Genomic DNA, 70,169 nt, shown 5'->3' with positions numbered 1-70,169 from the left:
TTCTCACTCCCCCCTCAAAGGCCAAATGCTTCGACTTTTTTTAGTCTTTGAGATTAACATTTCAAGTAGAGCTCGGATGGCTTTCTTTCTTGCTTTGTCAATTTACTTGGTATAGTAGTCATCCATTCTGGTGCTTTGATGTCATGTCATATACTGGCAACATGGAATCTCTACAGCAAGAGTTTTTTTAACATCAAGTTAAGATTTTAGGGGATCCTGAAATTGAATGAACTGACCTCGAACTAAAATAGAGCATTTCCTTAAATTATGATTTGGTTTTTTTTGTTTTTTGTTTTTTTTTTTTTTTTTTTTTTAATATCACTTTGGGCAGCTAGGTGGCGTAGTGGATTAGAGCACCAGTCTGATTCAGGAGGACCCGAGTTCAAATCTGATCTCCAGCACTTAACACTTGTGTGACCCTGGGCAAGTCATTTAACCCCAGCCTCAAAAAAAAAAAAAAAAGAAAAAGAAAAAAAAAAGAAAAAATACATTTAAGAGTCTTTTTGTAACTTTCGCCAAAGGTCCAAGGGGGCCAGGACGTGCATAAAAACAACGACAAATGCCCAGTCTACAGCAAGGAACTTATACACCTGCAAAAACAGATCCCTTAAGTAATGCCTAAGGAAACACTAGATAATTTGGATCATTGTCATTGATTCATTGACTGTTGTTTAATAGAGAATTACATTTAAAGGGATACTCCAGCCTGGATCAGGAATTTAGATTTACAGTTCCAATTGATCAGTGATGAACAGAATCAGCTACACCCAGAGAAAGAACACTGGGAAATGAGTGTAGACCACAACATACCATTTGCACTCTTTCTATTATTGTCTGCTTGCATTTTTGTTTTTCTTCCCAGATTATTTTTACTGTCATTCTAGATCTGATTTTTCTTGTGCAACAAGAGAACTGTATAAACATCTATTCATATATTGTATTTAAGATATACTTTAACATGTTTAACATGTATGGGACTACCTGGCATTTGGGGGAGGGGGTGGAGGGAAGGGGGGGAAAAGTTGGAACAGAAGTGTTTGCAAGAATTAGTGTTGAAAAATTACCCATGGGGGGCAGCTAGGTGGCGCAGTGGATAGAGCACCAGCCCTGAATTCAGGAGGACCAGAGTTCAAATCTGGTCTCAGACACTTAAAACTTCCTAGCTGTGTGACCCTGGGCAAGTCACTTAACCCCAGCCTTAAAAAAAAAAAAAAGAAAGAAAAGAAAAAGAAAAAGAAAAAGAAAAATTACCCATGCATTTGTTTTGTCAATAAAAAGCCATAATAATAATAAAAAAAAAGAATTTAGAAATACCCATTAGAAGACTGTTTCCTGAATTCTACAAAAAGCATCCCAATGTCAATTTTCCAAGTGAGAAAGGTCACTGTCCTTTTTGCCCCAGACTCCTGGGACCTCATTCTGCCCATGGACTTTGTATCAGCATCTCTTCCCTAACTTGTGCTCTCTGTTACCATGGAAATGTTGCTGCTGGGACCTTGTTGCTGCTGCCCAATTTACTGGTGTGATCAAGGAGAGCTTTAAAGAAAGTCCCACCCATGTTAAAAAATCTCCCCCACAGGCCTGGCGGCGCACAGGACTCAAAATTCCGACATTGTGGTTTGATGGTAAGGCGGGAATGATGTTTCTTGCATCACTTCTCACAGAAAACTGGGGAGAGGGGGCAGATGCACACAGGAAGGCTTTCACTAATCAGAGAGCACAGCTGAGGAGAAGGCTAATGGCACTACACACCAGCCATCAGTGAGAGATCTCTATTTTTTCAAGAACTGGCTCATTTGTGATATGAAAGAACCAGAGAAATGTAAACCTGTTGTGATTAATTTTTTTTTCAAAAATTACTGCTTTTATATAATATGTATAGTATATATTACAATATTAATACCTCTTAGTTATATATAATTAATAGACATTACAGTATTAATATATATTATTGCTCCTTTCAGAAAGGAGAGGAAATCTTCTGAACCCTCTCTTGTGATGGAAGAGTAAAGGAGAAAACCATCAGATATGGCCACGGCAGCTGACAAAGTAAATAATCTTTTGTGCCAATACCCCCCCTTCCCTAAAGGATGTGTTTCATGGTCTGTTTGGTGACCGTCATTGGCTTCTCAATCAGTTTGACTTCCTTCTAGTGATCCTTTCATTTACACTTATGGAGTCTTTATGTATAATTTATTCCTGTGTTTTTCCTTATTTTGTTCTCCATCAGTTCATATAAATCTTTGTATGTTTTCCTGACTTCCTTATATATATCATTTTATATTGCACTCTAGCTTCCTCTTATATGCCTCAGTTCTTTGTTTTAAGTTGTTTTACTATCCCAAAGAATACTGCTGTGAATATTCTGGCATATATTATACCTTTGTCTCTGTCTTTAAACTTTCTTCCTTAGTGTAAATGCTCCATTCCCTCACAGTAGTGAGCCTGCTGGCTCAAGGGATATGGACAAGTCGGTCACTTTAGACTTTGTAGATAAAGGGATATGGACAAGTCGGTCACTTTAGACTTTGTAGATATTCATCACAAAAATGGTTTTAATTTGTATTTCTTTTACTATTAGCATCTTGCTTTGTGTCATCATGGGTCATAGTTTCGGACTCTTTTGAAAACTCTTGAACCTCTTATTATTAATGTTAAATGCTTATGTCAATTCCTTGCGTAATATGGATATCATACATTAATAATATTTTCATTATGGACTTGACAATCATCAACAAACATTTCTGTGTACGTAGGACTGGAAAATCATTGTATATGCACCTGTGACTACCGCATTTAGTGGTTTTTAAAGCAGTTCCTCATTTCTAGTCTGTGTCCCTATTAAGCTTTTTTATGCTATGGAATAATTTCATTGATTTTTTTTTTAATTCTCTTTTTTGCATCCACTGCCCCCCTTCCACTTGTTTCTCCCCAAATAGAAGCTCTAGCTTATAACCAATAAATATAATCAAGCACAACACATTTGTGTTGTAATGTTCATGTCTGAAAACTTCTCATTCTATATCCACAGCCTCCCCATCCAGAGGTGGAAAGTACTGGTCATTGCCTTGCTAAGAGTTCTTAAGACTTTTCAGAGTTCTTAAGACAGCTCGTCTATAAACTAGAAATCTACAAACATAAATTGTTCCGGTTCTGCTCCCTTCACTGGGAGCAGAATTGGGCTAAGCCCAATTCCTACCAATTTTCCCTGCAGTTTTTATTTTTTGTTTTTGTTTTTTTTTTTGAGGCTGGGGTTAAGTGACTTGCCCAGGGTCACACAGCTAGGAAGTGTTAAGTGTCTGAGATCAAATTTGAACTTGGATCCTCCTGAATTCAAGGCCGGTGCTCTATCCACTGCGCCACCTAGCTGCCCCTTTTCCCTGCAGTTTTTGTAAAATATCCTTATCCCTGATATTTTTATGTTTATCAAATGTACTATGCTATTATTGTGTTCAGTTATTGCTGGATTCTGTGTGCCTAATTTGTTCTACTGATCAACTTTTTTTTTTTTTTTCTAAAAAGTCTCAAATTGTTTTGATGATTATTTCTCTGATAAGTTGAGATTTGGTATTGTGTTAAGCCTACTCCTTTCCTTTTCACTTTCCCCCCATTATTTCCTTTGAGTTTCTTGACATTTTATTCATGTGGATGAAATTTTTAAATGTTTTTGTCTTGTTCTGTGAAGAAATCCTTTGGCAGTTTAATCGATATGGCACAGAATTTGTAAATTAATTTAGATAGCATTGCCATTTTTATTTATTAGCATGGCCCAGCCTTGAACAATTAATTCCTCTCCAATTATTTAAGTCTTAAGACTTTTATGGATATTACCTAATGTAAATATTTTCTCTGTACTACTATTTCTCTTGTATTTGTTTTTGTGTTCTAATTTTATTCCTCTAAAAAAAAAGTTTAGATTTTGTGTAGCCAAAATAGCTTATTTGGGAATTTTCTGGTCTCTTCAACCTCATGTTTCATTAAGAATCCTGTAGCTAGCCAAAGTTGCAAACGAGATTTGATTCTCTTATTTATCTATTTATTTATTTATTCATTTATTTATTTATCTATTCATTTGTTTATTAATTTATCTATTTGTTTGTTTGTTTATTTGTTTGTTTGTTTGTTTGTTTGTTTCTTTGTTTAATGATCAGGCTTTTTAGATTCAGGTCCTATGATTATTTTGAAATATGATTACTCTTGTGAAACAGCCAGGAAATGGCCACCAGGTGTCAGGGTAGCCAAGCTCATTGGGTGCTCTGAGCTGCAGGAAAAGCTCTTTCATTTGAAAGAGGTGAAAAAGAACAAGTCCTCTAACTGTAGTTTTTTTCTTTTCCCTCCCCCTCAACTTCTCCTGTGAGGAGAGAGGATAAATAAAGAAACCTATTAGTAAAGACCCAACTCTTCCTCCTTTGTCCATGAAATGAAGATGATGGGAGTTTAGGAGCTCAGATGGGGGTTTTAGGGCAACAGTTTGAAATGTCAAGGTAACCAAGGATCAATAAATCAACACTTATTAAGCACCTCCTATGCTCAACTTGCTAAGTACTAGGGATTTAAATGTGAAAGGGTAAAAAAACATGTTTTGGGGTTCTGGACAAAGGAAAGAGAAAGGGACAGTGGATCAGAAGCAATCACTTCGTTTATCAATCACTAGTGGTGAGTATACACTTCTTTTACTACTCTTTTTGAACAGAGATGGAATGAAGGGAGAGGAAAAAGTAGAAGAGGATGGAATAGAGAGATACAAATTAACAACATTTCACCCACAAAACAGAAGAGAACAGACAAATGGATTAGAAAGTAGAATCCGACAATATATTGTTTACAAGAAACACATCTGGAAAAGAGTTTTAAAACAAAGAAAAGAAGCAGAATGTATCAGGCTTCATGTGAATTCAAAAAAGCAGAGGAAACAATCATCATTTCAGACAAGACAGTAGTAAAAAAAGACATGATGAAAAGATATAAATAGGGAAGCCACATTATGCTTAAAGACACCTTAGACAACAATGTGTGTGTGTGTATGTGTGTAAAGTACACACAATACATATGTTTATATACACAGTCATACATATTTTTATATATATATATATATAATATACACATAGGTATAGCTTCTAAATATAAAAATTTGCTTCTTTTCAGGGATAAAGAGACAGCAAACCTGTAATACTAGAGATTCCTATTGAACTTTTTTAGACCTAAGCCAAGAGATCTTGAATTTTAAAAATATTTTGAGAAGAGGTCAAAACTGCCCAAGGAGTCCAACATGCGCGCACACAAACTCTTAAGGATCCCTGTTTTTCAATTGTTTCAATTGTGTCCTACTCTTTATGATGCCATTTGGGATTTCTTTGCAAAGATACTGGAAAGGGATTATCAATTTTTTCTCCAGTTCATTTGGTATTTGAAACTGAGGCAAACAGGGTTAAATGGCTTGCTCAAGGTCACACACCTAGTGTCAGAGGTCAGATTTGAAAGTAAAAAGATAAACAAGTTAATGACCTGAATGAATGTTAATAGACTTCTTTTTTTTAAAGAGTGAAAATGCTTTGTTGTGAACCACACAGTTCCCACAGTCCTCTCTCTGGATGCAGATGGCTCTTTTCATCACAAGACTATTGGAACTGGCCTGAATCATCTCACTGTTGAGAAGAGCCACGTCCATCATAATCGATCATCATATAATCTTGCTGTTGCGGCAAAATGATTTCCTGGCTCTGCTCGTTTCCCTCAGCATCAGTTCACGTAAGTCTCTCCAGGCCTCTCTGAAATCATCCTGCTGATCATTTCTTATAGAATAATAATATTCTATAACATTCATATACCATCACTTATTCAGCCATTCTCCCACTGATGGGCAGCCACTCAATTTCTTGCCACTACAAAAAGGGCCACCACAAACATAATAGACTACTGCTGATTGAGGAATAGGAATAAAAAGGAGTGCACACATTCTCAGCTATGCATGTACCTTTGCAAAAACTTATCTATTATATTAAGGCATAAAACCTCACCAAAGGCAGAAAAAGTAAGCACCTCTCCCCCCCCCCCGCCTCTCTCTCCCTCTCTCTCTCTCTCTTTCTCTCTGTCTCTCTGTCTCTGTCTCTCTGTCTCTCTCTCTTTCTCTCTCTCTCTCTCTCTCTCTCTCTCTCTCTCTCTCTCTCTCTCTCTCTCTCTCTTTCTCGCTGTCTCTCTCTCCCTCTTCCTCTCTCTCTCTCTCTCTCCCTCTCTCTTCTTCTCTCTCTCTGTCTCTCTCCTCTCTCTCTCTCCCTCTCTCTCTCTGTCTCTGTCTGTCTCTGTCTCTCTGTCTCTGTCTCTCTCCTCTCCCTCTCTCCCTCTCTCTCTCTGTCTCTCTCTGTCTCTCTCTGTCTCTCTCTTTCTCTCTCTCTCTCTCTGTCTCTCTCTCTCGCTGTCTCTCTCTCCCTCTCTCTCTCTCTCTTTCTCTCTGTCTCTCTGTCTCTCTCTGTCTCTCTCTCTCTCTCTCTCTCTCTCTCTCTCTCTCTCTCTCTCTCTCTCTCTCTCTCGCTGTCTCTCTCTCTCCCTCTCTCCCTCTCTATCTCTCTCTCCCTCTCTCTTCTTCTCTCTCTCTGTCTCCCTCTCTGTCTCTCTCCCTCTCTGTCTCTCTGCCTCTCTCTGTCTCTGTCTCTCTCTGTCTGTGTCTCTCTCTGTCTGTCTCTCTCTATCTCTCTCTCTGTCTCTCTCTCTCTCTGTCTCTCTCCTCTCTTTCTCTCTCTCTCTCTCTCTCTCTCTCTCTCTCTCTCTCTCTCTCTCTCTCTCTCGCTCTCTCGCTCTCGCTCTCTCCCTCTCTCTCTGTGTCTCTCTGTCTCTCTCTCTCTCTGCCAAAACAGAAATTCTGAAAAATCAAAGAAAAGATTAACCAAATTCAAAGAATAAAAACATTGAATTTATAATTGAATATATAATTAATATATAATAATTTATAAATAAAACTAGGAGCTACTTAATAGAAAAAAATCATAAAATAAACAGCTAATCTGTTTTTTAAAAAACAACAAAAAAGAGAGAAACACAAATTGCCGGAACAAAATGAAACAGGAGACTTCACAACAAATGAAAAATTATCAGACTTTTTTTCCCAATTATATACCAACAAAATGGGTAACTTAGAAAAAATAGATGCATACTTACAAAAATATAAAATACCAGGGGTAACAGAAAAAGCCATAAGGAATTGAAATTACACAGTTTCAGAAAAAGAAAATGAATAAACCATAACTGAACTCCCAAAGAAAAAAGGCTCAGGACGAGATTTACAAATGAATTCTATCAAATATTCAAAGAACAATTAAACTAAAAAACAAAAGGGAGAATAAAGGATTTTGCAAACTTCTTCTATAATACAAACATGGTCTTGATGCTACATCTGGAAGTTACAAAGCAGAAAAAGGAAATATATTAATAAATATATTAAATAAAATATTAGCACAGAGCCTGCAACAACATATTTAACAGATTATACATTATGACCACATTGGATTTATGCCAGGAGAATTCATTCAGTTGATTCATTATAAGGAAAATTGTAATACAATAGACTATATTAATACTAAAAAGTAATAAATTATATCCATAGATTTTGAAAATGGTTTTGTTAAAATATACCATTTCTGTTAAAAATGTTAAAAGCATAAGAATAAATAGAATATTCCAAAAGATGTAAATAGTATCTAGCTAAAACATTTTATGTAAATTATGTGGAAAGATTTTCTAATAAGAGCAACTACAAAGTCAAGATATTCATTATCCTCATTACTAGTTAATAGAGTTCTCCGAATACTAGTTATAGAAATAAAACAAGAAAATGAAACTGAGAGAATAAGCAGAGGTAGGGAGTAGCTAAAACTATTCTTTAAAGATATGATGTTTTATTTGAAGGGATTGTGGAAATACACCATTGCATATTTGGTGGAACTGTCAAGGAGTATAACCATTTTGTAAGCAATTAGCGATTATGTAAATAGAATGGCAAAAATGTCCATAATCCTATTTCTTTTTTTAAATCAATTAATTAATTAGTTCATTCATTCATTTACTTTACTCATTTATTTGTTTATTTATTTATAATTTACAAAGCATATGCATGGGTAATTTTTCCAACACTGACTCTTGCAAAACCTTGTGTTCCAAATTTTCCCCTCCATCCCCCCCATCCTCTCCCCTAGCTGGCAGGTAGTCCAATACATGCTAAATATGTTGAAATACATGCATACTCCTATTTCAATTCCAGACATTTTGTTAGGGGAGGTCTTTGGGATTAGCAGGAGCCCTGGATATCCAATTTTACTCACTGGAGAACTTCAGGACCAGCCTGAGCCCTGATATCGGTGAAGAGTGATGAGGCAAGACTCAGGAAGTTGTTAAAGCAGGGGTCTGTCTAGCCAAGGCAGTTTCCACTTTATATACCCTATAACCAACTTACTGCACATGCACCAACTTGTTTTTATGGATAAGTGTTTCCCACTTCAGAATAATTCTGCTTTAACTAAGCACAGGTGGTCACATCCCCTTGCCTTCTCAAGAAGGCAGAGATGCCCTTAGTGGGGATGAAGAGGCAGCAGGGTTCCTTACTGGGCTGAGGGTCTTATACCCCATCCAGGGTTCCCCATTATCTGTGGCCCTCAGCAACATATGTAGGTTGTTGCTAAAAAGAAAGTCCTCAAATATCCCCAAATATTAGCAGCACTCTTTTGTAGTAGCAAAAGGAGTGGAAAGAAAGTAGATATCCATCAAATAAGGGGACTAAGCAAATTGTGATACAGGAATATGATGTAATATTACAGTACTATAAGACATGACATGATGAATACAAAGAAAAATGTACAGATTTGCAATAAATGGTCAGAATGAAGTCAACAGAGCCCTCCCCTCTTAGAATTAGTTTCTTCCTCTGTAAAACGGAAGGATTGGATTGATGAAACTGACAGAATTCAAGTTCCTTTCAATTCTAAATGCTATCATCTTTAAAATGCTACAGTTCTAAGATTCTAATTAATTTAATTAAAGTCATATAACTAAAAGCCATGACAGCCAAGAGAAGGAAAATGTTGATTTCAGTGTGCCCCACAAAGTTCTGAAAACCTCCAAGTCAGTTCCAGATCCAAATGCTTTTTTGAAGGCTATTTTCAGTTGGGGTTTTGATGGGAAATGGTAACAGGGCTACCTCCAACCTGGCCCTCTATGTAAAATAGATGCAATTTCCTGGGGTTTAAGTGATACAATTGAAGAAACGTCTGGGAATTAGTCTGATATCCATATTTAGAAACTTCCCTGTTCTGAAACAGCAGCTTTCCCATATCACAATTCAAAGTGATGTTAAAGACAAACATATGGCTGTCAGCAATAACTTGTCTGCACACAGAAAGTCTGAGAAGGAGCCTAAAGGTGTTAACATTGAACATCCTATACATATATATATATATACACATATATATGAATATATAATATATATACACACATATATATGAATATATAATATATATGTATTATATTTAATACATATTATATATAATATATTAATTATATTATAATATATTATAATTTATAAATTATAATATATAATACATATTATATATAATATATTAATTATATTATTATATATTATAACTTATAAATTATAATATATTGTAATATTAATTCTAATATATAATACGTATTATATTTATATAATACATATTATATATATATATTGACTGTTTTATATATAGTCAACCTTGAATGACTAGGACCAATTCAAATTCAACTTTCCTAAAACTAAATTTATCTCCCTCCCAAATTTCCTAGCTTCCCCATAACTCTCTCAGTGATAACATCATTCCCCTAGTCATGTAGTCTGCAAAAGCAGCTGCCTTTGGTATTTCTTCCAAAGAACTCACATTCAAAAACTTAGCGCCTCCTACCATCACTCGTTCCTCAGACATTTCTCCAATATCCATCCAAGTCCTCCTTTTCACTTCTAATAGAAGCACCCTGCTTCAAGACACTACAACAATGGATCCATCATGAATAGGTTGCCATGTAAATTTCCCCCAAACAAACCTTGAATCAGCACCCTTGTAAATAATTTTAGTAGCTTTTTGTTGTTTCTGAATATAATCCAGATTTCTCCACCTGGAATTTAAGGTGTTTTCTTTTCTTTTTTTCTTTTTTTTTTTTGAGGGGGGGTGGGGATAGGGAAAGTGACCAACCTTTCCAGTCTTGTCTCATTCATGCTTTCACAGCTTTCTGCCAAAGTGGTTTCCCCACAAGAGGTCAAGAATTTCTTTTTTTTTTTTTTTTCCTGAAGCTGGGGTTAAGTGACTTGCCCAGGGTCACACATCTAGGAAGGGTTAAGTGTCTGAGATCAGATTTGAACTCCGGTCCTCCTGAATTCAGGGCTGGTGCTTTATCCACTGCGCCACCTAGCTGCCCCTTGAGGTCAAGAATTTCAAGGGAAATAATGAAAAATGAGTAGATGGGAAGGAAGGAGGCCTACAGATCTCAAATTATACTATACAAAGCTTCTTTAATTGTGGCTCATGACCCCTATATGGGGTTGCATAACTGATGTGAAGGTCATGAAATTATGGTTTATTATCAATAATTATTGACTTGTATCCTACTTTATATTCCGGAAGTTGCATAAAAATTTCTTTTTTAAAAATTTTTATGTATTTATTTATTTATTTTATTTTATTTTATTTTTTTTGCATAAAAATTTCTTGAGCAAAAAGGGGTTGTGAGTGGAAAAGAAGCCCTGTCTTATAAAGCCACAACCTTCAAGTTATTTGGTATTAGTCAGAGTCAAGAAGTCAGCCAGATTAGGTACACAATGGGTGTACAGTTGTCAGACACAGCATTTAATGCTAGAAGCAAAAGTTTTTCCCCACCACTGGGGAGAAGGGCTCTTAGAGTGGGAGTTGCTCCGGGGCAAGGACTGTTCTTGGCCTTTCTTTGGGCTTGAGCTTCAGAGTCTCAAACAGTTCCTGGCAAAAAGAGGACACTTAATGCTTATTAAGTGACTGATAGACTATTGGAAAAAAATAACAATGGGCCAGAAAATAGCATTAGATCAAGAACTGTCTGTTGGCAAGGAAATACATTAGTCATCACAATAAGCTCCCAATGAGTCCATGACCTTAAAGATCACAACACAAAATAAAGTAGATAAGAAAGGAAGGAAATGTCTTACACAACTCAATAAGGGAAAAGGTTCATAACTAAACAAGGGATAGAAAGGACCACAGATGGGGACAATTTTGATGACAAAACGGAAGGAAGGCACAAATACTTGAATGACACAATAATGGATGGACCCACCAAAAAGAAATGCCTGAGGACAGAGAAGGGGAAAACACACACAGAGTGAGGTATACAAGAAATTTGAATACACAAAGAGAATGTACAAGGAAACACTGAAAAACAAGATTTTACACCTTCAAAAGCAAGGATTGTAGTGTAAAAAACAAAGAAAAACCCCAACACAAAAGGGAGACACACAGGGGAATGGAAACAGTGCACAAAGTGATAACAGACACTCACTGGGAGTGGACAAAAAGAATATAAACACAAGGCAGAACAGGACAACTCGACAGGATAGAGGGGACATATACGGACAGGAGGGGACATGTGAACAGAAGGGGGACATCAGACAGGGAAGGGACACATGAACAGAGCAGGAACACACAGAAGACACACAGACAGAGGAGGGGCACATGGACAGAGAGGTGACATGGACAGAGGGGAACACACTGGGGCAGCCAGTGCGTAGAGTGCCAGCTTGAAGTCAGATTGTCCTCAGACACTTAACACTTTCTAGCTGGACCCAAGCATATCACTTAACCCCAATTACCTCAGCAAAGAAAGAAGAGGAATAAGAAGAGGAAGAGGAAGAGGAAGAAGAAAGAAGAAGAAGAAGAAGAGGAAGAAGAAAGAAGAAGAAGAAGAAGAGGAAGAAGAAAGAAGAAGAAGAAGAAGAAGAAGAAGAAGAAGAAGAAGAAGAAGAAGAAGAAGAAGAAGAAGAAGAAGAAGAAGAAGAAGAAGAAGAAGAAGAAGAAGAAGAAGAAGAAGAAGAAGAAGAAGAAGAAGAAGAAGAAGAAGAGAAGGAGGAGGAGGAGGAAGACATGGACAGAGGGAAGACACATGGATCAGGGGAGGCACACAGAGAGAAGAGGGACAAACGGACAGAAGGGGACACACGAAAAAAGAAGGGAAACATAGTAGATGACATGGAGAGAGGAAAGCTACATGGACAGAAATGTGACAGACAGAGAAGGGACACACAGACAAGAGGGGACACAGAGGGGGGAAACATGGATAGTGACACATGGACCTCAGAGGGAAGACACACAGACAGAAGGGGACACACAGACATAAAGGGGACACACGGACAGAAGAAGAACACACAACAGAAAAAGGACACATGGGCAGAAGGAGAGACAAGGACAGAGAGGAGACACAGGGACAGAAGGAGACACATAGAAGAGGGACACACATAGAGAGGGGGGACACAGACAGGGGATGCAGACAGAGGCAAGACACATGGACAGAAGAGGGACACATGGACAGAGGGGGGCTCACAGACAGAATGCAACATGGACCAGAAGACACAGACAGAGGAGGGACACACAGAAAGGGGGACACATGGACAGAGAGGAGACACATGGACAGAAGGAGACACACTGACAAAAGAGGGACACACAGAGAGGGAACACAGACAGAGGGAAGATACACGGACAGAGAGGGACACATGGACAGAGGGGGACACGGACAGAAAAGAGACACAGAAAGAAGAGGACACACGGGCAGAGGGGGGACACATGGACAGAGTGGAAACACTCGGACAGTGAAGGGGGACACACAGAAAGAAGGAGGACACATGGATAGAAGGGGATACATGGACAGAAGGGGACACATGAACAAAAGAGGGACACGCAAACAGACCAAAGACACATGAACAGAAGAGGGACACAAGGACAGAAAGGAGTGACATGGACAGAGCGAGGACACAGGGAAAGAAGAGGGACACACTAATAGAAGGGGACACAGGGACAGAGGAGGAACACATGGACAAAAGGGTGATACATGGACAAAAGGGTGACTTGGACACTGAAGGACACAGAGCAGGGACCAACTGACAGAGAGATGACACATGGACAGAGCGGACCACATGGGGGCAGCTAGTGCATAGAGTACCAGCTTGAAGTCACTTCTAACTCAGACACTTAACACTTCCTAGCCCAATGCCTCAACAAAGAAAGAAGGAGGAGGAGGAGGAAAGAAAGAAAGAAAAAGAAAAAAGTAAAATGAAAAAGAAGAAAAAGAAAAAAAAGTAAAATGAAAAAGAAGAAGATGAAAAAGAGGATGCGGAGTAAGGAAGAAAAAAAAGAGGAAGAAGACAAAAGAAAAAGAAGACAACAAGAAGAAGATAAAGGAGAAAAAAGAAGAAAACAGGAGAAGGAGAAGATGGAGGAGGAGGAGGAAGAAGAAAAAGAAGACAAAGAAGAAGGAAGAAAAAGAAGACAAAAAAGAAGAAAAAAGAAAAAGAAGAAGGCAGAAAAAAGAAGACAGAAGAAGAAGGGGAAGAGGGAAGAAAAAGATGATGAAGATGAAAAAGAAAAAGCAGAAGAAAAGGAAGATGAAAAAGAACAAGAAGGAAGAAAATGAAGATAAAAAGAAGATGAAGAAGTAAGAAGAAGAAAGAAGGAAAAAGGAAGAAAATGAAAAAGAAGAAAGGAAGAAAAAGAACTCAAAGAAGATGGAAGGAGAAGAAAAAGAAGAATAGAAAAAAGACTAAAAGGAAGACAAAAAAGGAGACAAAGAAGGAATAAAAAAGATGAAGAAGGAGGAGGAAGGAGGAAGAAAAAGGAAAAGATGATGAAGAAGACAAAGAAGAAGAAGAAAAAGGAAGAAAAAGAAAAAGATGATGAAGAAGACAAAGAAGAAGAAGAAAAAGAAAACAAAGAAGAAGGGGAAGAAGAATGAAAAAGAAGGAAGAAAAAAGATGAAAAAGAAGGAAGAAGACAGAAAAGAAGAATAAGAACAAGGAAGAAGAAAAGAAGAAAAAGACAATGAAGAAGGAAGAAAAAGAATACAAAAAAGAAAGAAGAAAAAGAAGACGAAAAAGAAGAGGAAAAAGGAAGGAAAAGAAGATGAAAAGATGAAGAAGAAGAAGGAAAAAGAAGGAGCAGGAGGAGGAGGATGAAAAGAAGATGAAAAACAAGATGAAGGAGGAAAAAGGAAAATGAAGAAGAAAAAAGAAAAAGAAGAAAGTGGAGGAGGAATAAAAAAATGAAGAAGAAAAAGAAGACAAGATGAAGAAGAGAATCTAGAAGAAGGAAGGATGAAGAAAAAGAAGAAGAAAGGAAGAAGAAGGAAGAACAAGAAAGAAGATGAAGAAGAAGTGAATCTAGAAGAAGGAAGAAGAAAGAAGGAAGAAAAAGAAAAAGATGAAGAAGGAAGAACAAGAAAGAAGAAAAAGAAGACGTAAAAGAAGGAAGAAAAGGAAGAAGATGACAAGGACAGCGGGGGGACACATGAACAGGGGAGGCACACAGAGAGAAGAGGCGCACATGGACAAAAGGGGACACGCGGACAGAGAAGGGAAATACAGAGTGGGGACACAAGGACAGAGGGGGGAAACACAGATGGGTGACACATGGACCTCAGAGAGAAGACACACCGACAGAAGGGGACTCATGGACAGAAAGGGGACACACGGACAGAGGGGGACACAGACAGAGGGAAGACACACAGGCAGAAGGGGGACACACAGACAGAAGGGAACATGGACAGAAGACAGGAGGGACACAGAAAGAAGGGTGAGACATGGACAGAGTGGGGATACAGACATAGGAGGGAGACAGATAAAGCAAGGACACATAGAAGGGGATGCATGGACAAAATGGAATTCATAAGCAGAGGGGGGACACGGACAGAAGGGCACACATGGCTAGAGGTAGACACAGAGAGAAATAGAAGGGGACACATGAACAGGCAGGGGACACATGGACAGAAGGGAATGCACAGACAGACAAAAGAGGGTCACACGGACAGAAGAGGGACACATGGACAGAGGGAGGACACACAGACAGAATGTGACACAAAGGGGTCACACTGACATGGGGGGACACACAGAGCAGGGACATACTGACAGAAGGCAATGCACAGACAGAGGGGGGACACACGGACAAAGGGGGGACACACGGACAAAGGAGGGACACATGGACAGAGAGATGACACACGGACAGAAGGGGGTCACACAGAGAGGAACACATGGATGGAAGGGGGAAACACGGATACAGCAAGGACACACAGACAGAAGAGTACACATGGACAGAGGGGAGGACACATGGACAGAATGGAGACATAGAGACAAAAGAGTCACATGGACAGAAGATGGGCACAGACAGAAAGGGGACACAGGACACAGAGAGGGAATAAACAGACCCAGGGACGGGACGTGTAACGGTGTGGCACAGGGTCAGAGACTGGACTATACACAGGAAATGCCCCAAGGAAATTGGGGTCAACATTTACCAAGAAATGATTGGAGTATTACCCAAAGGGGAGATGGCAGATGCTTCGGCCAGCCTGGCTCTTTAATTGGTAACATCCAGTGTGTCACTTGTGTCCCCACTCTTTCTCTGTGTCCTCCTTTTCTTTGCTTAGGCTTGCTCCCCTTCAGCCTGGTCTATGTGGAGGTCCTCCCGCGGCCCTTTGTTCCTTCCCCTATGTGCCATTTCTCTGTGTCCCCTTCATAAGGTTGTTCATATGTGTCCCCCTGAACCTTGCATCGCCATAACGTTGTTCATCTCTGTTGTTGGTCAAAGGGAGACCTACAGAGGTGAGGGGCCTTATGGGAGCACACAGAGTGTAGGGAGGACCCAGACACTGAGCTGCAGAGACCCTGACAGACAGGAATTACCTTCCAGCAGCCTCCCAGCTCTTCCCAGCAACCCCCACTGTGGCCAGGAAGTGGGTTTTAGGGAAACTTCCTGCTATGCAATCCAGGTTCCCTCCTCTGGGCAGCCCTGTGCAAAAACTGCCTGCCATGCTGCTCCGGGTACCCCATTTTGGCCAAGGGCTCTATTCTTCAGGGGGATCATTACTGCGATTTTGAAAAATCACCCATTAAGTCCAGGGACTATATTTTTGAGCTGGCTGACTGTGTCCTACTGCTCACCCATGACCAAAATCTACTTATTCAAGGGAAAGTCCCTTCCCCGCCACTCGGGAAATCTTGTTTTGGCCACGGGCAGTATTCTTAGGTAGGATTCCCTGAGGTGCTACCCAGGAACCCAGATATTGCCAGCAGACGTCGGCTGAATGGTAGACACCCAGCTGGGCTGCTCAGATACCTCCAAAGGGCAGGCCATGGCAAGCAGGACCCACCTGTTCAGGAGGGACTCCCCACTGTGCTGCTCCTTGGCCCCCATTCTACCCAAAGACTCCCCACTGTGCTGTTCCGTGGCTTCCCACGTGTCCTGCTCCTGGGTCTATATTCTACCCAAGGATCCCCCGGTTTGATGCTCCGAGGCCCCGTTCTCCCCAAGAACTCCCCAGTGTCCTGCTCCTGGGTCCCCATTCTACCCTAGGATCCCCCACTGTGCTGCGCTGTGGCCCCCGTTTTCCCCAAGAACTCCCAGTGTCCTGCTCCTGGGTCTCCATTCTACCCAAGGACTCCCTAATCCATTCTACCCAAGGACCCCTGCTGTGCTCTTTGTGGCCTCTATGCTACAAAAGGGCTCCCTGCTGTGCTACTCTGTAGCCTCTATTCTACCAAAGGGCTCCCTGATGTGTTACTCTGTTGCCCCATCCTACCCAAGGACCCCTGCTCTGCTGCTGCCTCGCCTCCATTTCACGTGAGGACCCCCATTGAGTTGCTCTGTAGCTTCTATTTTATTAAAGAGTTCCCCGATGTGCTGCTTCTTGGACCCCATTCTCCCCAAGAACCGCCAGTGTCCTGCTTCTGGGTCTCCATTCTGCCTAAAAAATACCTACTGTGCCCCATTCTATCCAAGGACACTGCTGTGCTACTCTGTGGCCTCCATTGTACACAAAGACCCCCACTGTGCTCCTCTGTAGCGCCCATTCTCCAAAAGAACTCCCCAGTGTCCTGCTATTGGGTCTCCATTCTACCCAAGGACTCCTTACTGTGCCCCATATTATGCAAAGAACCTTTCTGTGCTGCTGCATTACCCCCATTCAAGAAAAGGACCACTTCTGGGCTGCTCCGTGACACCTATTCCTCCCAAGGACTTCCTGCTGTGCGCCATGCCAACCTAGGACCCCCCCTGTGCTCCTCTGTGGTCTCCTTTCCACCCAAGGACCCCCCCTGTGCTCCTCTGTGGTCTCCTTTCCACCCAAGGAACCCCCTGTGCTGCTCTGAGGTCTCCATTCTAGATAACGACCCCCCTATGCTGCTCTGTGACCCCTACTCTTCTCAAGGATTCCCTGCTGTGCCCCATGCCATCCTAGGATCCCCCTGCGCTGCTCTGTGACCCCTACTCTTCCCAAGTTCTTCCTGCTGGGCCCCATGCCGTCCTAGGACCCCCTGTGCTGCTCAGTGGTCTCCTTGCCTCCCAAGGACCCCCCCTGTGCTGCTCTGAGGTCTCCATTCTAGACAACAACCCCCTCTGTGCTGCTCTGTGACCCCTACTCTTCCCAACTTCTTCCTGCTGGGCCCCATGCCATCCAAGGATGCTCCATGGCCCTTATTCTTCCCAAGGACCCCCTCTGTGCTGCTTCGTGTCCCCTATTCTTCTCAAGTTCTTCCTGCTGGGCCCCATGCCATCCTAGGACCCCCCTGTGCACCTCTGTGTTCTCCATTCGTTCCAAGGACCCCCCTGTGCTGCCCAGTGGTCTCCATTCCAGACAACGACCCCACTGTGCTGCTCTGTTGCCCCTACTCTTCTCAAGGAATTCCTGCTGGGCCCCATCCCATCCTAGGATCCCCCTGTGCACCTCTGTGGTCTCCATTCGTTCCAAGGACACCCCTGTGCTGCTCCGTGGTCTCCATTCGATCCAAGGACCCCCCCTGTGCTGCTCTGAGGTCTCCATTCTAGACAATGCCCCCCCTGTGCTGCTCTGTGACCCCTACTCTTCCCAAGTTCTTCCTGCTGGGCCCCATGCCATCCAAGGATGCTCCATGGCCCTTATTCTTCCCAAGGACCTCCCCTGTGCTGCTCAGTGGTCTCCATTCTAGAAAAGGACCGCCCTGTGCTGTTCCATGGCCCTTATTCTTCGCAAGGACCCCCCATGTGCTCCTCTGTGGTCTCCATTCTAGACAACGACCCTCCTGTGCTGCTCTGTTGCCCCTACTCTTCTCAAGGAATTCCTGCTGGGCCCCATCCCATCCTAGGATCCCCCTGTGCACCTCTGTGGTCTCCATTCGTTCCAAGGACACCCCTGTGCTGCTCCGTGGTCTCCATTCGATCCAAGGACCCCCCCTGTGCTGCTCTGAGGTCTCCATTCTAGACAATGCCCCCCCTGTGCTGCTCTGTGACCCCTACTCTTCCCAAGTTCTTCCTGCTGGGCCCCATGCCATCCAAGGATGCTCCATGGCCCTTATTCTTCCCAAGGACCTCCCCTGTGCTGCTCAGTGGTCTCCATTCTAGAAAAGGACCGCCCTGTGCTGTTCCATGGCCCTTATTCTTCGCAAGGACCCCCCATGTGCTCCTCTGTGGTCTCCATTCTAGACAACGACCCTCCTGTGCTACTCTGTGACCACTACACTTCCCAAGGACTTCCTGCTGTGCCCCATGCCGTCCTAGGACCCCCCTGTGCTGCTCCGTGGTCTCCTTTCCTCCCAAGGACCCCCCCCCTGTGCTGCTTTGTGTCCCCTATTCTTCTCAAGTTCTTCCGGCTGTGCGCCATGCCATCCTAGGACCCCCAGTGCTGCTCAGTGGTCTCCTTTCCTCCCAAGGACCCCCGCTGTGCTGCTCTGAGATCTCCATTCTAGTCAACGACCCCCTCTGTGCTGCTCTGTGACCCCTACTCTTCCCAAGGACTTCCTGCTGTGCCCCATGCCATCCTAGGACCCCCCTGTGCTGCTCCGTGGTCTCCATTCGATCCAAGGACCCCCCTGTGCTGCTCCGTGGTCACCATTTGATCCAAGGACCCCCCCCTGTGCTGCTCTGAGGTCTCCATTCTAGACAGCGACCTCCTCTGTGCTGCTCTGTGACCCCTACTCTTCCCAACTTCTTCCTGCTGGGCCCCATGCCATCCAAAGATGCTCCATGGCCCTTATTCTTCCCAAGGACCCCCCCCTGTGCTGCTCTGTGACCCCTACTCTTCCCAAGGACTTCCTGCTGTGCCCCGTGCCAACCTAGGATCCCCCTGCGCTGCTCTGTGACCCCTACTCTTCCCAAGTTCTTCCTGCTGGGCCCCATGCCGTCCTAGCACCCCCCCCGTGCTGCTCTGTGACCCCTACTCTTCCCAACTTCTTCCTGCTGGGCCCCATGCCATCCAAGGATGCTCCATGGCCCTTATTCTTCCCAAGGACCCCCCCTGTGCTGCTCTGTGACCCCTACTCTTCCCAAGTTCTTCCTGCTGGGCCCCATGCCGTCCTAGCACCCCCCCTGTGCTGCTCTGTGACCCCTACTCTTCCCAACTTCTTCCTGCTGGGCCCCATGCCATCCAAGGATGCTCCATGGCCCTTATTCTTCCCAAGGACCCCCCCTGTGCTGCTCTGTGACCCCTACTCTTCCCAAGTTCTTCCTGCTGGGCCCCATGCCGTCCTAGGACCCCCCTGTGCTGCTCCGTGGTCTCCTTTCCTCCCAAGGACCCCCTCCCTGTGCTGCTTTGTGTCCCCTATTCTTCTCAAGTTCTTCCGGCTGTGCGCCATGCCATCCTAGGACCCCCAGTGCTGCTCAGTGGTCTCCTTTCCTCCCAAGGACCCCCGCTGTGCTGCTCTGAGATCTCCATTCTAGTCAACGACCCCCTCTGTGCTGCTCTGTGACCCCTACTCTTCCCAAGTTCTTCCTGCTGTGCGCCATGCCATCCTAGGACCCCCAGTGCTGCTCCGTGGTCTCCATTCGATCCAAGGACCCCCCTGTGCTGCTCTGAGGTCTCCATTCTAGACAGCGACCTCCTCTGTGCTGCTCTGTGACCCCTACTCTTCCAAACTTCTTCCTGCTGGGCCCCATGCCATCCAAGGATGCTCCATGGCCCTTATTCTTCCCAAGGACCCCCGCTGTGCTGCTCTGAGGTCTCCATTCTAGACAACGACCCCCTCTGTGCTGCTCTGTGACCCTTACTCTTCCCAAGTTCTTCCTGCTGGGCCCCATGCCATCCAAAGATGCTCCATGGCCCTTATTCTTCCCAAGGACCCCCGCTGTGCTGCTCTGAGGTCTCCATTCTAGACAACGACCCCCTCTGTGCTGCTCTGTGACCCCTACTCTTCCGAACTTCTTCCTGCTGGGCCCCATGCCATCCAAAGATGCTCCATGGCCCTTATTCTTCGCAAGGACCTCCCCTGTGCTGCTCTGTGACCCCTACTCTTCCCAAGTTCTTCCTGCTGGGCCCCATGCCGTCCTAGGACCCCCCTGTGCTGCTCAATGGTCTCCATTTTAGAAAAGGACGCCCCTGTGCTGCTTCGTGTCCCCTATTCTTCTCAAATTCTTCCTGCTTTGCGCCATGCCATCCTAGGACCCCCCTGTGCTGCTCTGAGGTCTCCATTCTAGAAAACGACCCCCCTGTGCTGCTCTGTGACCCCTACTCTTCCCAAGGACTTCCTGCTGTGCCCCATGCCATCCTAGGACCCCCTTGTGCTCCTCAGTGGTCTCCATTCTAGAAAAGGACCGCCCTGTGCTGTTCCATGGCCCTTATTCTTCGCAAGGACCCCCCCCTGTGCTGCTTCGTGTCCCCTATTCTTCTCAAGTTCTCCCTGCTTTGCGCCATGCCATCCTAGGACCCCCTGTGCTGCTCAATGGTCTCCATTATAGAAAAGGACGCCCCTGTGCTGCTTTGTGTCCCCTATTCTTCTCAAGTTCTTCCTGCTGTGCCCCATGCCATCCTAGGACCCCCAGTGATGCTCTGAGGTCTCCATTCTACACAACGACCCCCCTGTGCTGCTCTGTGACCCCTACTCTTCCCAAGGACTTCCTGCTGTGCCCCGTGCCATCCTAGGATCCCCCTGCGCTGCTCTGTGACCCCTACTCTTCCCAAGTTCTTCCTGCTGGGCCCCATGCCGTTCTAGCACCCCCCCCCCGTGCTGCTCTGTGACCCCTACTCTTCCCAACTTCTTCCTGCTGGGCCCCATGCCATCCAAGGATGCTCCATGGCCCTTATTCTTTGCAAGGACCCCCCCTGTGCTGCTTTGTGTCCCCTATTCTTCTCAAGTTCTTCCTGCTGTGCGCCATGCCATCCTAGGACCCCCCTGTGCTGCTCAGTGGTCTCCTTTCCTCCCAAGGACCCCCGCTGTGCTGCTCTGAGGTCTCCATTCTAGTCAACGACCACCTCTGTGCTGCTCTGTGACCCCTACTCTTCCCAAGTTCTTCCTGCTGTGCCCCATGCCATCCTAGGACCCCCTTGTGCTCCTCAGTGGTCTCCATTCTAGAAAAGGACCGCCCTGTGCTGTTCCATGGCCCTTATTCTTCGCAAGGACCCCCCCTGTGCTGCTTCGTGTCCCCTATTCTTCTCAAGTTCTCCCTGCTCTGCGCCATGCCATCCTAGGACCCCCTGTGCTGCTCCGTGGTCTCCATTATAGAAAAGGACGCCCCTGTGCTGCTTTGTGTCCCCTATTCTTCTCAAGTTCTTCCTGCTGTGCCCCATGCCATCCTAGGACCCCCCTGTGCTGCTCAATGGTCTCCATTATAGAAAAGGACGCCCCTGTGCTGCTTTGTGTCCCCTATTCTTCTCAAGTTCTTCCTGCTGTGCCCCATGCCATCCTAGGACCCCCAGTGCTGCTCTGAGGTCTCCATTCTACACAACGACCCCCCTGCGCTGCTCTGTGACCCCTACTCTTCCCAAGTTCTTCCTGCTGGGCCCCATGCCATCCAAGGATGCTCCATGGCCCTTATTCTTTGCAAGGACCCCCCCTGTGCTGCTTTGTGTCCCCTATTCTTCTCAAGTTCTTCCTGCTGTGCGCCATGCCATCCTAGGACCCCCCTGTGCTGCTCAGTGGTCTCCTTTCCTCCCAAGGACCCCCGCTGTGCTGCTCTGAGGTCTCCATTCTAGTCAACGACCACCTCTGTGCTGCTCTGTGACCCCTACTCTTCCCAAGTTCTTCCTGCTGTGCCCCATGCCATCCTAGGACCCCCTTGTGCTCCTCAGTGGTCTCCATTCTAGAAAAGGACCGCCCTGTGCTGTTCCATGGCCCTTATTCTTCGCAAGGACCCCCCCTGTGCTGCTTCGTGTCCCCTATTCTTCTCAAGTTCTCCCTGCTCTGCGCCATGCCATCCTAGGACCCCCTGTGCTGCTCCGTGGTCTCCATTATAGAAAAGGACGCCCCTGTGCTGCTTTGTGTCCCCTATTCTTCTCAAGTTCTTCCTGCTGTGCCCCATGCCATCCTAGGACCCCCAGTGCTGCTCTGAGGTCTCCATTCTACACAACGACCCCCCTGCGCTGCTCTGTGACCCCTACTCTTCCCAAGTTCTTCCTGCTGGGCCCCATGCCATCCAAGGATGCTCCATGGCCCTTATTCTTTGCAAGGACCCCCCCTGTGCTGCTTCGTGTCCCCTATTCTTCTCAAGTTCTTCCTGCTGTGCGCCATGCCATCCTAGGACCCCCCTGTGCTGCTCAGTGGTCTCCTTTCCTCCCAAGGACCCCCGCTGTGCTGCTCTGAGGTCTCCATTCTAGTCAACGACCACCTCTGTGCTGCTCTGTGACCCCTACTCTTCCCAACTTCTTCCTGCTGTGCCCCATGCCATCCTAGGACCCCCTTGTGCTCCTCAGTGGTCTCCATTCTAGAAAAGGACCGCCCTGTGCTGTTCCATGGCCCTTATTCTTCGCAAGGACCCCCCCTGTGCTGCTTCGTGTCCCCTATTCTTCTCAAGTTCTCCCTGCTTTGCGCCATGCCATCCTAGGACCCCCAGTGCTGCTCTGAGGTCTCCATTCTACACAACGACCTCCCTGTGCTGCTCTGTGACCCCTACTCTTCCCAAGGACTTCCTGCTGTGCCCCGTGCCATCCTAGGATCCCCCTGCGCTGCTCTGTGACCCCTACTCTTCCCAAGTTCTTCCTGCTGCGCCCCATGCCGTCCTAGCACCCCCCCCGTGCTGCTCTGTGACCCCTACTCTTCCCAACTTCTTCCTGCTGGGCCCCATGCCATCCAAGGATGCTCCATGGCCCTTATTCTTTGCAAGGACCCCCCCTGTGCTGCTTCGTGTCCCCTATTCTTCTCAAGTTCTTCCTGCTGTGCGCCATGCCATCCTAGGACCCCCCTGTGCTGCTCAGTGACCCCTACTCTTCCCAAGGACTTCCTGCTGTGCCCCATGCCATCCTAGGACCCCCCTGTGCTGCTCAGTGGTCTCCTTTCCTCCCAAGGACCCCCGCTGTGCTCCTCTGTGATCTCCATTCGATCCAAGGACCCCCCCCCCTGTGCTGCTCTGAGGTCTCCATTCTACACAACGACCCCCCTGCGCTGCTCTGTGACCCCTACTCTTCCCAAGTTCTTCCTGCTGGGCCCCATGCCGTCCTAGGACCCCCCTGTGCTGCTCAATGGTCTCCATTTTAGAAAAGGACGCCCCTGTGCTGCTTCGTGTCCCCTATTCTTCTCAAATTCTTCCTGCTTTGCGCCATGCCATCCTAGGACCCCCTGTGCTGCTCTGAGGTCTCCATTCTACACAACGACCTCCCTGTGCTGCTCTGTGACCCCTACTTTTCCCAAGGACTTCCTGCTGTGCCCCGTGCCATCCTAGGATCCCCCTGCGCTGCTCTGTGACCCCTACTCTTCCCAAGTTCTTCCTGCTGGGCCCCATGCCGTCCTAGCACCCCCCCTGTGCTGCTCTGTGACCCCTACTCTTCCCAACTTCTTCCTGCTGGGCCCCATGCCATCCAAGGATGCTCCATGGCCCTTATTCTTTGCAAGGACCCCCCCTGTGCTGCTTCGTGTCCCCTATTCTTCCCAAGTTCTTCCTGCTGTGCCCCATGCCATCCTAGGACCCCCTTGTGCTCCTCAGTGGTCTCCATTCTAGAAAAGGACCGCCCTGTACTGTTCCATGGCCCTTATTCTTCGCAAGGACCCCCCCCTGTGCTGCTTCGTGTCCCCTATTCTTCTCAAGTTTTTCCTGCTGTGCCCCATGCCATCCTAGGACCCCCCTGTGCTGCTCAATGGTCTCCATTATAGAAAAGGACGCCCCTGTGCTGCTTTGTGTCCCCTATTCTTCTCAAGTTTTTCCTGCTGTGCCCCATGCCATCCTAGGACCCCCCTGTGCTGCTCAATGGTCTCCATTATAGAAAAGGACGCCCCTGTGCTGCTTTGTGTCCCCTATTCTTCTCAAGTTCTTCCTGCTGTGCCCCATGCCATCCTAGGACCCCCAGTGCTGCTCTGAGGTCTCCATTCTACACAACGACCCCCCTGTGCTGCTCTGTGACCCCTACTCTTCCCAAGGACTTCCTGCTGTGCCCCGTGCCATCCTAGGATCCCCCTGCGCTGCTCTGTGACCCCTACTCTTCCCAAGTTCTTCCTGCTGGGCCCCATGCCGTCCTAGCACCCCCCCCGTGCTGCTCTGTGACCCCTACTCTTCCCAAGGACTTCCTGCTGTGCCCCGTGCCATCCTAGGATCCCCCTGCGCTGCTCTGTGACCCCTACTCTTCCCAAGTTCTTCCTGCTGGGCCCCATGCCGTCCTAGCACCCCCCCCCGTGCTGCTCTGTGACCCCTACTCTTCCCAACTTCTTCCTGCTGGGCCCCATGCCATCCAAGGATGCTCCATGGCCCTTATTCTTTGCAAGGACCCCCCCTGTGCTGCTTTGTGTCCCCTATTCTTCTCAAGTTCTTCCTGCTGTGCGCCATGCCATCCTAGGACCCCCCTGTGCTGCTCAGTGGTCTCCTTTCCTCCCAAGGACCCCCGCTGTGCTGCTCTGAGGTCTCCATTCTAGTCAACGACCACCTCTGTGCTGCTCTGTGACCCCTACTCTTCCCAAGTTCTTCCTGCTGTGCCCCATGCCATCCTAGGACCCCCTTGTGCTCCTCAGTGGTCTCCATTCTAGAAAAGGACCGCCCTGTGCTGTTCCATGGCCCTTATTCTTCGCAAGGACCCCCCCTGTGCTGCTTCGTGTCCCCTATTCTTCTCAAGTTCTCCCTGCTCTGCGCCATGCCATCCTAGGACCCCCTGTGCTGCTCCGTGGTCTCCATTATAGAAAAGGACGCCCCTGTGCTGCTTTGTGTCCCCTATTCTTCTCAAGTTCTTCCTGCTGTGCCCCATGCCATCCTAGGACCCCCAGTGCTGCTCTGAGGTCTCCATTCTACACAACGACCCCCCTGCGCTGCTCTGTGACCCCTACTCTTCCCAAGTTCTTCCTGCTGGGCCCCATGCCATCCAAGGATGCTCCATGGCCCTTATTCTTTGCAAGGACCCCCCCTGTGCTGCTTCGTGTCCCCTATTCTTCTCAAGTTCTTCCTGCTGTGCGCCATGCCATCCTAGGACCCCCCTGTGCTGCTCAGTGGTCTCCTTTCCTCCCAAGGACCCCCGCTGTGCTGCTCTGAGGTCTCCATTCTAGTCAACGACCACCTCTGTGCTGCTCTGTGACCCCTACTCTTCCCAACTTCTTCCTGCTGTGCCCCATGCCATCCTAGGACCCCCTTGTGCTCCTCAGTGGTCTCCATTCTAGAAAAGGACCGCCCTGTGCTGTTCCATGGCCCTTATTCTTCGCAAGGACCCCCCCTGTGCTGCTTCGTGTCCCCTATTCTTCTCAAGTTCTCCCTGCTTTGCGCCATGCCATCCTAGGACCCCCAGTGCTGCTCTGAGGTCTCCATTCTACACAACGACCTCCCTGTGCTGCTCTGTGACCCCTACTCTTCCCAAGGACTTCCTGCTGTGCCCCGTGCCATCCTAGGATCCCCCTGCGCTGCTCTGTGACCCCTACTCTTCCCAAGTTCTTCCTGCTGGGCCCCATGCCGTCCTAGCACCCCCCCCGTGCTGCTCTGTGACCCCTACTCTTCCCAACTTCTTCCTGCTGGGCCCCATGCCATCCAAGGATGCTCCATGGCCCTTATTCTTTGCAAGGACCCCCCCTGTGCTGCTTCGTGTCCCCTATTCTTCTCAAGTTCTTCCTGCTGTGCGCCATGCCATCCTAGGACCCCCCTGTGCTGCTCAGTGGTCTCCTTTCCTCCCAAGGACCCCCGCTGTGCTGCTCTGAGGTCTCCATTCTAGCCAACGACCACCTCTGTGCTGCTCTGTGACCCCTACTCTTCCCAACTTCTTCCTGCTGTGCCCCATGCCATCCTAGGACCCCCTTGTGCTCCTCAGTGGTCTCCATTCTAGAAAAGGACCGCCCTGTGCTGTTCCATGGCCCTTATTCTTCGCAAGGACCCCCCCTGTGCTGCTTCGTGTCCCCTATTCTTCTCAAGTTCTCCCTGCTTTGCCCCATGCCATCCTAGGACCCCCTGTGCTGCTCCGTGGTCTCCATTATAGAAAAGGACGCCCCTGTGCTGCTTTGTGTCCCCTATTCTTCTCAAGTTCTTCCTGCTGTGCCCCATGCCATCCTAGGACCCCCAGTGCTGCTCTGAGGTCTCCATTCTACACAACGACCCCCCTGTGCTGCTCTGTGACCCCTACTCTTCCCAAGGACTTCCTGCTGTGCCCCATGCCATCCTAGGACCCCCCTGTGCTGCTCAGTGGTCTCCTTTCCTCCCAAGGACCCCCGCTGTGCTCCTCTGTGATCTCCATTCGATCCAAGGACCCCCCCCCCTGTGCTGCTCTGAGGTCTCCATTCTACACAACGACCCCCCTGCGCTGCTCTGTGACCCCTACTCTTCCCAAGTTCTTCCTGCTGGGCCCCATGCCGTCCTAGCACCCCCCCCCGTGCTGCTCTGTGACCCCTACTCTTCCCAACTTCTTCCTGCTGGGCCCCATGCCATCCAAGGATGCTCCATGGCCCTTATTCTTTGCAAGGACCCCCCCTGTGCTGCTTCGTGTCCCCTATTCTTCTCAAGTTCTTCCTGCTGTGCGCCATGCCATCCTAGGACCCCCCTGTGCTGCTCAGTGGTCTCCTTTCCTCCCAAGGACCCCCGCTGTGCTGCTCTGAGGTCTCCATTCTAGCCAACGACCACCTCTGTGCTGCTCTGTGACCCCTACTCTTCCCAACTTCTTCCTGCTGTGCCCCATGCCATCCTAGGACCCCCTTGTGCTCCTCAGTGGTCTCCATTCTAGAAAAGGACCGCCCTGTGCTGTTCCATGGCCCTTATTCTTCGCAAGGACCCCCCCTGTGCTGCTTCGTGTCCCCTATTCTTCTCAAGTTCTCCCTGCTTTGCCCCATGCCATCCTAGGACCCCCTGTGCTGCTCCGTGGTCTCCATTATAGAAAAGGACGCCCCTGTGCTGCTTTGTGTCCCCTATTCTTCTCAAGTTCTTCCTGCTGTGCCCCATGCCATCCTAGGACCCCCAGTGCTGCTCTGAGGTCTCCATTCTACACAACGACCCCCCTGTGCTGCTCTGTGACCCCTACTCTTCCCAAGGACTTCCTGCTGTGCCCCATGCCATCCTAGGACCCCCCTGTGCTGCTCAGTGGTCTCCTTTCCTCCCAAGGACCCCCGCTGTGCTCCTCTGTGATCTCCATTCGATCCAAGGACCCCCCCCCTGTGCTGCTCTGAGGTCTCCATTCTACACAACGACCCCCCTGCGCTGCTCTGTGACCCCTACTCTTCCCAAGTTCTTCCTGCTGGGCCCCATGCCGTCCTAGCACCCCCCCCCGTGCTGCTCTGTGACCCCTACTCTTCCCAACTTCTTCCTGCTGGGCCCCATGCCATCCAAGGATGCTCCATGGCCCTTATTCTTTGCAAGGACCCCCCCTGTGCTGCTTCGTGTCCCCTATTCTTCTCAAGTTCTTCCTGCTGTGCGCCATGCCATCCTAGGACCCCCCTGTGCTGCTCAGTGGTCTCCTTTCCTCCCAAGGACCCCCGCTGTGCTGCTCTGAGGTCTCCATTCTAGTCAACGACCACCTCTGTGCTGCTCTGTGACCCCTACTCTTCCCAACTTCTTCCTGCTGTGCCCCATGCCATCCTAGGACCCCCTTGTGCTCCTCAGTGGTCTCCATTCTAGAAAAGGACCGCCCTGTGCTGTTCCATGGCCCTTATTCTTCGCAAGGACCCCCCCTGTGCTGCTTCGTGTCCCCTATTCTTCTCAAGTTCTTCCTGCTGTGCCCCATGCTATCCTAGGACTCCCCTGTGCTCCTCTGTGGTCTCCATTCGATCCAAGGACCCCCCTGTGCTGCTCTGTGACCCCTGTTCTCCTCAAGAACTCCCCAGTGTCCTGCTTCTGTCCCTCATTCTCCCCGCTGTGCTGCTCTGGCCATAGTCCCAAGGGCTCCATAGTTAGGAGGGATCCCTCTCTTTGCCCAAGGGCTCTGCACTTGAGGGACTCCTCTCTGTGGCCCCCCACTATTCCTAGTGGGCTCCCTCTCTGGCGCAGTCCTCTGTCCTGCTCAGCCCTCCCAGTTTCTCAGGGGGGACTCCTGGCTGTACTGCTGCCCCCGTGTTTAGGAGGGATCCCCGATACTGCTGCGCTCCCCCAGCCCATTCAGAGGGCGTCCCTGCTGTGCGGCTCTGCGGGAGGTGGGGCCTGTGGCCCAGGACTCCCTGCTCAGCCCCCCCCCCCCAGTGCTCCATAGTTAGGAGGGACTCCCCGCTGTCCTGCTCAGGGCCCCCCTCTGCCCGCGGCTCGGTGCTTGGGTGAGACTCCTGGGTTGCCCCGGGCACTGTTCCGAAGGGTTCTCTGCTCCCAGACTCCAGCTTTACTACTCAGGTCTCCCCAGCCCAGTGGCTGGGATGCAAGACGTTGCCGCCCCTCCCCCGCCACTGTTGTTCCCCCACTCTGCCAAGGGTTCTATACTTAGGTGGGACTCCCGCTGTGTGGCTCAGTCCCCTCACCCGGTTCCTCAGAACTCCTAGCTTTGCTACTGAGGCGCTCTCCCACAATGCACAGGGGGGAGTCTTGGGTGTTGGGCCACCCTGAGCCCATGAGCTGCACCGTCAGGAGAGACTCCCTGCGGTGCTGCTGGGGGGCGTACGGGGCGCGCAGAAGTTGGCAGCACCCACACACGGGTGAATACTAGACCCTGGGGCACACAGAAAGCCGAGGGAGGCACCCCCCACGGATCCCCCGCTTGCCTGAGGCCAGACCTCTCTTCAGCCGCGGGGATCCCCGGGGAAAGGAGCTTCGCCGTCGCTCCTGCAGGGGGAGAGGGACAGGGGGCTCAACTGGCCGCGTGGGGAGCTGGGGGCCAGCGGTGCGGAAGGCGGCCCGAGTCCGCCTGGGGCCGTGCTGGCAGCGGGTCGCCGGCTCTCGGGGTCGCGGCCCCTCCCGGCCTGTAGAACGCGGACTTAGAAATGGTCAGCGGAGAGGCGCTTGGGCGATGGAACGCGGAATAGAAGCGTTCGCTCATTTGAATTTCTCGGGGTGAAGCCTAATCACCCCAATGAGCAACACCGAGAACGCGCCAAGAGCCCCGAGGAGATGACGCGCCCGAGCAAACCCGGCCCCAGAGAACCCGGCGCGGAGCTCGCCCCCGCAAGCCCCCAGCAAAAGGCGGCGGGCCGCTCCGCTCTTTGCCGCGGGCCTGGGGCGACGGGCCGGGCGGGAGGGGGAGGGAAACAAAAAGCAGTCGTGGTCCCAAGAGCCTGTCCGGTCCGGGGTGGGGGGAAGGGGGCGGGGCTGAGCAGAGCCAGCGCCGGCTTCCGGGCGCTCGCTCTGCACCTGCCGCTGTCCCGGTGGGACGGATGTCCCCGCTCCGTCGGGCCTCGGCTGCGGCTGCCTCCGCCAGGCTCTCCTCCCAAAGGACGGTAGCTGAGGGCCCGGACTCCCGCTTTGTACCCCCTCCTCCCCCTCCTCCCCCGCCTCCCCACCTCCCCACCCCCACCCTTCCTGGTCTCCCCAGTTCCTCCCAGCACATCCCCCCCGCCATCTCTCCCCAGTTCCTCCCAGCTCATCCCTCCCCTCGCCATGTCTCCCCAGTTCCTCCCAGCTCATCCCCCCCCGCCATGTCTCCCCAGTTCCTCCCAGCTCATCCCGCTCCCTCCCCGGCCGCCTCCCGGTAAGCCCGGCTCCGGCACGGCGGACACAAGACACGGACACGGACTCTTGACACAGCCGCCCATCTACTCGGGTTAGGGGCCATTTTTATTTTGAAACCGGGTCGGCTTGCTCGGGGGCAAAGGGGTGGGCGGCGGGGAGAGGAGGGGGCGGGGAGTGGACGGTGGGGAGAGGGGGGCGGGGAGTGGACGGTGGGGACAGGGGGGCGGGGAGTGGGCGGCGGGGAGAGGGGGGCGGGGAGTGGGCGGTGGGGAGAGGGGGGCGGGGAGTGGACGGTGGGGAGAGGGGGGCGGGGAGTGGGCGGCGGGGAGAGGGGGGCGGGGAGTGGACGGCGGGGAGAGGGGGGCGGGGAGTGGGCGGCGGGGAAAGGGGGGCGGGGGGCGAGCGGCTAATCCTCCAGGAGCTGCTCCTGCCCGGCTCGGCAATACTCGTTGAAGAGGATGATGGTGAAGAGCACCAGCATCTCGAACACTATGCCCAGTAAGGGCCAGAGCGCGGCAAAGTGGCTGCGCACCTTGAGCAGGACGACAGCGGCGTGGTGGCCCTGGCTGTTGCTGCCCACGCAGATGTAGTGGCCCGGGTCCTCGGCCGCGTCCAGCCGCCGCAGGATCAGCTCGCTGCGATGGCCGCTCTCGGTGATGAAGAGCCGCCGCCCGGTGCCGTTGAGCAGCAGCCTGTCGCCGTTGACTTCGTGGTGCCGGTACCAGTCCCAGTAGGCGATGCGCGGGAAAGAACGGCTCTCGCACGCCAGGACCGCGTCCTGGCCCTCCATGGCGCGCTCGATCTTGGGTTTGGCGAACACCTTGGGGGGCTTCTTCAGCCGCTGGGAAGGTTTCACGCAGGCCGGCTTAGCCGGGAAAACGAACTGGAATTCTCCTTTGGGGGGCGTCTTGGGCACGTCGGAGACCTTCCCGGAACTGTCGAAACGGTCCTCCTGGAGCTGGCCCTCGTCCCGGAGCCAGCGGCTGCCGGACGTGGCCGTCCAGTCTCCCTGGGGCCGGGCCTCTTCCTCCGACTTGTTCAGGGTGCAGGTGAGGTACAGGTGGGACTCGAAGGCGACTCCGGTTCTCCATATCGCAGCGGCCCGAAACTCCCCGAGGTAGAGCACCGAGATGCCGAGCACCGCAGCGACCCCCAGCACCTTGGCCCGGAGGGCGAAGCCCATTGCCCAGCCCTCTCGGAAAGGCGCTACCGTCTCCACCCGCTCCTGCCCGCGTCCGACCTCGGCCGGCGTCTCCCACAGAGTGAGGGTTCGGTGGCCCGACGCTAGTTACTAAGACACCGTTTCTGGAACCCAACGGCCGGCGGGGTGACCTCACAACGGATCCTCGAATTATCGACGGCCGGCCCGCCCTCTGGGAGCGGAGGAGCGGTTTTTCTTCTGTTGGCTCCAAGTCCTCGAGACTCCCTGGGGAGTTTTCTGGGCGGAGATGCTCTGGTCGAGGCCGGCACCCCGACGGGTCGGCCGTTTCCTCCTCCGGCTCATTTTACGGATGGGGAAACTGAGGCAAACATCGTGGAAAGACCCCGCTCGGGGTCACACGCTTGCAAGTGGCTGAGGCCACACGAACTCGGGAACACGAGCGTTTCTGACTCCGGGCCCGACACACGAAAGCCCTCAACCCGCATGCAGACACATCCCCTTCCCCCGCTGCGCTCTAGCTGGGACGACTTTCCCTCCCAGTTGGGGTTTCCTCTAATGACCGAATGGGATAAACGGAGTGAAGGCCTCTCTGAGGATGCGGCCTCGGGCCTAGGCCCTCAATCGTGCAGCTGAAAGTTCCCTCAGATAAACATTTCCCTCCTGTCCCCCCCCCCCACAAAGTACACACCTTCTCATTAGCATTTAAGTATCCAATAAAATAAAGATTGACCACTATTCTGGGTTTCTGGACTCTGGATAAATTAGAACTCCCCAGCCAATGGGAGAAAAGGTCAGAAGGTGGGGCGGGGGCTTCTGGTCTATATAGTCCTGTGTTTTGCAGTTTGCAATTTGCATTCCTCTCCTGACACTGTCTGTTGGGAGTTGCCCCTTCTCTCCAAATGGTGACCAATCCCGCGGAGCGTTTCTGCTTTTAATGTGGGGAAGCTTCCAGGTCCCAGACATGCCTTTCATCTGCAACCCGCCTCTTGGTACATTGGCAACCCGGCCTTTAGGCCGCCATTCACGCCCTCCCTGGCTTCTCTCTCCCCATTCCCTCAGCTGATGAAGGCTGACGGATGCTCATGGAGGCTGATGGATGCTCATGGATGGGCCGTGACGGTCCCGTCATGCTCCTCTACAAACCTTCCAGCTTCCATTCTACAGGATAGACAGCTGGCTTTCCCCTCAGTTTACCCCTCCGTAACTTCACCCCTGGGGTACTAATTCTGCCCTTTGCGGACAATCATTTGATAACATTTGGAAAACAGAAAGAACTAGCTGGTCTCTTTTTCCGGGTGGAATTATGGGAGATCCTTGCAAGGATCTGCAGCCTTAAGGCAGCCCCACTCCCCATGGTTTCACCATCCAGGTGTCCTTTCCTTGGACACTCCAGCTGAGCTCCATTTTCATTTGACAGTAGAGTAATTTGAATCCCTAGTCCCTCCCTCCCTTCCCAGTGCCTCCCTTCCTAGCGCCTCCAGTCCTTCCTAGTGCCTCCAGTCCTTTCTAGTGTCTCCCTCCCTTCCCAGTGCCTCCCTTCCTAGCGCCTCCAGTCCTTCCTAGTGCCTCCAGTCCTTTCTAGTGTCTCCCTCCCTTCCCAGTGCCTCCCTTCCTAGCGCCTCCAGTCCTTCCTAGTGCCTCCAGTCCTTTCTAGTGTCTCCCTCCCTTCCCAGTGCCTCCAGTCCTTCCTAGTCCCTCCCTCTCTTCCCAGTGCTTCCCTTCCTAGGGCCTCCCTCCCTTCCTAGTCCCTCCCTTCCTTCCTAGTGCCTCCAGTCCTTTCTAGTGTCTCCCTCCCTTCCCAGTGCCTCCCTCCCTTCCCAGTGCCTCCAGTCCTTCCTAGTCCTTCCCTCCCTTCCCAGTGCCTCCAGTCCTTCCTAGTCCCTCCCTCCCTTCCTAGTCCCTCCCTCTCTTCCCAGTGCTTCCCTTCCTAGTCCCTCCCTCCCTTCCCAGTGCCTCCCTTAGGGTCTTCATAAGAATCACCTGTGATTTCGGTTATGGGCACCAGCGCCCAATACATAGAGGAATAGCTCGGCTACAGACGGCATCTGGACCCCACCCCATCCTTAACAGAAGAAAAGGAGGCTCAGAGAAGGCAAGGGACTGGCTGGAGGCCACACAGCTTCTTGGTATACCTTGCAGCTGAGGTAGGTGTTATTTTTTTTTTCCTGGGGGAAGATCCAAAGTGCTCTAGGGCCCCATTGTTTGGGGAAGACTCGATTGGTCCCAAGGCTTTTTTCTTAGCTCCTTTTCATTAAAGCAAGCCCAAATAATCTGCTTACGCAGCAGCACTTAGTAAATTCCCCTAAATACATCACACCTAATGGCTTGATTTTCTGAAATAACTTTTGGGGTCACTGAAATCACCGAAGGTCCAAAATGGGGACAGGGGCTGAGTCATCTTGGTTTTCTCTGGCCACTCTCATGTTGGGAGAGAAAAATCAGAACAAAAGGGAGAAACCATGACAGTAAAAAAGGGAAAAAAAAAAAAAAAGTGAATGTAGCACGTGGCAATTTCCATCCAGTCTCCCTAGTTCTCGCTCTGAACACAAACGGCCTTTTCTATCCAAACTTTATTGGGATTATTGCCTTGGATCACTGAACCGCTGAGAAGAACCAAGTCTTTCCCACTTGATCGTGGCCCAGTCTTGCTGTTACTGTGCACAACGTCTTCCTGGTTCTGCTTGTTTCTCTCAGCATCAGTTTATGTCAATCTTTCCAGGCCTTTCTTGAATCAGCCTGTTCATCATTTCTTATAGGACAATAATATTCCATTATTTTCATATACCAACTTATTCAGCCATTCCCCAATGGATGGGGCTTGCTTTTCGCTTGCAGATCTTGATTTCATTTCCTCAGCACTGTGCTTCCTGAAAACATCTAGACTTGTCTGTGCTTTTAAGAAAGCTGTAGATCATAAACAGTGAGCCCATGATGCACTAAAGAAATGCTCAATAATTTGGCCAAGACAGATGAAAACTATGTCAGAAGTCATCATTTTGCAGTCAACTAAAATGAAACAAAAATCTATAATAACAAACCTGTCTCAGAAGTTCCTAGCATTGCTAAGCTTTTGAAACAGTATCACAAATGACTTGCTTTAAAACTACAAACTTGAAAAATAAAAGCAAATATTCAATTAGACCCAGGCTATTCCTTTAACAATAGTAGCCATTTAAAGAGTGTGGAATATGCCCTCATATTCCCACTGATCTAAAAAAAATACGATGTCAATTTCAAGTTCAAAAGCTATTTGTATAAGTGCAATTATTAGAACTTCAAAGACAATCCTGGCCCGAAGAAGGAGGCCTCCCAGGTCAGAGAGATCACACCTCTATTTTCTTTCTAGTCTGTGAATTTCATATTCCATTCCAAGCTCATTTCCTAACTTTGCTAACTGGTAGAAAGAATGGTTCTGTTTGGGTTTTTCTTTTTCAATGCCCCCCCCCCCCCCGCCGCCCCCCGCTAAGAAGGGGTATTGGGAAGGGCTAACTGAAATAAAATTTTCACTGTATCCTTCCTTCCCCAATGGAATAGGAGCCAGTTTTAGGTTTTAAAATCAGTTTTGGATAAGTCAAGAATATTTTATCCCAGTACTACAATCTCAGAAAGAACCCATGAACTCAGTTAATATCAGTAGATAGTCATTTGTTTGTTTGTTTGTTAAAGAACCAAAATGATTCTAAGATTCAGAATATAGATAACTAAATAATTCTGAATGAAAACTTCATGTTACAAAATAAGCACGTCCAGCAGGGCTGACAGAATTTTAAAACATAGCTCATGATATATATATATATATATATATATATTTTTTTTTTTTTTTAACAATTGTACAATTTGGAAAACAAACTAACACCTCATGAGACCTCTTTGAGTAAGTTACCAGAGAACTTTGGTTTAGTACCCAGTTTTTGCTTAAAATCAAATCAAATACAGATATAAATTTCCAGTAGCAATACTTCAAGATTTGCACACAAATTTCTCAGATCTTATATTCAGAATTCAAACGTTCACAATTGTAGAACACACCAGTTAATAGCAATCACCTCGTACAATTTTAGAATCAGAATTCCAACTTAAAAACACGCAGAGCCCCAGATTTAAAATGGCAGAAAACTGCCCTTCCAAGTTCCATTAGTTTTCTTTTTTTTTTTCTTTTTTTCTGAGGCTGGGGTTAAGTGACTCGCCCAGGGTCACACAGCTAGGAAGTGTTAAGTGTCTGAGACCAGATTTGAACTCGGGTCCTCCTGAATTCATGGCTAATGCTCTATCTATTGCGCCACCTAGCTGCCCCTCCATTAGTTTTCTATATTTCTACTTGTCTGTTCAACTCTTTTGCAGTTGGGACTGAAGGGGGATGCACGATGAGTGCTTTTACACACAGGCACATCCACACAAAGACAAGGGAGAGGAACATGGGGAGTTCCCATTTGGCTGTAAAGGTTGTAAGAAGGGCTTTAAGAAATTGACAGACTTTAGGATTTGGGGGGAGAGGATCTGAGAATTGTGGACCTAGGTGTATGTGGCGGAGTGGCTAAGTGATTAGCTTATTTTCCACGCCAGAGATGTTTAAAGAGTCATGTTGAAGATGTTGGGGTACCGGCATAAACTTCCGGAGAATCCGGGCTAGCCAGGGAAGTTAGCTCAGCTACAACAGATTCCACAGGCCTCTCCAAGAGAGAGAAGCATGGAAAGTCCCCCAGAAAAGGGTTTTTCTTTCTGCAGCTTTTCTGCAAGCCTCGAGTTCAGGCCCGCAGAAGGCTTTCAATCCTATTAGACCTACTTCAAAATACAACAGGCCAAGTCAAGTTAGCTGACTGAGATTGCAAAGCAACTTAATGAAAAATGTCAAACCCAGCAGGATCTGCTAAAAAAAATTATTTTTATTTTTATTTTTGTTTTTTAGCAGTTTTCCAGTCTTTATGAAGGGGTTTCTGTAGATCCAAATTGGCCAGTTCTGGGTTTCCAAGAAAACGTCAGGGTTTTAATGTGGCAGTTAAAATTTTCCCCGTTTCTGAAGGCTAAAATACAGACATTTGAGATGAGGGAGGGATTCAAAATCTGGGGTCCCATCTCCTAGTAAAAGCCATCCACAGTCCTTCCTGTCTTTTGCCTGAAAGAGCTAGTTAAAAGCTATTTGTATAAGTCCAATAACTTCAAAGAGAGTCCTGGCCCGAATAAGGAGACTTCCCAGGGCGGAGAGATGCTCTTACCACAGTTCAGCCCACCACCTCCCAGGGCTGGAGTTGGTCCTGGGCTCTCCAGGAGGGCCGGCTATGGCAAGCACATTAGGCAGTCCAATCAGACAAGTCAATTTCTGAGGAAAAGCTGGGTCCTAATACTCCTCAAACTGGAGCCAGAGGCGTCTTACATAGCCAACCGGAAAGCTCCGAAGTAACTGGAGGTGCCGTCAGTATCATCCACGGCCAGGGAAGAGACGGATACCAGGAGCTCGTCCCCTGCTTTCAGCTCAAAGAGGCCCCCCTGGTAGATGGCATGGAGGCCATACTCGGCCTCTGGAGACCAGCACTTGGTGGCCACACCTTTCAGGAGCAGGATGGGCTGGCGGTAGGCCGTCTGCCGACTGATGCACTGTACCAGCTGCTGGCTTGTGAGCTGGTTCCCTTCGGCCTCTGCTGGGTAGCGGAAGTAGATCTGGGAATAAACGTAGTACTTGCCCCCTTGGCTGACCCGCAGCGTGCCTGCCTTGAAAGTGATATTCCGAAGGTGAGAGAGCAGGCCTTGCGACTCCCAATTGTGCAGGGGGTAGCGGCAGGACTGGGGCAGCTCCCCAAGGTGGTCAAGGTTACCTGGAGGGGGATGAGTGAGGTACAATTCAACTCCATGAGCAATTAAAAAGCACCTACTAGATGGAGAATAGATTAGAAAGGCCAGAGAAATGGGGAAGCTAGGCAGGGAGGAAGAAGCAGAAGCATAGGGTTGGAAAAGAATCGGATCTGTAGTCTCCCCTCCCGTCTCCCTCGGCCAGGGACCTCAGCAGCCATCTCATCCAGCTCTTCCACCAAAGGAATCCCTAGCAGCACACACCCAACACAAGCGGGCAGTCAACTCCGCTTTGGAGACCCCCAAAGGGGGGAGCTGCCCACGATACCAAGCTCTGCTGCAGCCAGCCTAAACCTCTCTCTGCGATTCCTCTCTTCCACCTCCCGGGCCCAAACAAAACAATCCTAACTTCGCCCCGCGTAACAACCCTTCAGACATTCATATTCTAGAAACCTTCTCCCCAAGCATCAAGCCCAGACGTCATCAGGTCCCTCGGCTGATGCTCCCAGGACATGGCAAGCGGCGAGGGGGGCCTCTGAATTGCCAACGAGATATAGGAAAAGGAGCAGTTCTGGGCTGGATTTCTTTCCAACTGGTTGGGCTCTCCCTAACTTGGTGCTGTCCTTCCCAGAGGTTCTGGCTGAGGGTGGGGTAGGGATTCTCTAACTTGGAAGTCTCCCCAAGGCTTCAAACCAAACCAGTTCGCATCTAGAGGGGCGCCTCCCACTGACTCGTTTTTCTCTCTCCCTCACCGTCCCCCCTGCCCCCCACTTAGCAATCAGCTAGCCAAACTACGCGTGAGCCTCCACAACCGCTCTCCCATCTCCTATTATGTGACTCGTACTCCTGGACCAAGTTTCGGGTCCTGGAGTGCTAGAAGGGTCCTTAGGGATCGTGTGCTCCCAGCCCTTCATCTTGTAGTACCTATGTAGGGGAGGGGCCTAGAATCCCCCAAGCAGAACAGTGGTCAAAGAGCCTGAAGCCAGCCTAGCTCCCATGGCTCCTCCTTCAAGCCAGCCTAAGCTCTCAAAGAGAATTCTTTTGATTCAAGTAAATAAATTTTTATGAAGTGCCTACTATGTGCCAGGCAGTACGGGCTTTCAGCATGCCACACCACTCCTGAGCTCAAACACCCCCACTTGGGTGAGGATGCCAACGAGGTGTCGGATCAATTCATTAGTCTGTGGTCCCAGGCTAACCTTTTCCAGGCTTATCTGTCATTATTCTACCCGGGCTTCAGTCATACTGGCCAACTCACTGCATCCCAGAAATCCTAGAGGCTTCCATAGACTTTAAGCACATTGGGCGTTGTACACTTGAGCAGGAAGGCAGTCTACATGTGAAGAGGATGCAAGGTGCCTCAGTCGGAGCTCTGCAAGGGCCCCTTGGCCAACTGTGGCCAATCTGTGTTCATCTCTCGACTTGGGCTCCTTGGATGTCGGGGTGGACGGAGACCTTAGCACATACACCCGTATAATGGCGCTGGAAGAGACCTATCTAGCCCCACAGAGGAGAAAACTGAGGCATACCCAGAGAAGGGCTCACAGTTACAGGTTTGAACCCAGCTTCTCCCATCTCTGTTAGTTTTGCTTAGTTTCTCCAACTGGCCAAGATTCGCTTCTTCCTCAGTCTCCCCCCAATAACCCAGGGCTGGGCTTAGCAAATAGTGATTAGCTGAGGCTCCCCCCTCACTTAGATGGGGGGGGGGGAGTCCGGTAGTACAGTCCTAAGTCGCTGTGCCAGCTTTCTATGGCCTTTCAGCACGGAACAAATGAAGGCCTTGAGGGGTGCTAGGGCCCATCCTTGGTCTTCTGTGGAACAGGGTGGTCCTGGGTGCAAGGATGGCTGGTGGACCTTGGCACTCACCCATGCTGGCAGTGTGGGGGATGAGGGTGACATGGGCTGAGGGTTGAGCTCCTGTGGAGAATGGGTGTGTCGTCAGGGGCTGCCCCTCCATGCTGGTAGTGGTGCCTGCAGAAAAAAGCAGATACCAAAAAGATGGAGGAGAACGGGGCGGGGGGGCTGCTTAGGATACACCCTGGCCCTCACCCAGACCTCAAGGCCAAGGTCAGAAGGATGGCGTTCCTCTTCCCCACCCGCTTCTACAGGGAAGGAGGAGATATGAGCAGCCAACACACAAAGTTTGTTGGGGGGGGGGAGAAAAAGAGACAGAGAGCCAGGAAAAGACAAGGACAGACACAGAGAGAGGGACAGACAGAAAGAGACACAGAGAGAGACAGAGAAACAGACAGAGAGGGACAGAGAGACAGAGAGAAACAGAAAGAGAATCAGAGAGACAGAGACAGAGCAGGGAGACAGAGACAGACAGACAGAGAGAGGGGGATAGGGAGAAGCAGACAGAGAGGGACAGACAGAGAGAGACAGAGAAACAAACAGAGAGGGACAGAGAGACAGAGAGAAATCCCTGAAGGTCCGATCGTGTCGTCCCCTCCCCGGCAAACCCCAATGGCTCCCATAGCAACTGCATGGAGCTGCCTTTGGAAGGCATATATTATTGCTATGATTATTCTCTCTGGAAGCAAGCCCCGAAGGGCACGGCTCACCTTTCTGTAAACGCCGGAGGAGAACGTTTTCAGTCACCTGAAGGGGAAAAAAGGCAGACGTGAGACACACGTGAGCCGGGAGGGCCGAAGTCGATCACCATGTATTCGGCATGACGGAGGGGCGGCCGGGTGGTGCGGTGGAGAAGAGCGCCCATGTGTCTATGTGTGAGTGTGGGGAGGACCAGGGCGGGGGGGCGGGGCAGGAAGAAGGCTCCCGTCCGAGGCTGCTCACCGAGGTCACGTAGGATTTGATGCTACCCATGAGCTTGAGGCACGTCTGGTTGTTGATCAGCTCCTCCAGGTTCGGGTTCTCCTGCAGGCTGTTGATCAGCTGGAGGCACTTCAGTTCTTCCGGAATCCCCTGGGCCTGGGTCTTTAACTGAAGACAGACACACACCCCCCAAATCTAGAACCTCACTCTTTTGACGGTCAAGGTTTCTGTCTAGATTCAAGTCAAGGAGTCTGCCTCTGATTTGCCCTTGACTCCCACTGTGTGACTTGGGGGTAAGTTGAGCCTCACGTCATTCATCTGAAAAATGGGTATATGATATATGAATACCCGCCGTTGTCAAGGGAAGTTATAGGAGAGTCCAAGAGGAACTCGCACAACTTGAGCTAAGAGGAAAGCCAAGTTTGGAGCAAGTCTGAAGGAGTAGCCTGCGGAAATGTCTAGTGAATCAGATCGGCCCAAACGAGGCTTCAGGCTTCTCAGCGGGTCTGGGCTGAGGCAGAACATCCCCGTCAGCGGCCCCTCCCACCCAATCTGGGGTCCACATGTGGACTGCTCGCTGGGACTCGGGCTCTTTCCCACTCAGCCAAACATCTCAGCCTAAATCCCTCATCCCCTGAGGGCCAAGCTCTCCATGGGCCCTTGGCATCCCTCCCTGTCCTTCTTCCCCCAGGCTTCTCTCACCCCACCCCCCCAAGCCCTCCCTGTACCACATGTGGTTCTTCAAGTGTGGTCCGGGGACTCCCTGAAACCATTTCAGGGGGTCCCAAGGTCAAAACTATTTCCACGATACAAAGACATTTTAATTTCCAATACAGTAAATATAACCCACATAAACCAAAGCTCTTTGGGGAGATCTTCAGTCACTTTTAAGAGTGTAAAGGGGTCCTGAGAACCACAGATGCTGAGCAGTCTCATGGGTGGGAACATTTGAATTTGCTTAACTGAGACACATTGGCCAATGCCTCCCTCCTGCTCTGCCTGCTTCAGCCCCCCTCTCCCTGATGACCCACTTTTCCCATGCTGCCCTTCCCATCTGCTTCCTTTCTTCCTCCTGATGTGTCTTCATCCCTCCCTTTCTGCTCCCCGGGACCAGGGGCTCCACCTGGGGGAAGGCCAGCGTGAACTAGGAAGAAATCGGCTGCAAAGGTGGTCACGGCTGATGCTAGCCCATTCATTTACACAGTAGGCTCAGGCCCTTGGTCCAGCAGCCATGAACCCGGAAGTAATTGAGGGGAGGCCAGGTTTGCAAGCCACTCGAGCTTCCAAACAGCTTTGAAGAGTCTGGGCAAACTACCTTGGACAGCTCAGCAGCCCTTCCCACCCACCCCCCCCCAAAAAAAAAAAAAAAAAAAAAAAAAAAAGGGATGATAGCTTTTGTGACCCAGTCAGGGCAGAAAGCCAAGCCTGCCTGCTCACCCCATGGTGAGAGGAAGTGGCCAATCCACTCTCCACCCAAAGAAAGTGACCCTTAAGCAGCCCCAGAAAGTAAGAGCCACCCTGAGAGCAATGGAAGACAACCTAAAAGGACCAGCTTGAGACCTGCAGTCTCCGAAAATGCAAGAAAATGTCATTGGGGGTTTTGTTTAGAGGCAGTGAGGCGTGATGGAAACAACAGGATTGGGGAGTCAGGATTCAATCCTCCCCCCGACTCTCAGAAGCTGCAACTAGGCCTCGTTCACTGAGGCCCAACTTCCTTTGTTGCCGTTTAGTTGTTTTGTAGTTGTGTCCGACTCTCTGTGACCCCATGTGGAGTTTTCTTGTCAAATCTACTGGAATACAGAAGAGGAAACAGGCAAAAAAGGGTGAAGCCCAGGGTCATATGGTGGGGAAGTGTCTGAGGCCACATTTCAATCCAGGCTCTAAATCGGCTTCATCGCCCGGCTGCCCCTATAAAAGAGTTCACTGGCACTTCATCAATTTGTTATAAGGCTCAAGAAAATACTCCCAAACTGCAAAGTGAGCTAGGGCCTTCGGGGGGCCCTCTTTTCGGTGGCTCTCCCTTGGACAGCTTCAAGTCTCACATCCTCTCAGGGCAGGACTTCATCTTTTTTTTTTTTTTTTTTTTTTCCTACTAGTGACTCCTTTTTTGGCCCAAGAAATTTTTATGTGACCCCGGGTCTCCAGATATAAAATAGACATAGGAATCAAACATTTACTGATAAAGAAATCATCATTTGGGGATCCCACATAGAATCCCGACGCAGTTCCAGCTTTGTTTTAGAGAGACCTCCAAGTTTAACGTGTCCCTGATACTCCAGTCCTGACCAGCTACAGGTGCCACCCCTGTAGCACTTAAGAGGGGGGGCGGATGTCCGGCTGCCAGGGCTGAGGGCAAGGGAAAGGCTGGAAGAGATCACTAAAGGAGGCAGATGGGGACTAACTAGAAACGTGATCAGAGTCCCAGAGAGCAGCCGACCAAGTGGGTAAAGGGAGGCTCCAAAGCTGGAAGAGCTCTGGGCTCACTGGGCTGAAATGCTTTTCCTGGATCCGAGAGGATTCATTCCCAAGGTGGCCGGGGTCCCACAGTGCCCGTAAAAACAGGAGGCGGCGATAAAACTTATCTTCAAAGACATAAAATGGCCTGACTGGATCATAACAACACATGAAAATGTGTCCAAGATATGCTATTATTAACCTGGCAGGAGCCCCACCCTTGCCTGGAAGCCCGGCCCAGTGTAGCTGGGGGTGGGGTGGGGAAGACGAGGACCCACATCCCAAGAACCTCAGAAGCTCTCGTCTGCCAATTGTAGTCCCTGGCTGCTCTGCTCCATCATCACTTTGGGGCCCTGGGGGAGTGGGGGTGAGAGACACTGGCTGAGACTTGCCGAGTCTTCTCAGGAACTAAAGAAACAGTGCATGGGGCTGATTTTCGAGCTGAATTGGCCCTCCAGAGATGAGGGGAGGGAGGCCAGTCCCCCAGACAGATGTTTCCTCCCCTACAAAATCCTCAGTGATGTGCGCTGAGAATTCGGAGATACCTGCGGTTATTTATTACTTCCCCCATTTGATAAATGAAATAACTGCATCCCAGAATTACTTTCTTGTCCAAGATTTCCCAGCTAGCACTTGCCAGCTCTCCTGACTCCTTCAATGATTCCCCTCGCCCTACGACGCTTCTCTGAACCTCGGGCCAATTTCACCCCCACCCCCAGAAAAAAACTAGAAGACTAGGATCATCTTGCCCCATGCAAGGTCTATTCTCTTTCTAGATGGGTAAACTGAGCCCCAGATTAAGTGACAGCCAGAGGTGGGATCAGAAGCCGGTTTCCTCTGACTCCAGAGCAGAGGCACCCTACCATGTTACCCCATCTGCCTCCCAAACACTGTCCCAACACCACCCCTTCCTCACTGCCTCCTGTAGCTGGCCATGTTCCCCAGACCAGGCTAGGTGTGCCACTCAGCCCAGAACTCTGCTAATGGCTCCTTTGCCCCCAAGATGCTCTGGGTGTATGTGGGCTCTGGAAGACAAAACCCATAGCCTGAGATGGGCCCAGGCCCACTGGACTGTCCTAGAGCAGGACGGCAGGTTCGACCTAGTCCCGTGTTCCCAAGTCTCTGAGCCCGGAGCCTTCTCGTACCAAGGAGCAGCACCGAGAAGTCCAAAGGGATAGGGAGTGAGTGCTTCAGCCCCGAAAACCAACGGAGGAAGCGGGAAATCGATCAGCCTTTCCCTCAGGATGGCTCTGAACAGCTCACTCACCCACAGTTGGGGTCTGGGGCCTGGGCTTCCCTGCCACCCTCCCAGCCCCTTCCCCATTCTGGGCCCAGCCCAGGTCCAGCAGGCAGGGACGGCTCCCCAGACACCCGTGGAATGGCTAGCTACCTCCACAGGCGATATCTGTCCTTCAGCCTGTCCTCCTCCCCGGAGGGCCCAGACCTTCCACAGACTCAGTCAGGGGTATTTGCACAAGGCCCAGTAAGGAGAAGTTATCACTGCTCTTGGAGGCCAAGGAGGTGCCTTCCACCTGGAGATCCCGGGCTAGGGAGACAGCCAAGAACTGAAAGATAGGAGGGAGAGGGGGAAAGGGAGAGGGAAAGAAATGAGGGGCGGAGAAAAGGAGGAAGGGACAGGAGAGACAGACAGAGATGGAGACATAAAAAGACGGACACCCCCTCTGGTGCAAAGACAAAAGGCATGGAATTGGAATCTGGGAAGGAGCCGGGTTCCAATCCTAGTCCCCCCCCCCCCCCATGCACACCTTTAAGAAGCATCTAGTCTTGGGAGACCCACTTCCAATTTCAAATGGGACAAGTGCTATGAAACTGCCATCTACTGCCTCTAGAAGCAGCACAGTAGGAGATGGAGCAGAACACAGATTAGAGGTCAGAGGGCATGAAGCTGGAGCCCAGTTTCCCCCTTTCTCTGTGTGATCTTGGATCAGTTGTTTCTCCCTGAGCCTTGGTTTCCTCACAGGCCCAGAGAGCCACAAGGAGCCACTTAGCTCTTGATGCTCTGGCTCTTTGAATCTGGAAGGACCATTGAGCTTCCAGGGTGTCAGGGACTGAGATGAAAGGAGAAGTGGGTTTTGACTCATGTCAGACAGACTTGTGTATCTGTAGGGCCCCTGAGCCTAGAGTGCCGAGACAGCTGGGAACCGGGCAAGCTGACTACCAAATAATAAGTTCTCTCGATGTCTTTGACTATCCCCCTGCCCTGTACACATCACACACGTACACAATCGCCCGTGTGTTGTCTCCCAGTGTGAAGGTAAACTCCTCCAGAGGAGGGACCACGGTTCTGTTTTTCTCCCACTTCCCTGGCCTTCGGACCGTGTTTGGAACACAGTAGGTGCTTGCCGACAGGGCCCGATTCAAACGTTAATGCATTTTCAAAGGAGCAAAAGCAACCCCAGACTTGAGGTGGGGGAAGATGGCCAGTCCCAACACGCCCAAGTAAAAAGTGACCCGCAAACCAAGTGTCAGGAGCCACAAGTTGAGCTTTTGGGCTGGCTCTGAGCCTGGGCCTGCTCCATTCTGGGAAAGACAAAGCTTGTAGAGGCAATTCAGCTGGAGGCGTGGGATCACAGCCAAGGCCAGGGTGAGGAGGGGCTGATGCTAACACGTCTGGGAGCTCAGATGGAGGCGATCAGATTAAGCTATAAGTATGGGACTGGGGAGAGGAAGGGAGGGAACTGTCTCCCCTCCTTTCTTCCCTTAAGCTCTCTAACTTATTTCCAAGATTTCCCAAGAATCAATGGGCATATGCCACATGGGCAAAGAGCTGGGATTTGCCATCCTTTCCCCACAATGCAAAGATTCTGGGGCTGAGAGTCAGGAACTCTGGCCGAGAGCCCAGCTTTGTGGCTGGCTGTGGACTGGCAGAATGGGAGAGCTCGAGGGGACTCTAGTCTGAGGAATAAAAAAAGAGGCGGCCTCTGGGAAGGTGAGGGAGGCAAATTCCCGTCCCAGTGGCAGAGATGGGACGGATCCCAAATCCCCAAGCTCCCCTAGGCTCGGGGCTCTCCATTTGGCTGCAGTTTCCCTCAGAGACTCATTTTCTGCTGTGGCAAGTGGGATGAGAGACAACCCCTCGTCCAAGCCCCACAGATCTGGAGAGCAGGGAGGGGCCGGTGAGATAAAGCCCAGTGTCAAGTGTGAGCCTGACAGAATGGAGGGCAGGACCCAGAGATCCCCAGGGTCGGCTTGGAGGGCTATGTGCACAGGTGGGTCCGGCCGGCCTGGAAGACAAATGGAAAGAGGGGGTGCCTTTCTGGCCCCCCAGAAGCTCAATGACAATAGTGGAATCACCAATGAGGGGTACTCGCCACGAGACCCCCCAGAGTGGCAAACAGAGCCTCCTTTCCACGCAAGTGGCCCATAGAGGCCCTTGGGGGAGAGTGTGTAAGTTGTGCCACTTGGGCGTCAGAGACAGCGGAGACAAACCAAAGCTCGGGCTCCACAGGCTACCTGACCAAGAGTGAGAAAGGAAGGGACATGTCAGTCCCTTCCCTCCTGACCTGGAGGAAGACTTCCATTCCTGCTGAAGGCGAGGCGGGGATGGAAGAGGGTCATGAGGGAACATGATCCCCAGAACCTTGGAATTTGCAAAGACAATTGCGGTGAAGACTTGTGAACCTGAGCACTTGTAAGGGGATCTGGTGGGAGCTCCTTTGGAGTAAGAGCCAGACCCCCAAGCTTCCCCGGCTTCCACCAGTGGGGCAATAAGCCTCTCAACAAGTAAGAAATCCCCAAAGTGTATCCAGGCTGGCAGCAGCAAGTGGCGCCTCAGTTGTTTATACGGAGAAACTGAGGTAAGCAGGTGTCAGGCTTGAAAAAAAGGGACTTGGAAAGGTGAAGGCTTGGTTTTCCCTTGGGGAAGGGGGCCAGCTACTCACATCTCCCCCACCCCACTCAGTCCTTCTACACACAAGGGGACTGGAGCACAAGAGGCTGCCGAAAGTGGAATCAAAGGGCTGATGTGGGCTCTGTTCGGATCTGTGCAATCCTGACAAGTCCTAGCCGAGCTGAGCCTCAGTTTCCCTGGGGGTTAAATGAGGGGGTGGGAATGGCAGGCACTGAAGGCCAGTTCTAACCTGAGATGAGTGGGTTCGGGAAAAGGCTCACAGCTGACCCTGCGGGGAGGGGGGGCGGGGGCGGGTGACTGTGGCCCCTGTGGGGGCCTGGTTCTGCCAGAGGGCACCAGCCCCTCCCCGTCGCTTTCCCGTGAGTGACCCCGCCTGGTACTCAGCCTGCGCTTTCATTTTCGTTCCTGTTTCCCGACCGTGCCCTTTGTCCGGGCGCCTCGGGCCGGGATGCCAGGGGAGGTCACGGCTGCCGGGACCGGCCCGGGCTTGCTGCCCCCAAGCTCAGCCTCTGGGGTCTGCCCCCCCCTCCTTCTCCGACAGCCAGGCCCAGGCTTTTATATACAAGTGCGGGCCGTTCTGTGGCAGGACCCCGGAGAAAACAGGCTCCCCCCTTCCCTCCCCCCCCCCCCCCGCCCCGCCCCCAGCCACAATTCCTCGTAAAGCTCTTCACTAATCTGCCCGCCCCCGCCCCGTCTCCGGGCTGAGCCCGAGGGGCAGCGGACGGCGCCCAGGGTTTCTGGAGGGGGGAGAGAAAGGGGGAGCCCGCGGACCACCCACCTTAGAGATGGACATGGTGAAGTAGACGAAGAGGCCGGTGGTGGAGGCGATCTGCAGCGCCAGGATGGCCATAGCCGCGGCGGCGAGCCACACCGGGCTGCACGAGCCCGACCTCCCCCGCCGCCTCCTCGGGACCTCGGCGTCGTCCGAGGGCCCCATCATGCACGCCGAAGAGTCGCTGCTGTCCGATCGGAAATAATGCTGGGTGGGGGGCGGCAGGCCCATGACCGGGCCGGCGGCAGCGGCTGGCGCGCGCGCGCGCGCGGGAGGGGGGGGGGGCCGGTCCGGGGAGCGCCGAGCCCTAAGTGTGCCGGAGGTCTGCGAACTCCAGCGAAAGCCCCTCGGCGTCTCCGCCTCTCCGCGGCCCGCCCCCACACACTCGGCACTCCTGCGCCGGGCCCGGGAGGGGCGGGAAGGGGCGGGGGCAGCCCGAGGGGAGGGGCCGAGATTGTTTACCAGTCCCAGGCCCGCCCCCAGAGTGCTCTATCCCGGTTCCTGAGAGTCGCCCCTTCCCGAGCAGCCCAGCTCCCGGCGCCTTTCCGAGGAGGACCCGTACCTTTTGTCCCTTTCCAAAGACCCTGGGATCTCAGTGAAGCCGAGCCCAGAGGCCTTTGCGGCAGCTCGCAATCCGCTTCGAAAAGCCTGCGGGATTCGCTCGTTCCTTAGCCCCCCGGCCCCGCTCCTGGCCTCCTCCCGCTCCTCTGGCCTGCTAGTGGTCTTTAGAAGCCCGTGACCCCCGGCTGCGGGGGGAGGGGGGGTCCGTGGACCACGGCCCACAGCCACAGCCGGCTAAGGGTCTGAGCGCCCCTTCCTGGGGCAAGAAACCGAAGTCCCGACTTGGGGTTAGCGGTCCCGACTTGGAAACCTGCTTTTGAAGCTGGAAGTCGTGACCTTGCTCCATTAGCTGTCTCCCGGCCAGACTCCCCTTTGTCCCGAGAGGCTCAGCACCAGCTCGGTGGAAGGGGGGAGTGGAGAGACTCGTTTTTCATCCCTAGTACCAAAGGCCCACCGCCAGCTTGGGATGCCAGTATCCAGGAAACGATGGCGCCTTGGATTTCCCAGACCAGAAAGGGCCATCCGTGGCCCTCTTGTGGCCCCCTCAGTGGCCCCCTCGGAATACATAGGAAATCAAAAGAAGGAAAGCACCGAAATTAAAAGCAGTTAGAAAAGACTTTTTGTAAAGGACGGTTCTAACTTGAAGTTGGAAGTTGAAGGAGGCCAGAGAAGCTAAGGATGAGGAAGGAGAGCCTTGCAGCACGGGGGAGAAATTTCCCAGAGCTGAGGGGGGGATACCTTGCTCAGGGAAGGGCCAGAAGGCCAGGCAGTGGATGGAAGGCAGTTGTCAGGGAGTAAGGTTTAAGACCTTGGAAGGTTAGGGTTATGAAGGCGAAATGGTACCTTGGATTTGTTCCTGGAGGCCAGAGAGACCTGGAGTTCATTGAGGAGGGAGGTGACGCCATGGGACCTGGGCTTTGGGAAAATCACTGGCCAGGGATTCTAGTTCAAGAACTAGAAGGAATCTTCCAAGTCCTCTGGGCAGGGCCTCTCATTGGAAGTGATGAAGAAGCCGAGGGTCGGAAGTGACTCGCCCAAAGTCCCCCAGGTTCTAAATGGAAGAGCCCGATTTTGACCAGGTCCCTCAGCCTCCTAAGTCTCCAGAATCCTCTTCTTTATGAAAATAACTTTGGTCTCCCTAACATCTCCCCGGTGGCCATGGTTCCTCTCTCGGGCTTAGTGGCCATGGTTCTGCTCTTGGGTTTGAAAGAAAAAGCAAATTTCTTTCCCACTCACCAACAATTCTGATACTTGTATTATCTCTTGAGAGCTTAGCGGCCCCTGCTGCCACAGACCCCTCACGAGCCGCTCCAGTGGCCCTGGGCTCCTGCTTTCTGCCCTGTGGAACCTTCCGTTCCTTTCACGCTCAGGTACCCTCAGAAAGGCAGCTTTGGCCTAACGCTCCTCCCTTCTTAGTCTCCCTGCGCCCTTCCTCAGACTTGGGGGCCCTGAGGGAAGGTCTACAAGCGCCCACCCCTTGTAGGCGCTTGTGGACCTTCCCTCCTGGCCCATCCTCTCTCCCTCCAAACTGATTCGTTTCTCACCAGAAGAACTCCAGAGTGGCTCTCCCCTCTCCTCAGGTTACATCACTCTCCTTTTCCCTAGCAGGCTTTGTATCTAGCCCCAATAACCCTGTTCCTTTCCGAACACTCCATCGGCCTTCCATTTCCTGAGCTTCCCTGAGCCTCCAGGCACAGAAATGTGCATCCTGAAGAAGGGGGGTTCCCACACGAGGAGCTGCGTATTCCCAGGGAGCCTCAAGAAGCTAAGCAAGGGGGCAAGAGCACTCGGCTCAGTAACTACACTAGTCTATTGAAATTCCCCCCCCCAGGCTAGGGTTAAGTGACTTGCCCAGGGTCACACAGCTAGGAAGTGTTATGTGTCTGAGGTCACATTTGAACTCGGGTCCTCCTGACTTCAGGGCTGAAATTCTATCCACTGCGCCACCTAGCTGCCCCCTAGTCAATTGAAATTCATCCCTAGTGTTTCTTCGGTGCCTATTGATACTTGCCTATAGCCCTTTCCGTGCTTGGAGGAGGGGGTGATGTCCTGAAAGCAGAAGGTACAGGGTGGGGAACCTAATTCGGGGCACAGGGGTGGGGAGGTTTGGCTGCCGTTTTAACATTTGACTTTGGGCAGCCTAAATTGAATCACCAGGCCCACTGGCTTTTAGCCTACCGAGGGGCCCAGGCGAAGCTCCTCCCTCGGAGCTTAACAGTGCTCTCGGGATCCCGGAACAAAGGTTTCTGGGCCATCCGTTTGGTTGAATGACTTTGGGGTGGGGCCTCTCTCCATAAGAAAAGTTCAGCCCTCTTAAGAACTGGAACTCCTCAGAGTGAAAGAGGCTGAGCCAGAGGAAGAAAGTCCAAGGAAATGTAATTATTCAGCTCTAAGGTCTCCTGGAGAGGCTGGGAGTTTTGCTTCTCCCGACATCCTTAGGGCGTAGTCCTAGTTGGGAGTTAACTGTCTACAGGCGCTAAAGAAATCAGGAGTCAGTTCAAACAGTTCTCCACTTCCTTGTTTTTTTGTGAGTACTGTGCACTTTTGCGGCCCCCCCCCCCCCCTAGTGAGCTTGGGTGTGGATACAGGTGTGGAGGAGGGACTTTGGCCTAGAATGCTGGGAAGGGAAGCTCTGGAGTGCTCCAGGACTGCTGCCTGAGGCTCTGGCTGAGACTGAAGCCGGAGGACTTCCCTCCCCGGCAGAGAAAGGAAATGGCCCTTTGTACAGAAGGGAAGTTTGAGACTCTTATCTCGGAGCTTTCTACTGGGGGAATCCAGCTGTGGGGCCTCTCCATTGGCCACCGAACTGGCGGCCTCTTGTGGTGGACGGCACGTTTCTCTGCTTCAAATCCGCCCAGTCTTTTTTTCCCACTGATCCTTGCTGCCCACTATGCTGCTGGCCCATAGCTCTCCTCACTGCTAAAAGTTGTTGAGAGCCAGTAATATGAAGGGATTCCACCCTGATTTGAGCCTTCAAACCACCTGGCCAACAAAACACTAGAGGGAAAAAAAAGAAAAAAAAACACTAGAGGAATTATCATTCCACTTTTACAGCTAAGGAAACTGAGGCTCTGAGGGATCAGGTGGCTGATTAGCTCATGATCCCAAGCAAGGGCTGAAACCCAGGTCCCCACAAGCGATGGCACCATGTGACCCAAATGCCTTCAAATCTTCACTCTAGATCTGCTGAAAACCTGCTGGGGGAAAAATGGCTCTTCCATGGCTTCCTCTCACTTCTCAGGCCCCTGATGGCGGCAGCTGGGCTGACAGGAGGAACCATTGCTCCCTCCTCCCGTTACCTGGGGCAGCTCCGCTCCCTATGACGGGCAATAGTTTGTCCTGACAGCTCCATAGAGGAACAGAGACTGCGGCCCAGGGAAAGGGACCCATACCAGTCAAGGCCCCAGCTACTGAGGAGCAAAGGTCAATGTTGAGTCGGAATGTGAGGGGCCAAAAGTGCCATTCATTTGCCTTTTCCTTCTGCTCATTTTTCAGTCATATCGGATTCTTTTTTTTTTGACCCCATATGGGGTTTCCTTAGCAAAGAGATTGAAGTGGCTTGCTATTTCCTTCTCCAGCTCATTTCACAGATGAGGAAACTGAGGCAAAAAACAGAGAATTGACTTGCTCAGGGTCACACAGTTAGGAAGTGGCTGAGACTGGGTTTGAACTCTGGTCTTCTTGACTCAGGCCCCAGCATTCTGTGCACTATGATGCCCTTTAGATGCCTCAGCCCTGATACCGTGAGCATCACAGTGGGGAATCCTCTCCCCAAGGTAAAGCTATCGGCTGATTTATGGGGACCTAAGCATCGAGGTGGGCATGTGCCCATAGTTTATGATGCCAGTTCAAAGTGGCACAGAGACAGGCAGAGGGCCTTCAAAGAGGTGGGGTTCCTTGAGTAGCACTGTGGGGATCACCCCGAACACAGCTTTTAGTCTGATTGAATGTAGAGGCGATGGGCAGTCCAGCAGGGAGACCCCTGAAACATACAGCGTTTATAGCTGTGGGCTGAAGTTAGGGTCTCTCAACACAGCAGGGAGTCTGGGATTGTTATCCCCATTTTGCAGATGAAGACACGGGGGGGGGGGGGGTGAGGAGTTAGGAGACAACAAGAGAGGCTGGGACTCTTCCTCCCTTCTGCCTCCTTGCCCACTCACCTGAGCCCACCAGTGCTTCCTAACCACGGAGCCCCACCTCACCCATGACTTTGGAGGCAGGCCCAGATTACCTGCTGCCCTCCCAAAATAACCAGATCCCAGCAGACGGTTACAAGAAGGGGGAGGACTCTCTGCCCATCTCCCCTTATGTGGACCATGGGCTATATGACCCACTTCAGCAAAGGGCTGTATGGGGGGGCTCCCTGGTCAGGGATTGTAAACTTTGTGTGGCATTCCCTATGGTGCTGCCTGGTCGCCCCTTCCCACAATTCCCCACTGTGTTGCTGCAAGTGGGGGGACACTCGCTTTGGCCAGAGTGGCGATAAGCTGCATTTGAGACTCTCTCTCTAATCTGGACAGGGCTTGCAAACTTGTGGGCTTCCCCTGCGGGTTGCTAGGGCCCCCCACTTTGGCTATGGGTTGTATGCTGAGGGTCATAACTTGAGCCCCTTTGGCAGGGACAGTCAGGTGTGTGTAGCACTCTGAGATCCCCTCTTTGTCAGATACTAAAAGCTGTGAGGGGGCTCCCTGCTGTGTTGGGAGACCCTAATTTCAGCCAGCACCTATAAGCTCCGTATGTATGTTCAGGGGGACTCTCTGCTGGACTGCCCCTGGCCTTTACATTCAATCAGACTAAAAGCTGTGTTTGGGGGTGATCCCCACGGTGCTAGTCAAGGAACCCCACGTCTTTGAAGGATTGTAACTCATGCGGGGGGCTCTCGGCCTGTCTCTCTGCCCCACTTTGACCTGGGATTGTAAACTATCATCCACGCTTTGTTGCTTAGATCCCCTAATTCAGCCAATAGCTTTACTGTGGAGAGGGGATTTCCCGCTGGGACGCTCATGGTCCCTGATTTTGGTGTGCCGCTCAGCCCTTCCCCTTGCACTGTGGCCTGGGATTGCAAACTAAGGGGGGGCTCCCTGAGGTGCTGAGGGTACCCGACTTATATGAAAGACTATAATCTGCTGGGGGACTTCCTGCTGTCTTGATAAAGATAGGCCGCTACTGGGAAGGACTATAAGCTATGGTTGGGGACTCCCTGCTGTGCTGAGGGAGGGGCCACCCCAACACACATTTGGCTAAAGATCGAAACTTCCAGAATTCCCCATGGGGCTACTCAGGACGGCTATGGGCTCATGCGCACAGGGCTCCCTAACGTGTTGTTTGGAACCATTTTGGGTTGTTTGGGAACTCCACAAGGTGCCACTTGGGGCCTTCCACTTTGTGTAAACTACAAGGGGACTTTTTGCTGTGTGGCTCAGAGATCTTAACTTCAACCGGGAGCTGTAAACTGTGTGTGCGGGGACGTCCTACTATGCGCTGTGGGAAGATTCCCTGGGGATTGAAGGAGGCCTAAGCTTAGGTAGCACCCCCTGCTGTCCTTCTCAGTCTCTGCATAAGGGAAACTCCTATATTACAGAGTTCCTACTATGAATGGCTATGTGTGTGTGTGTGTACACACACACACACACACACACACACACACACACATATATGTATAGTTCTTACTATGAGGGGTTTTATATATGCTATGCTGCTCAGGGATACACGTCTATGGACCAGCCACGTGAATAGTGGACCAGGCCTCTGAGTAGAGAGAATTCCCCACTGATCTGCTTTGGGATCCCTACTATGGCCAAGGGCTACCTGCTAAATGGAGAGACTTGGCCATTTTTTTTCAGTGATTATCAATTAGGAGCTTAGGGAGGAAACTCAGGGCATTCCCTGCCCAGCCTGAAGATTATCCTCAGAGGAACTTCAAGCAGTGCTGATCAGGGGCCTCCCACTATAATATTTTCTAAGGGACAAATCCCTGCTGTGCTACTAAATTGCCCCCCCCCCCTTTGGCTAAAATATAGCACTATTCCCATTGAAGATTACTTACTGTGCTGCTGCCCCAGCACCCCCTACTGTGAACCAGCGCTGGGAGTCTAGGGATGACCCCCCACTGTGCAGCTTTGGGACTTCACCCAACCCTACTACACGGGGGAGCAGAGAAGTCTTCGGAGTGGGGGGGAGACTTCCTGGTGGAGGACCTCCCACTATGTCTGGCGGATGTATTTTTAGGAAGGAGTGTGCCTGGTTCTGTAGGCCCTCTGGGATCACCTTCTTGGGATGAGAAGTGTCTATATGGAAGACTCCCTGCTGTGCAAGTCTGGCACCCCCAATTAAGAACCAGAGCTGTCTTCACAAGAGAAAACCTCCTGCGTTATAATGTAGCTCAGAAAGGCCATATTTAGGACAAGAGCCATCTTTGCTCCTTTCATTGCTGCTCAGGGTCCTCCCTCTCCTCTAGGATCAGAGTTCTTATAACAAACCCCACTGTTCTACTGAAGGATTCCCCCAATATTTCTAGCGAATGTATTCTTAAGGAGAATGGTCAAGTCTGTGGGCAGGACATCTAGTTGGGTTCCTCCGAAACCCCCAAGAACTGGCTTAGTATGGAGAGCTCCTGCTTGTGAAGCTCAAATCCCCCCAGCGTTACTCCATATCCCCACCTTGGGAGGACCCCCTGCTGTGTTCTTCAGGGTCTCCCCCTCAGGAGGGACAAGAGCTGTTTTGGACCAACCTAGGAATTATATGGATACAATTAGAAAACACTTTTCATCCATATAAAGTCAGATTTAAACAATTAAAATATCAATTGCTCATGAGTAGGCTGAGCTAATAAAAATGACAATTCTATCTAAATTAATCTACTTAATCAGTCAAACTGCCAAAAAACTTTGTGGAGCTAGGAAAAATAGTAACCCAATTCATCTGGAAGAACAAAAGGTTAAGAATATCAAGGGAATTAATTGGGGGGGAGGAAGCAAAGGAAGACGGCCTAGCTGTCCCAGACCTAAAGTGGAGGTCTTCAAAACCATTTGGTCCTGGCTAGAGTGGTAGATCGGTAGAATAGGTAGGTTAGGGACACGAGACACAATAGTCAATGACTCTAGTGATCTATTGCTTGATAAACCCCAAGACTCCAGCTTCTGGGATAAGAAACTGAGAAAACTTGCTGGGAAAAGTGGAAAATAGTATGGCAGAAACAAGGTATTGACCAGCATCTTACATCCTGTGCCAAAATAAGGGCGAAATGGATTCAGGATTTAGACTTATAGGGTTACTATTAAGCAAGTTAGGAGAGCAAGTGTACTTTGTCTGATCCATAAAGGAAGGAATTCCACAAGAAACAGAACATTATGAAATGCAAATTATATCATTTAAATTATATTAAATTAAAAAGGTTTTTGTCCAAACAAGACCAAAGGCAGCCAAGATTGAAAAGGAAACAGAAAGCTGGGGAACAATTTTTATAGTTTGTATTTTTGCTAAAAGCTTCAATTTAGAATTGAGTCAAATTTTAATTACAAATCATTCCTCGAATGATAAAAGCTCAAAGGCTATGAACAATTTTTGAATGAAATTAAAACCATCTATATCATATACAAAAATGCAAATTAAAAGTCGAGGTTCCACTTCACATCTGGAATTGGCACATTTGACAGGAAAAGATAATACTGGAGGGAATGTAGGAAAACTGGGACATTACTGTATTGGTGGGAGTTCTGGACTGGAGAGCCATTTGGAACTATGTCCAAAAGACTATAAAACTGTTCTTACCCTTGAATCCAGTAGTCTCATTACTGGTCTTCATCCCAGAGAGATCAAAGAGGGGAAAGGAGCCACATGTGCAAAAATGTTTAAGAAAAACTTTGTGGCGGCAAGGAATTGGAAACTGGATGGATGCTTAACTGGAGAATGGCTGAGTAAGTAATAGTTTAAGAATTTGATGGAATATTATCGTTCAATAAGAAACGAGCCGAAAAGCCGAGACAGACTTACATGAACTATTAGTGAAATGAAGTGAGAAGCGGGTTAGAGCATCGTACACGACAACAGCAAAGTTATGTGATGATCAACTCTGGTGTTAGCTCTTTTGGTCCAAGATAAGTAATATACTTGGGTTGGAAAATGCCAGCTGCATCCAGAGGGAGAACTAGGGAGACTGAATATGCAGATCAAAGCATATACTATTTCTACCTTTTTTATTTTCCTGCTTTTTCTTTGTGGTTTTTCCCTTCAATTCTAATTTTTCTTTCGCTACATGAATATGGAATTATGTTCAAAACAATTCACAATGGTCCAGAGCTGGTTTCACAAGGAAAGATTCCCTTTCCCCCCTTCTCCCTTCTCTCCCCCCTCCCCCCCGCGCCAATAAACGACTCGGAGCTTTTTTTTTTTTTTTTTTTATATTTTAATTTTTTTTTCTCTCCCTGACGCCGGATCCCCCACTATTTTCCAGTGGATGTATTTTAAAGGAGTATCCATTTAGGCAGGTAGTAATCCTGTTGTGGTATGTTTGGAATTGTTTTTGTTAACTGTCAATAACCGGTTGAACTCCCTGTTGTGCAGCCAAGTGTTTCCACCAAAAATCACTGTAACCCAATGGTGTTTCGCTGGGACCTCCTGCTGGGCTCTCCTCAGATCTCCCCTGCTAGGAATCAGATGTTTCGATATACTGAGGGCTCCCTTCACTTCCAAGGTAGATGGAAGTTTAGGAGGGATGACGGTATTACTTGCTCTGTTGCTCAGGAACAACATTGTCTTCTACGCACTCTCCTCCGATGATGATCCCTGTATAGAAAGGGCTGTGCTGCTGTGCTGATAATTGTTCCCAGGGAATGTATAAGAATGTTCCATGAATCTGTAGGAAGGAACATCCTGCGTGTCATTGTTGAATTGTGTTTGAAGGAATATCCACGAATCTTGTAGGCAGGAACATCCCTCTTTGTAATATATTGCTCCTGTTTCCAGGGAATGTACTCGAAAGAGTATCCATGGATATTGTAGGTAGGAACATCCCCACGGTAACATTGTTCCTGTTTCCAGAGGATGTATCTTCAAAGGAATATCCATGAATCTTATAAGTAGGAACATCCCTCTTTGTAATATTGTTCCTGTTTCCAGGGATTGTACTCGAAAGAGGATTATCCATGGATATGTAGGTAGGAACATCCCCACGGTAACATTGTTCCTGTTTGCAGAGGATGTATTTTCAAAGGAATACCCATGAAGATGTAGATGTAGGAACATCCCGCTGCTGCGTACATTGATCCTGTTTCCAGGGAATTGGACTCGAAAAGAGTATCCATGGATATGTAGGTAGGAACATTTTCAAAGGAATTCTCCATGAAGATGCAGGAACATCCCGCTGCTGTGTCATTGTTCCTGTTTCCAGTGAATATGTTCGAAAGTATCCATGAATCTGTAGGTAGGAACATCACACTGTTACTTTGGAACCACTATTTATGAGAACTTACTTAAAGAGTATGGAGAGCTTCCTGCTGTGCAGCTAAGAAAATCTAGCTCTCCTCTATGGAAAAGATCTCGCTTGGCTGGGAGAAAGTATTACTTGGGCACCCCTTGATGCTGATCTTTGACTATGGAGCCTTACCTGATGTTATATACTGAATGATTCCACAGTATTTCCAGTAGATGATGTGAATTTCCACAGTATTTCCAGTAATGTAGTGAATGATTGATTCCACAGTATTTCCAGTAGATGATGTGAATTTCCACAATATTTCCAGTAGATGTAGTGTTATTTCCACAATATTTCCAGTAGATGTAGTGTTATTTCCACAGTATTTTCAGTAGATGTAGTAGTATTTTCCAGTAGATGTAATTTGTGGAAGACCTATGCAGAGGAATATAGGGAGAATTTTGAGCTGTGATGCTCTGGACCCTCATTTTCTAGATAAGAACTTGTATGCTATGGAGGATCCCCCCTGCTCTGCAGCTAACTTCCCCACAATGCACTGCTTCCCTAGGGAGGATTCCCCTGTGGTTTTCCTGGAGATCTTCCCCCTGCTAGGGAGTTGCTGAAAGACCACTGCCCTGCCCTCTGCAAATTACTTATAGTAAGAGTAAGGTGGATCCCTGGTCTTATCCCTCCACATCCCTTCCCCTTCCCCACCCACAATGCATCAGGGTTAGTTTGTAAGGAGAACCCCCTGCGGTGCTGCTCAACCAGTGTTGGTTGGGTAATATGGAAGGGTCCCTTGCTGTGCTGCTTCAGTTCCACCCCCCCCCCCAGCCCAATTGGCAGTTAGCTTTTTTGTCTATGGAGTATTACCTGCTGCTGCTGTTGAGTATTACCTGCTGCTGCTGTTGTTCTGCAGGACATTTCCCACTGGCTCCAATCAATGTGTTCTGATGGAGACCTATGCAGAGGAATACAGGGAAAATGTTGAGCTGTGATGTTCTGGACCCCCTTGCTGTGCAGTCAGGGGCCTGGTCACGAATCCCGAGAACAAGGCCAATGTGGAAGGGAGATGACCCCTGGTCGTGTTCCTCCACATCCTTTCCTCTTCCCACCCCAGTGGATCAGATCTAGCTTGGTTGCCTGCTCTCCCCACCAATGGAGGAGTGGCTTTTCCCACTCTGGAGGAGTACCTTATCTCCCGAAAGATTTTTCTATTTCCAGTAGATGCATTTTGTTACTATTTTTACGATGTTGTACGATGTTGCTCCGGAACCTGGACCTGTTGAAGACAACGGGCTTCGTTATGGAGGACTCCCAGCCATGTGGCGAAAGATTTTCCCCGAAACCAGTGAACATACAATCAGTTGTGTCACGCCGGGACTCACCTGTCAATGAGAACTCGGTTACTATGGAGGAACCCGTGCTGTGCATATAATGGTGTTCTTGCAGATCCACTTGTACACAATGCTCTCCCTGTAGGAGGAGTCCCTGTTGTATTTGAGGTTCTCCCACAGCTATGGACCGGATTATTTTGTTTTGTTGAAGAGGCTCCCTTCTCAGCTGCTCAAAACTCACTGATGATGGTTTTTCAGGAGGAGTGTTCCCTGCAGTGCTGAGGGACGCCACTGCACCCTCTGCAAATTAGATCTATATTAGTAAGGAGAACCCTGCTCTTGTCCCTCCCGAACCCTCCCCCCTACAATGGCTAAGGTCCAGCTTGGTGGGGAGAACCCCTGCTGGACCGCTTCAGTTCCTCCTCCCTCCCTGCTCAGACCCAATTGTTGCTTAGCTTCTTTGACTAGGATTACCTGACGTTCTGTTGAACGTTTTCTAGATTTTCCCATAGGTGTTCCAAGGAAGATGTACAGTGGCGTATAGGGAGAATTTTGAGATGTGGTGCTCTTGGAACCCTAAACTGTAGATGAGAACTTAGTATGGAATATCCCTATGAGCAGGTAAAGCTTTCCCCTGTTTTTTCCCAAGTCTCCCCCTGCTAGAGAGAGCTGTTGCTTCGGGGAGGGTCCCTTCAGTGCCGCACAGGAATCATGTTTTGGGGCACTGTTTCCCAGTTTTTACCCTGCCCTCCTATACTGGTCATTAGAAGTACATGGGTGGGGAGGCCTCTTTGCCCTGTACCTGAGGAACCCCTCCCATTTTGCTGTCCATTCAGCTTTTCTCTGTTAAAATAAGCATTGACTTTATCCTCCCACTGTCTACCCACCCCCTGAACAATTTTATTTTTTTTCTGCTTATACATGACCCCTTAGATTTCTACCATGTTCACTCACCTGGGAAACCTTCCAGAAGAACCTCTTCTATCTATCCCTTGTCAAAGAGATGATATGTTGGTGGTAATGGACTTTTGAATTGTAAATACTCCATAACTGTAAAACAAACCACCGAGGGACCTGAGTCAATGATGTCCTTCCTACCTGCCCTTGGGGTTTTCCCGGAGCAAAAGGGGCACGGCGCAATTGCAGGTTGCAGGATAGGAATGGCTAGGCCACTAAGATGTGGGTGGTCCAGGCTCTCTGGGAGCCTGGGGGGGGGAGATACCTGCCTAGATGGGGAGTAAATATAATGCCTAAAAAGAGCAGAGTAGAAGGCTGAAGCCTGGTAGAAAGGAGAGGGGCAGGAAGAAGTGGCACCTGGGAGAATGGGCTCTGCCTGGCAGCGAGGAGAATGGTGTGTACCATATGTTGCCAGGAAAACGATGGAACTCCAAGGTTCTGCTGGTTGTGAGGTCACTGGTGTGACAGTTAAGAGCTAAGAGTGGGGGTGGGGTCAGGGGCAGATGCATGTGGAGATGGAAATAACCAAATTTCCAAGTTTGGACAGAGGGATTAGGAGACAGACCCATCAGATGGGGTCCAGGGAGGATGAGCTCTTAGCTGAATGGCCGGCCAGAGTTCTGCCCTGCTCTGAAGCCCACAGGCCTCTCGTAAGGCTCCCGGGCCATCAGCACTCGCTCTGGGGACATGGGGCCCGGCCCAGCTGAGCTTAGTGCTCTCCCCCCCTGGAAGCCCACTTCTGGCTTCAATGGCGTCACCTTTGCCTCCCTCGTTCACCCTGCCAGGGAGTCTTGGCTCATTTCCTTGGCCACTTGGGGGGTAGGAGGGCGGCTGACTCTAGTGTTTGTCCCTTAAACTGCTGTTCAGAAGCTACATGAAGGTCTGGCGATCATGTGACATAACCATCCCTCCCTACTAGCACAATAGTCTGCTAAATTTTAAATTTTTTATTTCACCCTCAATCTGACTTGGGGCAAGAGTTCTTTAGCTGGAGAAACACATCCCCGGAGCCCTCCAAAGCCAGACTACTGGAGGCTCCCTGCTGTGCAGTTAAGGATCTCCCTTTAATACACTTGTTTCCCTGGGGAGCCTGCTGTTGTGCAGAAGACTTCCCCTGGATTTCCAATAAGGAAGCGCTGTGTGGAGGCATATGGGGAGAATTTCCAGGTGGGATGCTCTGGAACCCCACAGTGTTGATGAGAACTGGACTATTTTGAAGAACTGTTGTTAACTCCCATTCTCAGTTTCCCATGCTGTTTCCTTAGGGAGGAGTCCTGTTATTTCCCTAAGGATCCCTCCTGCTAGCCATGAGAGCTGCTGCTTTAGGGGGCCCCCCTTTAGGGATGCACAGAAATCACTCACGATGTTTTGGAGCAGTCCTTTGGTTCCCTTTAATGTTTCCGAAGGATGCCTCTGCACCTCTGCAAATTATATATATATATATATATATGGTAAGGAGAGCCCTGATCTTGTTCCTCCTGATCCCTTCCCCTTCCTCACCCCTTGTAGGGAGAAGAACCCCTGCTGTGCTGCTTCAGTTCCGCCCCCAGCCCAATTGTCAGTTAGCTTTGACTGTGGGAGATTACCTGATGTTATGTTGTGTATTTGCCAGTTGTTCCAGTTGGTGTATTCTGAGGGAGACTCGTACAGATATAGGGAGAATTTTGAGGTGTCATGTTCTGCAACCCCAAATTAGAGATGACAGTTGGCTTAGTATGGAGGACTCCCTGCTGCTGTTTCCCTAGGCAGGCCCCTCCCCCTGCTATTTTCCCCAGCTTCTCCCCCTGCTAGGGATGAGAGCACAGTTGCTTTAAGGAGCACTCTCCTCCATATAGGAATCACTGTCAATGCTGGGGACCTTTCTGTATGAGGAGGATGCTCTGCTGTGCAGAGGCCTGGCAGTGACCTCTGGGAACTTGCTTTATATCGGGAAGGGAGGGAAGCCCCTGGTCCTGTACCTCTGGACCCCTTCCCCTTACTGACCACAATGGATTCAAGCTATCTTAATAGGGAGAAGCCCTGCTGGGCGGCCCAGGGAGGCTCCGGTGTGGATTGGGCCATGTTAAGGAGGACCCCCTGCTGTTCTGCTAAAGATCCCCGTTATTTCTGATTGAATATAAAGGCATTTGTGGAGAATTTCCAGCTGAGATGCTCTGGAACTCCATAATATTGAGAACTTTTATATTATCAAGAACTCAGATATGTAGTTAAGCATTTCCCCCAACTCTCCTTTCCCAAGGAACCCTGACATTTTCCTAAGGGTCTCCCCCCTGCTCACCATGAGATAGAAATCACTCACCGTGTGATGGAATTCCCTTTACTAGGACTCCCCCCTTCGAGGCTGTTCAGGGACCCTGTCCTCCGAAACGGGGAAATATACCTATGTGGATAGATAGGAAGACCATTTGTCCTCTACCTGAGGAAGATCTGCCCCACACTGCCCCCATCATAGCTGCTTAAGAGCTTGTTTGCTAGGAGAGCCCCAACTGTCCTGTTTTAGGTACCCCTCTCTCCCCCCCATTGGAGGACTAGCTTTCCACACTTCTCCTGAAGGATTTCCTTTGTATAATTTTTTTTCCCTGGAGGACACCTATTTCTGTGGTTTTCGTTTTCTCCCCCTGCTCGGAACCAGACCTTGTTGGGAGGGCTCCCTTCCCTCATTCACATAAATCTCAAAAAAGGACTGGAGCTGTATTTGGAAGGACTCCCCCTGCTGTGCTGAAAGACCCCTGGTCTTGTGCCTCCAGATCCCTTCCCACACCCACCCCCGTGGCTAAGATCTCGCTTGGGATCGCTGTCTGCTTCAGTTACCCCTTCCCGGCCCAATGGTCGCTTAGCTTTGAGTATGGGGGATTACCTCATGATCTGATGAAGATTTCCCCGTTTTCCCAATAGATGTAGTCTGGGGGAGGCTTGTACAGCTGTGTATAGGAAGAATTTTGAGCTGTGATGATCTGGTACCCCAACTTCTAAAGGAGAACTGGTTTAGTATGGAGTCTCCCTGCTGCGCAGCTAACGGTTTCCCCAACTCTGTTTCCCTGTGGCTTTGCCCTGTTTTTCCTAAGCGTCTCCCCTGGTAGAGACAGAGCTGGTGCTTCGGGGAGGGTCCCTTCAGTGCCGCACAGGAATCCTGTCCATGTTCTGGGGCACTCTTTCCCAGTTGTTTTACCCTGCCCTCCTGTACTGGTCATTAGAAGTACGTGGATGGGATGGCCTCTTTGCCCTGCACCTGAGGAACCCCTCCCGTTTTGCTGTCCATTCAGCTTTCCTTCTGTTAAAAATTTTTTAAGCATTGATTATATCCTTCCGTTGTCCACCCAATCCCCAAACAATTGCTTTTAAAATATTTTTTCTGCTTAAACATGTTCATTAATTAATAAAAAAGACATTTCTTTTTGGGTGGCCCCTCAACTTATCTTAATCTTATCATTGTGACTTAGTGATTTAATCCTCAGGTCACTAGATCTATCCAGTGACTCTCCAGGCTTTGCTTGGAGCCTTCTAATGAGGGACCCCCTTGCTCCAGAAACATCCTGCCCCCCCCTCTGGGACAGTTCTTGGCAGTGTCCCCCCATGTCTGTCGTTTCCTGTTCCCATTGCCCAGTTCTGATAATCAGAACCACATAGAAGGTGGTTTTAGATGTCCTCTCTCCCATAATCCCTCAGGGTACTTCTTTTTAAACCGCTAACGTCAACAGTATTGTAAAGTTCCAAGAAGGAACTTCCAACTTTCCACTGTCTTGCCCCACATGTTGAGGTGATTTTCCACCAGGAATAAATACTGTTACTTGCTTAAATCTACCTCGTGGTAAAGGCTACCAATGAATATTTGAACATCCCGATTTGGGGGACAAATAGTGGCTCCTGAGGTGACCCGGTTGGGGCCGTGGGGGGAGGGGGAGGCGCTCCCACCCTGGCCCAGACATTGGGAGGACGACGCGCGCTCGGCTGCTACTTACTGGTTGACTGTGGTCTGCTTTCCTTCTCTGGGTCTCCTGTTCCTCCTCCTCCTCATGTCTGCTCTGCGTTGGATGGGTGGTTGTGGTGTTGGGGTAACCTTCATGGTCTTCAAGTTCCCCTGTGGCACTGCTACAGTTACAATGATGGTAATTCTCCGGTGTTCGCTAACTGCTTCTGTAACACAACGGTCGCTCTCAGAGACGTCCAAAGTCTCTGGACACTCCCCGCTGCTGGGGGCCCGACTCCCCGGCGATCCCCCGGGCTGAGGAGAGGCTTTGGGCCTGGGAGCTCTGGTGATCCCTGCCCCAGCGGGCTGTGGGGCTCACAGCTGTCCCTTGGGCAGCTCTCGGGACCTTTCAAGGGCCCAGGCTTCTGCTTCCCTCACCCTGCCCCCCCCAGGTGCTGCTACACCTTTGGAGTTCATTTCCTATCTGGGATCTGACAGATGGTCAGAGCAGAACCAGGCTCCATATCCGGGTTTCTGCCCCTTCCTAGGTCTGTGTCTGAAAATCCCCTCCCATCTCTGAGTGCCCTTCCCCCCTCGGTCAAGGCCCTAAGCTCCCTTCCAGGCCTAAAATCCGTGACCCCTCAGGCTACCAAGAGATTCCCACCATGTTCACTCACCTGAGGAAGCACCAGAACACTCTTCTGCCCCTTGTTAAAAAAGTGGTGTATTCCTCAGGGGTGTTTGTGCCATAAATACTCTAGAACTGAAAAACAAACCGCCAGGGACTGAGTCATTATGTCCTACCAGCCATGGTGCCCTAGGGATTCTGGGAGCAAAAGGGCACCCTCTGCTGCCACAGTGGTGGGTCATAGGGTAGCAATGGCCTGTAGGAAGGTTGAGGGTCTGGGCTGGAGAGAGTCCAGGCTCTCTGGGAGCCCTGGGGGGGAGGGAGATACCTGCCTAGGTAAGAAGTAAAAAAATATTTTAAATTACCTTAAAAGAGAATGAAGTGGAAACTTGAAGCCTGTGTTAAGAAAGATAGAAAAAAGAGAGGGGGAGGAAGAGGAAGAAGGGGGAGGAAGAAGAGGAAGGGAGGAAGAGGAAGGAAGGGGGGAGGAGGAGGAGGAAGACAGAGAAGCGGCACCCGGGAGAGTGGGCTCTGCCTGGCAGTCAGGGGCAGTGAGGGGAGAGTGGTCCCTCTCCCTCTTTTATGCTATCAGGCAGGCTATTGGTGATTGTGAGGTCACTGCTGATATCACAATGAGGAGGGTGGGGATGGGGGTGGGGCTGTGCTGGGACGGTTGGGGTACCGGTGGGACCAAACTTGGAAATGATTGTAACAAAATTTCGAAATTTGGACGCAGGGACTAGGAGGCAGACCCATCCCATGGGGTCCAACATTTGAAATAAACTTCGGGGGAGGAGCTCTTAGCTGAATGGCCGGGCCTGAGTTCTGCCCTGCTCTGAAGCCCACAGGCCTCTCGTAAGGCTCCCGGGCCATCAGCACTCGCTCTGGGGACATGGGGCCCGGCCCAGCTGAGCTTAGTGCTCTCCTCCCCTGGAAGCCCACTTCTGGCTTCAGTGGCGTCACCTTTGCCTCCCTCGTTCACCCTGCCAGGGAGTCTTGGCTCATCTCCTTGGCCGCTTGGGGGGTAGGAGGGCGGCTGACTCACGTGTTTGTCCCTTAAACTGCTGTTCAGAAGCTACATGAAGGTCTGGCGATCATGTGACATAATCACCCCTCCCTACTAGCACAATAGTCTGCTAAAATTTTATTTTTATTTGAATTTCACCCTCAGTCTGACTTGGGGAGACCCTCAGTTCTTTAGAATACTTCCCAAAGCCAGACTACCCCCCCCTAGTGTCATCTGAGAGTGGAGGAGGCAGAAAGGGCCCCAAAGAATTAGGCCCACTTCCCAGAACAGGCTCTTGTGGCTCTCTTCCACCTCCATCCAATTCTCTGCCCTACCAGGATTAGTCATGTCTGGCTTTCCTGGACCCCCAAGCTCTCTCACACCCTGCCTAGGAATCACTGTCAATGTTTTGGACTTTTCTGAATAAGGAGAATGCCATGCTGCGCAGTTGAGGGGCCTGGGATGAACTCTGGGAATTGGACTTATATCAGAAGGGAGACCCCTGGTTCTCTTCTTCCACATCCTTTACCAAACCCACCACAAGCATTGAAGCCAGCTTGGTGGGGAGAACCACTGCTGTGCTGCTCATGGAGGTTCCAGTGTATATTGGATCACCTTAAAATGGAGGACTCCCTGCTGTTCGGAAGATTTCCCCATATTTCTAGTAAATATGTACTAAGGAAGAGTTATGTAGGGATATATGGGGAGAATGTTCAGCCGGGATGCTCGGAAACCCAATAATGTGGATGAGAAGTGGTATGTTATGGAGGACTGGCTGATGTATAGCTTAGCATTTCCCCCCAACAATCAAGTTTCCCTCAGGGTCTCCTGCTGCTCCCCATGAGAGCAGGGATTTTAGGGAGGGCTGCTTCTGGGCTGCACGGAAATCACTCAACATGTTCCAGAGCCGGCTTTGGAGGAGGAACCCCTGCTGTGCTGCTGAGGGACGCCACCGCACCCTCTGTTGGTAAGGAAACCCCTGGCCTTGTCCCCTTCTTATACCTATCACAATGGCTAATATGCAGCTTGGTGGGGAGAACCCCTGCTGTGCTGCTTCTGTTCCCCCTCCTCACCACCCTTGAAGTGGTAGGGTTACAGAGATACAGAATAGAGTTCCAATATGTAAAAAATGATAAAAGCTTCATGTTAAAATGTAATCAGTTCTCTCAAAAGGTAGTCAGTTCCCCCAGCTCATTTGCCCCTTAGATTTTTGACTAGGAGGAAGACGTATACAGAATATATATACAGAGAGAGAGAAAGAGAGAGAGAGGGAGAGAGAGAGAGAGAGGGAGAGAGAGAAAGAGAGAGAGAGAGAGAGAGAGAGAGGAGAGAGAGAGAGAGACAGAGAGAGAGAGAGAGAGAAAGTAAAAAAGGAAAGAGCTAGAGGTTAAAAAACACTCAGAAAGAGGCAGAAAAAAGTGAGAGAGCGATAAAGAGAACGAGGAAAAGGAACAGGAGGAGAGGAGAGACAGACAAATTGAGAAAGACAGAAAAAAGAGAAGAGAGAGAGAGGGGGGGGGAAGGGAGGCAGAGAATTTTGAGCTGTGATTCTCTGGACCCCCAAATTATATGTGAGAATGGGATTAGTATGGAGGAACCCTTATTATACATCTAATGGTTTCCCTGCAAATTCGCTCCCAATGACCCAGAGGGGGCTTCAAAAGGGAGATTCCCTCCTCTGCTGCTCCAGGACCCCCCATCAGGGGCCTGCTCCTCTACATACAGAGCACTTCCTGCTGCTCCAAGGAAGGATTCCCCACTCTCCCAGAGGAGTATTCTTAGGGAAGAGTACACATTTCTCTGCAGGAAAAGACATTAGTTACTTTATTGTGGAACCCCATCTGTTGATGAGATCTGGCTTAGCATGGAGGGACCCCTGTTGTGTGTCTAACGGTTTCCCCACAAATTCAGTGTTGTACAAAAGTTTTTGGGAGGACCCCTTTTTGTGTTCCCCTGCTATCATCCAGACCTCTCTTTGCTAGGTGGGATCTCTTCCCAGATGCTCCTGAATCTCTCAAAGAGGACTCTAACTGTGTTTGGAAGGAGGATTCCCTGCTGTGCTAAGTGGATGGGAGACCCCTGTCTTGTTCCTCCAAAGCCCTTCCCACACTCATCACAATGGCTACGGTCTAGCCTGGCAGGGAGAGCCCCCGCTGTGCCGCCACACTTCCCCCTCCGCCTCAGCTCATTTGTTTCTTAGATTTTTGACTAGGAGGAAGACCTATTCAGATATATATATATATATAATATTATATAGGTGTATATATTATATATATTATATAATACATATGTGTATATATTATATACACATATATTTATGTGTATATCTGTCTATAAAGAGAGAGAGAAAGAGAAAGAAAAAAAGGTGCACAAGGAGAGAGAGACAGAGAGAAAGAGAGATAGACAGAAAGAATTGTGAGCTGTGAAGTTCTTGACCCCAAAATTATAGGTGAGCATGGGATTAGTATGGAGGAACCCTTATTGTACATCTAAGAGAGCCCTGGCCTTGTTCCCCCAAAGCCCTCACCACACTCATCACAATGGCTAAGGTCTAGCCTGGCAGGGAGGGCCCCCGCTGTGCCGCCACACTTCCCCCTCCGCCTCAGCTCATTTGCTCCTTAGATTTTTGATTGGAGGAAGACCTATACATACATACATATATATATATATATTATATATACATGTATATTTATGTATATATCTGTGTATGGAGAGAGAGAGAGAGAGAGAGAGAGAGAGAGAGAATTTTCAGCTATGATGCTCTGGACCCCAAATTACAGATGAGCGTGGGATTAGTATGGAGGAACCCTTATTGAATAGCTAAAAGACCCCTTGTCCCTTGGACATGTGAGACCCCTGGCCTTGTTCCCCCAGATCCCTTCCCACACTCATCACAATGGCTACGGTCTAGCCTGGCAGGGAGGGCCCCCGCTGTGCCGCCACACTTCCCCCTCCTCCTCAGCTCATTTGTTTCTTAGATTTTTGACTAGGAGGAAGACCTATACATATATATATATATATATATATATATATATTATATATATTATATACATGTATATTTATGTATATATCTGTGTATTTACAGAGACAGAGAGAGAGAGAGAGAGAGAGAGAGAGAGAGAGAGAGAATTTTGAGCTGTGATGCTCTGGACCCCAAATTGCAGATGAGTGTGGGATTAGTATGGAGGAACCCTTATTGAATAGCTAAAAGACCCCTCGTCTCTTGTACATGGGAGACCCCTGGCCTTGTTCCCCCATATCCCTCCCCACACTCATCACAATGGCTGAGGTCTAGCCTGGCAGGGAGAGCCCCCGCTGTGCCTCCACACTTCCCCCTCCGCCTCAGCTCATTTGTTTCTTAGATTTTTGACTAGGAGGAAGACCTATACATACATACATATATATATATATATATATATATATATATATATATATTATATATATTATAAACGTGTATATTTATGTATATATCTGTGTATTTACAGAGACAGAGAGAGAGAGAGAGAGAGAGAGAGAGAGAGAGAGAATTTTGAGCTGTGATGCTCTGGACCCCAAATTACAGATGAGAGTGGGATTAGTATGGAGGAACCCTTATTGTATAGCTAAAAGACCCCTCGTCTCTTGTACATGGGAGACCCCTGGCCTTGTTCCCCCAGATCCCTTCCCACACTCATCACAATGGCTGAGGTCTAGCCTGGCAGGGAGGGCCCCCGCTGTGCAGCCACACTTCCCCCTCCGCCTCAGCTCATTTGTTTCTTAGATTTTTGACTAGGAGGAAGACCTATTCATATATATATATTATATACATGTATATTTATTTATATATCTGTGTATGGAGAGAGAGAGAGAGAGAGAGAGAGAGAGAGAGAATTTTCAGCTATGATGCTCTGGACCCCAAATTACAGATGAGCGTGGGATTAGTATGGAGGAACCCTTATTGAATAGCTAAAAGACCCCTTGTCCCTTGGACATGTGAGACCCCTGGCCTTGTTCCCCCAGATCCCTTCCCACACTCATCACAATGGCTACGGTCTAGCCTGGCAGGGAGGGCCCCCGCTGTGCCGCCACACTACCCCCTCCTCCTCAGCTCATTTGTTTCTTAGATTTTTGACTAGGAGGAAGACCTATACATATACATATATATATATATATATATATATATATATATATATATATATATTATATATATTATATACATGTATATTTATGTATATATCTGTGTATTTACAGAGACAGAGAGAGAGAGAGAGAGAGAGAGAGAGAGAGAGAGAGAGAGAGAGAGAGAGAGAGAGAGAGAGAGATTTTGAGCTGTGATGCTCTGGACCCCAAATTACAGATGAGAGTGGGATTAGTATGGAGGAACCCTTATTGTATAGCTAAAAGGCCCCTCGTCTCTTGTACATGGGAGACCCCTGGCCTTGTTCCCCCATATCCCTCCCCACACTCATCACAATGGCTGAGGTCTAGCCTGGCAGGGAGGGCCCCCGCTGTGCAGCCACACTTCCCCCTCCGCCTCAGCTCATTTGTTTCTTAGATTTTTGACTAGGAGGAAGACCTATACATATACATATATATATATATATATTATATATATTATATACATGTATATTTATGTATATATCTGTGTATTTACAGAGACAGAGAGAGAGAGAGAGAGAGAGAGAGAGAGAGAGAGAGAGAGAGAGAGAGAGAGAGAGAGAGAATTTTGAGCTGTGATGCTCTGGACCCCAAATTACAGATGAGTGTGGGATTAGTATGGAGGAACCCTTATTGAATAGCTAAAAGGCCCCTCGTCTCTTGTACATGGGAGACCCCTGGCCTTGTTCCCCCATATCCCTCCCCACACTCATCACAATGGCTGAGGTCTAGCCTGGCAGGGAGGGCCCCCGCTGTGCAGCCACACTTCCCCCTCCGCCTCAGCTCATTTGTTTCTTAGATTTTTGACTAGGAGGAAGACCTATTCATATATATATATATATATATATATATATATATATATATATATATATATATATATATTATATACATGTATATTTATTTATATATCTGTGTATGGAGAGAGAGAGAGAGAGAATTTTGAGCTGTGATGCTCTGGACCCAAATTACAGATGAGCGTGGGATTAGTATGGAGGAACCCTTATTGATAGCTAAAAGACCCCTTGTCCCTTGGACATGTGAGACCCCTGGCCTTGTTCCCCAGATCCCTTCCCACACTCATCACAATGGCTACGGTCTAGCCTGGCAGGGAGGGCCCCCGCTGTGCCGCCACACTTACCCCTCCGCCTCAGCTCATTTGTTTCTTAGATTTTGACTAGGAGGAAGACCTATACATACATACATATATATATATATATATATATATATATATAT

The 70,169-nt window shown here is 49.8% G+C and overlaps 2 protein-coding genes and 1 long non-coding RNA gene across 5 annotated transcripts; all 3 read right to left on the bottom strand.

The window, feature by feature from the left end:
• Positions 1-30,579: 30,579 nt before the first annotated feature.
• On the bottom strand, positions 30,580-31,356 carry LOC141548645 (basigin-like). The gene has a single exon (XM_074277656.1). It carries the CDS (start codon positions 31,354-31,356, stop codon positions 30,580-30,582), a length of 777 nt encoding a protein of 258 aa, XP_074133757.1.
• A 4,842-nt stretch (positions 31,357-36,198) lies between these two features.
• Positions 36,199-47,411, bottom strand: LOC141548926 (tumor necrosis factor ligand superfamily member 10-like). The gene is made up of 5 exons (XM_074278234.1): positions 46,998-47,411; positions 39,916-40,062; positions 39,684-39,720; positions 38,986-39,090; positions 36,199-37,145 (listed from the first exon to the last, which is right to left on the bottom strand). The coding sequence occupies exons 1-5, from the start codon at positions 47,220-47,222 to the stop codon at positions 36,703-36,705; spliced, it is 957 nt and encodes a 318-aa protein (XP_074134335.1). The 5' UTR covers positions 47,223-47,411; the 3' UTR covers positions 36,199-36,702.
• An 8,521-nt stretch (positions 47,412-55,932) lies between these two features.
• On the bottom strand, positions 55,933-64,353 carry LOC141548642 (uncharacterized). Of its 3 annotated transcripts, none has more exons than XR_012484013.1 (14): positions 64,159-64,353; positions 63,843-63,928; positions 63,218-63,392; positions 62,116-62,179; positions 61,558-61,638; positions 60,845-60,937; positions 60,621-60,679; positions 59,256-59,351; positions 58,776-58,882; positions 58,353-58,601; positions 58,158-58,246; positions 57,838-57,925; positions 57,157-57,399; positions 55,933-56,967 (listed from the first exon to the last, which is right to left on the bottom strand). It is a non-coding gene; the product is annotated as an uncharacterized LOC141548642 (long non-coding RNA). The 3 variants fall into 3 exon arrangements; XR_012484014.1 differs by having other exon boundaries at positions 62,116-62,529; positions 64,159-64,351; XR_012484015.1 differs by having other exon boundaries at positions 62,116-62,227; positions 64,159-64,349.
• Positions 64,354-70,169: the final 5,816 nt, after the last annotated feature.

Source organism: Sminthopsis crassicaudata, chromosome X (genome assembly GCF_048593235.1).
Source record: "Sminthopsis crassicaudata isolate SCR6 chromosome X, ASM4859323v1, whole genome shotgun sequence".
NCBI classification, from domain to species: domain Eukaryota; kingdom Metazoa; phylum Chordata; class Mammalia; order Dasyuromorphia; family Dasyuridae; genus Sminthopsis; species Sminthopsis crassicaudata.
This window is presented reverse-complemented; position numbering and strand designations above follow the sequence as displayed.

Coding starts and splice junctions, on each gene's coding strand:
- LOC141548926 (XM_074278234.1), bottom strand. CDS start 47,222: ATGGGCCTGCCGCCCCCCACCCAGCATTATTTCCGATCGGACAGCAGC. Junction 39,721..39,915: donor TCAAATCCTACGTGACCTCG/GTGAGCAGCCTC, acceptor TTTCCCCTTCAG/GTGACTGAAAACGTTCTCCT. Junction 37,146..38,985: donor CCCCCACACTGCCAGCATGG/GTGAGTGCCAAG, acceptor ATCCCCCTCCAG/GTAACCTTGACCACCTTGGG.
- LOC141548645 (XM_074277656.1), bottom strand. CDS start 31,356: ATGGGCTTCGCCCTCCGGGCCAAGGTGCTGGGGGTCGCTGCGGTGCTC.